The sequence below is a fragment of the Pistacia vera genome, unplaced genomic scaffold (genome assembly GCF_008641045.1).
Source record: "Pistacia vera cultivar Batoury unplaced genomic scaffold, PisVer_v2 Contig22, whole genome shotgun sequence".
NCBI classification, from domain to species: domain Eukaryota; kingdom Viridiplantae; phylum Streptophyta; class Magnoliopsida; order Sapindales; family Anacardiaceae; genus Pistacia; species Pistacia vera.
In genome coordinates this window covers 729,582-800,480 of record NW_022196024.1, presented here as the reverse complement: position 1 = coordinate 800,480, position 70,899 = coordinate 729,582, and the positions used below count along the sequence as shown (strand labels likewise).

General features: G+C 36.3%; 8 protein-coding genes and 1 pseudogene across 9 annotated transcripts; 5 read left to right on the top strand and 4 right to left on the bottom strand.

Annotated features, from left to right (window-relative positions):
• The first annotated feature begins 15,731 nt into the window (after positions 1 to 15,731).
• Positions 15,732 to 18,205, top strand: LOC116130387 (UPF0481 protein At3g47200-like). Of its 2 annotated transcripts, XM_031416135.1 has the most exons (3): positions 15,732 to 15,937; positions 16,837 to 17,375; positions 17,477 to 18,205. In XM_031416135.1, the coding sequence occupies exons 1-3, from the start codon at positions 15,840 to 15,842 to the stop codon at positions 17,485 to 17,487; spliced, it is 648 nt and encodes a 215-aa protein (XP_031271995.1). In that variant the 5' UTR covers positions 15,732 to 15,839; the 3' UTR covers positions 17,488 to 18,205. The 2 variants fall into 2 exon arrangements, with proteins under 2 accessions (XP_031271995.1, XP_031271993.1); XM_031416133.1 differs by having other exon boundaries at positions 16,837 to 18,205.
• Positions 18,206 to 21,714: 3,509 nt separating this feature from the next.
• Positions 21,715 to 25,758, bottom strand: LOC116130365 (serine--tRNA ligase-like). Its single transcript, XM_031416111.1, is given in 13 exon segments — positions 21,715 to 22,203; positions 22,521 to 22,700; positions 23,037 to 23,220; positions 23,308 to 23,411; positions 23,626 to 23,819; positions 24,313 to 24,418; positions 24,500 to 24,663; positions 24,939 to 25,030; positions 25,388 to 25,414; positions 25,416 to 25,455; positions 25,543 to 25,637; positions 25,639 to 25,687; positions 25,749 to 25,758. Coding segments are annotated over 13 exon segments (1,455 nt in total). The 3' UTR covers positions 21,715 to 21,993.
• Positions 25,759 to 27,122: 1,364 nt separating this feature from the next.
• LOC116130364 lies at positions 27,123 to 32,422 on the bottom strand. Its single transcript, XM_031416110.1, has 9 exons — positions 31,556 to 32,422; positions 31,016 to 31,246; positions 30,024 to 30,491; positions 29,080 to 29,601; positions 28,924 to 28,992; positions 28,363 to 28,524; positions 27,936 to 28,152; positions 27,500 to 27,844; positions 27,123 to 27,401 (listed from the first exon to the last, which is right to left on the bottom strand). Exons 1-9 carry the CDS (start codon positions 32,420 to 32,422, stop codon positions 27,289 to 27,291), a joined length of 2,994 nt encoding a protein of 997 aa, XP_031271970.1. The 3' UTR covers positions 27,123 to 27,288.
• Positions 32,423 to 33,258: 836 nt separating this feature from the next.
• On the bottom strand, positions 33,259 to 34,451 carry LOC116130424 (uncharacterized GPI-anchored protein At5g19250-like). Its single transcript, XM_031416178.1, has 2 exons — positions 34,300 to 34,451; positions 33,259 to 33,901 (listed from the first exon to the last, which is right to left on the bottom strand). Exons 1-2 carry the CDS (start codon positions 34,376 to 34,378, stop codon positions 33,387 to 33,389), a joined length of 594 nt encoding a protein of 197 aa, XP_031272038.1. The 5' UTR covers positions 34,379 to 34,451; the 3' UTR covers positions 33,259 to 33,386.
• Positions 34,452 to 34,776: 325 nt separating this feature from the next.
• Positions 34,777 to 36,344, bottom strand: LOC116130411 (uncharacterized GPI-anchored protein At5g19250-like). Its single transcript, XM_031416164.1, has 2 exons — positions 36,215 to 36,344; positions 34,777 to 35,350 (listed from the first exon to the last, which is right to left on the bottom strand). The coding sequence occupies exons 1-2, from the start codon at positions 36,300 to 36,302 to the stop codon at positions 34,851 to 34,853; spliced, it is 588 nt and encodes a 195-aa protein (XP_031272024.1). The 5' UTR covers positions 36,303 to 36,344; the 3' UTR covers positions 34,777 to 34,850.
• Positions 36,345 to 37,034: 690 nt separating this feature from the next.
• On the top strand, positions 37,035 to 38,443 carry LOC116130409 (NADPH-dependent aldehyde reductase 1, chloroplastic-like). Its single transcript, XM_031416162.1, has 5 exons — positions 37,035 to 37,116; positions 37,163 to 37,311; positions 37,387 to 37,763; positions 37,976 to 38,334; positions 38,421 to 38,443. The coding sequence occupies exons 1-5, from the start codon at positions 37,035 to 37,037 to the stop codon at positions 38,441 to 38,443; spliced, it is 990 nt and encodes a 329-aa protein (XP_031272022.1).
• A 1,763-nt stretch (positions 38,444 to 40,206) lies between these two features.
• On the top strand, positions 40,207 to 41,333 carry LOC116130410 (NADPH-dependent aldehyde reductase 1, chloroplastic-like). Its single transcript, XM_031416163.1, has 4 exons — positions 40,207 to 40,329; positions 40,407 to 40,783; positions 40,864 to 41,222; positions 41,311 to 41,333. The coding sequence occupies exons 1-4, from the start codon at positions 40,207 to 40,209 to the stop codon at positions 41,331 to 41,333; spliced, it is 882 nt and encodes a 293-aa protein (XP_031272023.1).
• Positions 41,334 to 61,196: 19,863 nt separating this feature from the next.
• LOC116130398 (upstream activation factor subunit UAF30-like) lies at positions 61,197 to 64,085 on the top strand. The gene is made up of 2 exons (XM_031416151.1): positions 61,197 to 61,584; positions 63,748 to 64,085. The coding sequence occupies exons 1-2, from the start codon at positions 61,294 to 61,296 to the stop codon at positions 63,862 to 63,864; spliced, it is 408 nt and encodes a 135-aa protein (XP_031272011.1). The 5' UTR covers positions 61,197 to 61,293; the 3' UTR covers positions 63,865 to 64,085.
• A 1,995-nt stretch (positions 64,086 to 66,080) lies between these two features.
• Positions 66,081 to 70,110, top strand: LOC116130363 (annotated as a pseudogene).
• Positions 70,111 to 70,899: the final 789 nt, after the last annotated feature.

The window sequence follows — 70,899 nt, the reverse complement described above, 5'->3', positions numbered from 1 at the left end:
AAAAAAACCTTACAGAGAAGAAAAAACCCAAAATGAGATAACTTCAGCTCTGTTTTCGTGAGGGAGAGATCCTTTTAATAAAGTTGGGCATGTGGCACTTTTAGAGCCCTTGGATCATTCTCTAATTAAAGGTCACTAAAGGTGCAAGCCAAAACGCAGCGTTTCTGACTTCACCTTTAACAGTAGCTGTGGCTTTCAGTGGGAAGAAATCAACTCAGGATGCTGCTATTAACTACCCGACCATGCGCTTAATTTTCATCTGCTTGTTTATCTTAATCAAATTCAAGATTAATGGGTTGCCAGATTCTGACACAGCGGAAAAAAAATTCTGGCGAGTGAATGACACCTCCAACACCAATGTGATCACTGTCTGGTGATCAATCTATTAGTGCTAGTGGTGTAGTCTAAATCATCACATCTGTAGTTGTTTTTACAAACCTGAAACTTCAAATATACATCTCGGCCTAATCAAACCTTCAATGACTATGAAACTTGGACAAATATGTTTATGTTTTGTCTTCAATGACTGAAGAGTAGCAAACTTTTGTAGTTCTATAATTTAATGACACATCCTGAAAACGTAATGTCTTTAAGAAATGGTTCACAAAAATAAGGCTAATCCTGCTTGGAAATTCAATACACAGCACTTTTTATGTCACTTCTCAATGTTTCCACTAAGAAAAATCAGATTTTGCAGATCGTAAACATCTCCGTCAATCTGCAGTTGTCTTCCAAAAATTTTATAAAAGAAGTGACTAATGAGAAGAAACTGAAAGAAATCGAAAAATGAAGAGAAAGGGAATTCAATATTATTGAATCTTTTGAAAAAGTGATGAGATTACAATGTTAGGGATTTATATATACAGAGCTTCGAAGGAGAGAAAGTAAAAGCCATAAAAGAGTAAAGTAGGGAGCTAATGAAATGAAGAAGACAACAGCTCTTAACCATTTCAAAACGACACCGTTGCTTGTTAGTGACATATGAGAAATTACAATCAGCTCCTCTAACTTTGATCATTTGCACTTTTCAGCCTTTCACCAACATTCCCCCTCAAACTTAACTACACTAGTTTGAACTCTGTGATCAATCACCAACATTCCCTGTAGCAACAATTCTCCTTAGGAAACTTTGCCTGAATTGATGCATCTCCCTATAAACTAAAACTATCCTCAGGTAATTTCAATTGAACTAAAAAAAAATTAAAACTGCACTCTGCAAAAATTGCACTCTGCATCTGACTAGTGCACTACACAACTCTTCACAAGGCTACTGCACTTTGCATCTGACTAGTGCACTGCACTACTCTTCACAAGGCTACTGCACTTTGCATCTGACTAGTGCACTACACTACTCTTCACAAGGCTACTGCACTTTGCATCTGACTAGTGCACTACACTACTCTTCACAAGGCTGCCTTGTAAATCACTGCTCAGAAACAATTCAGAGAACCCAAAAACTGCATCTGCCTTGTAAATCACTGCTCAGAAACAATTCAGAGAACCAAAAAAAAAACTGCATCTGCAGAACACTTCTTCAAAAACGTAAAGTTGCATAACACCATAACTCTTCACAAGGCTACATAATACCATAACTCTTCACAAGGCTGCATAACACCATAACTCTTCACAAGACTGCTTTCAAAAACGTAAAGTTGTATAACACCATAACTCTTCACAAGGCTGCATAACACCATAACTCTTCACAAGACTGCTTTCAAAAATGTAAAGTTGCATAACACCATAACTCTTCACAAGACTGCTTTCAAAAATGTAAAGTTGCATAACACCATAACTCTTCACAATCTCATCACTTTTTATCTCATCACTTTTTCAAAAGATTCAATAATATTGAATTCCCTTTCTCTTCATTTTTCGATTTCTTTCAGTTTCTTCTCATGGTATCAGAGCCAAAGACTAACGTCAATGGCAAAAATTTCTGGAAACAGTAGCTCTAACGAGAACTTTGTGAAGATGTTTGGCAGCTCAACTTCAGTTTTCTCGTCTAGTCTTCAAGTTGTCAGTCCGAAGCTAACAAGAGATAATTACAGAGATAATTATCGCTTCTGGAGATCGCAAATCCTATCAGCTGTCGGAGCTCATGATCTTGAAGAACACTTAACAGGTCAAGCTCAATGTCCTGAACCTCTTATTACTTTAGACAGTAGTCTTGAAAATTAGCTAGGTGAAGAAGGAATTAAGGAAATCCTAGGAAAAGAAAGAATTAATCCAGCTTATGTAGCCTGGAAGAAAACTGATAAGTTTCTTGTCACGTGGCTTCTTGCGTCAATTTCTGAGTGTATGTTCAGTATTGTGTCCAAATGTAGATTTGCTATTGATATCTGGTTTGCACTTGAGACTGAATTTTTAAGCGATTCTAAGGCTAGAGCCCTACATTTAAAAAATCTTTTACAAAATACTCAAAAAGGTAACATGAGTGTAAATGAGTATGTTAAAAAGATGAAGGTAATTGCTGAGAGTCTATCAGCAAGTGGTCAAATCATTTCAGATGAAGATTTGCTCCAATATGTGTTAGATGGACTGGGACCATAATTTGATGCAGTAGTTGTCAATCTAACTTCCAGAATTGAGTCAAAGTTTGATTCAATTTCATTACAAGAGGCACAATTTTTATTACAAAAATATGAACTGAGGCTTGAGAAGTTTAACTCCATTGATTTTCTTTATAGCTCAGTCAATGTTGCTGCTCTCAGTAATGTTAACAACAGGTCTGTGTTCCCAAATACTACGTTGCTGCCACCTAATCATACTAATTTTTCAAAAGAAGCTCCTGGACCTCTTAATCAGTTGACCTCTCTGCAATATTCGTTACCAGCATTACCACAGGTGTATCACTCATCAGCTTCTCAGAATGCTCAGCATTATTCTTCTGACTTTGGAAACCAAACTGGTGTCTTCAATGGTACATATACTCCTTATCGAACTGCTGGTTTTGTTGGATATGGCAGAGGTTGAGGTCAAGCTAATGGCAGAGGGAAGCCAATTTGTTAATTGTGCAGCAAGATTGGACACACCGCACCTCAATGTTACCATCGGTATAATGCCAACTATAACGGAGCACCACCTCAGTTTTTTGGACCTCAGTTTTCTGGAAACCAGTCTGCTGTTGGTACTGGTTCTAGCATGTTTCATTCTGGGAGCACATATTCTGGTGGACAGAACCCTTCCTTCTTGAATGTTGGTTCTCCAAATATTGGTACATCTAATTGGAGTCAGCAACAGATTTCTTCTTCTCCTCTCCAGTCTGGATCACATTCTCAACAAGAAGGGAATACTGGTATCCAGCAGTCAATTCCACAATCTCCTACTCAGCAACATCATTCCATTTTTCCCTCACAGCAGCAAGGCTTTCGAGTCCCTAGTCAGCAACAACTACCCAACCAAGTGTAATTTGCACTTTTCAGCCTTTCACCAACAACTAAGACTTGGATTTCTTCCCTTTAGCTTCAGCAACTGGTTTTGTTTTGAAAGGGAGGAAGGTCTTGCCACCCATGAACAGTTGTAAGACTTCTGGTACTTCAACACCATCTTCCTTACTGGTAGTTCTCAAGGATACTGCAAATGGTCCTTTCTATTGCCGTGAGTGTAGAGTTCAATAAGTGCACATATTGCTTCGTCTGTTCATTGCTCTGCAATATTTCAAAATTACAAAAGCAAAATTGTGAGTTTGGAAGAATTCTGGCCACAAAAATAATATTAAAAGATCAGTGAATGCTCTGATTAATTTCCATAACACCTAGAAAGTTCTACTGGTTAACAACAACATGATACCAACTGTCCACTTTAGAACCAGTACCTCAAGCAAAATGGATAACCACCAGAAGTTGCTAGCTTCTATATCAAAAAAGAGTTTGTTTATTTTGAAAATGAATAGGGGCATCACACTACTCATATCATATGGCTTAGTCCGCACAAAATAAGAACAAGTAAACTGAACATATCGTTTTCTGCCCATATCGAATCTCTTATCTTTTAGACTAATAATCTGTACAGTTTGAACATGACACCAACTCTCCATAGGTTTGCGATGCAAGAAACCATCCTTCTAAATCATACTTCTTCGCTGCCGCATCATTTAAAGCACCAAAGACAATGGCCACAGTTTGATAGGGGATGCCTAGCTAGCTGCATGTAAAATAATATTCAATTAGAGCCAAACCTTTCCTCATTAATTAGTTGATTATTGCTCACAACTTTGCTACTAAAAAGATCCATAAAAGAATCAGACTTAAGATAGCCGGTTTAAGGCTTATATTATTCAAGGCCATCTTCCTTAGGTAGTTCTCAAGGATACAGCAAATGGTCGTCTCTGTTATTGTGAGGCCAAGTTCTACAGGCAAGCAACACAGTACTAATTGTTCACTTTCTAATCAGTGCAGCAAACAAAATGGATGACAATCTGTGAATCACATCAGCCATAAGCTACCAACAATCAAACTAAACATGGCTGAGAACTTCCGCCCCTTATAAATATAGCTTTGCCAATCCAGTAAATAGGAACAAGCCCATGTTGACTCTCCTATCTTTTTTACCGATAATATGTACAGTTCAAACAGGACACCTATACTATCTATAGGTTTGTGATGTAGGAAACCACACGTCCAAATCACGTTATACTTCTTTGCAGCCGCATCATTTGAAGCACCAGAAACAATGCAATCAGGAAAGGAAGATGAATTGTGATCATATGCAAGGCTGCTGTAGAGTCACTCTGCAACTAAAGAAAATTCCAAACCTGCAGGGAACAAACTAAATATGTTTTATACTTCGAGTTTGCTATATGCTTTTCACTTTGACACGTTCAAATAATTTGCAATTTTTTTTTCTCATAAATTAAACCAGTACCATTGCTAAATCAATCACGTTCGGGGAAAACTATTCTCTGGATTACTAATTAAATTGAACAGCTGTCTGTTATGGATATTGCAACATTAATCTCATTGTCTGTAACAGTGCTAGAAAAATACAGAACAAAATTTATAAATTTGAAAGAATTTCAGCCATGACAATGAGAACAAAAGAAATAGGGTTCAATTGAATCAATTCCATGATCAAATCTAAACTAACTATTAAGTTTGCATATCTTTAAAATGTCAATAAATTGAACATATTTTGTACAGTAAATTGTTCCACTTTATCTTATTGTTCGTTGACAATAATTTTAGTTCAAACGGGAAAATTCCACAATAATAATCCAGTTGACTGAAGAGAAGCAAACTTTTGTAGTTCTATAATTTAATGAAAAATCCTGAAAACATAATGTATAAATTTTAAGACATGGGTCACAAAATAAGGCTATCCTGCTTGGCAATTCAATACACAACAGTTTTTATGTCAGTTTTCAATGTTTCCACTAAGAGAAATCAGATTTTGCAGATGTTTAACATCTCCTTCAATCTTCATTTGTCTTCCAAAATTTTTATAAAGGATGTGACTAAGCCTTGGATTTCTTCCTTTTAGTTTCAGCAACTGGTTTTGTTTTGAAAGGCAGGAAGATCTTGCCGCCCATGATTGGTTGTAAGACTTCTGCTACTTCAACACCATCTTCCTTCTGGTAGTTCTCAAGGATACAGCAAATGGTCCTTGCAGTAGGCGTCGCGACAGAATTAGTGCTCAGAAACATAACGGCTTCGGAGTGGTGCTACCAAATTAATATTCTGATTTATTAGAATTACTTTTGTTCTTCAACTATGATACAACTGTGAAGTAAATGTGCATTCAAGCAGAATTAAGCATGAGAAGCTAGAAACCAGCAGAGCTTAAAATTAAAAGAAAAATATATAATCTCTTGACTAATAGCTGGGTAATTGCTGCTAATTATTCAAAGCAGAGAGGTTTGATATAGTTTGACTAAATTACAGGGTATTTAACTAAAAATTTACCCACACTACACGATGTGAGATTCTTAGCATCGAATGAGGAAATTTTAGAAAGAAAGAAAGAAATTTAAAAAAAAAAAAAAACTTTCTAGAGAAATAAACAGAAAATTTAGAGAGAAAAAACTTTTAAGGAAGAGTAATGTTGTGTTTACTCACAATCTTACTAACCATCTTACAATCCTGGAAAATATAACGGCATAGTACGGGTACTATATGCATAGTACCCATACTATACCGTTATATTTTTCAGGATAGTAAGATGGTTAGTAAGATTGTGAATAAGTATAGTTTTATTGTTTAAGGTATAGTACCCGTACTATGCCGTTATATTTTCCAGGATTGTAAGATGGTTAGTAAGATTGTGAATAAGTATAGTTTTATTGTTTAAGGAATAGAGCTGGACCTGGACAGCTGGTCTTCGATTTCTTCAATATTGAGTTCATCAAACGCAGCGTTTCATCTGTTGACTTGTCCAAAGCGCAGCACTTCACTGACTAACAGATGTTGTTAACTTCCGTTATTCCGAACTTGTTGCACTAACGTTTCCTGTTAAACGAACATTACCAGACTTTAATAAACACTTCAAACTGCCTTTTTATAAAACACTTCTCAATAGCAGCTGCTGAATAAATCTTCTGAGCTCCTTTCCTCAACTGCATTTTCAACCTCACCTTTATTATTGTCTTCATTAACGCATGAATATACAAATGAGTATTATAATCCCAGGAAGCATATAACACAATCCAAAAGAAGAATAGCAAAAAAAAATTCATTGTTCTATTATTCAAAAACTAATCCTGAAACATCTAAATGTATAGTTTTCAGGGTGATTAATATGGTGTGCCTAAATAAGATACGGTGTCTGTTTCTTCAGTTCTTGTGATTAAAGATTCAAAAATAAGAGATAGATTATTCTATGAGCCAAATTTTATAAAATATTTTGGAATTAGAAAACAAATTTTACCTAAATATACTAATTGAAATATATATATATAAAATAAAGATTTCATACTGTGACATAACAATGGAATATTATTTGCTCACTCTTTTCATTCTATTTAACGTGCCTTTACTTTATTTATAATATTTTAAAAAATTAAATATGACTCCAGTGGCTGACTTTATCTCTCTTTTTTAACTATTGAATTGAAATATATTACGATCTAAGTTAAAATCATTATCCCACTATTATTCTCATTCATTTCTACAAATCAAATACTACCTAATATTTTCACTATTGAATTGAAAGAATTTTTATTTTAAAAAACTAGAAAAAAGAAATTAATGGTAAAAGTGGATGCAAATATCAGGAGTGCGTTCCATGATTGTAAACAATTTTATTATTATAAGAAAAATTTCTATTTACAAAGTTGAAATTCTAATTAATATGATTATTGACCGAAATTATCACATATATTATAAGCTAAAGTAATGAGTAATTTTTTGTTTTTACAATTAATTTGTTGTTAACACATCAATATTATATAAATTTTGGATTATAACTTTTTATAATTTTATTATTTAAAGTTTAACATTTATATAGTTGTTTTCTCTCACAAACATTCAAGCATTATCAGTAAAAAATGACTATCTAATTTAAGGTATCTCATACCAGACAACAACTCTCATCAATATGCATGGATTTTTCGGCATTATGGTTTGCTCTTCATTATTTGCTGCAGTGAACGTGAATCATGCATGACCTTAGACATATTTTGAGGGGCCCAAGGCCACCTTGAAAACTTTCTCTCAGCAGTTAATTACTGTGAATTCTATGAGGCATGACAAGCCAACCACTTCAATACTATCTATCGATTGACAATTACATAGCCGTCTCAAGAACATTTGTGATTTTAAACAAGAGTTATTTTAAGATCTTTTTAATAATATAAACATATATTAAAAAATTATTTCAAATTAAATTTTTTTGCCTTTTAAGATGCAAAATCACTAATTAAATTTTTATATTCAAGTTAGAAACCAAATGTTTTTCAATTAATAATATAACCAAATTACCTAATCTTTTTTGTGAGAGCGAGAGGTGAACGTTGACCGGCGGGCTACCAGGGTCAGGTAAGTGAGGGTTTGGAGAGGGGGCTGAGGGGACAAAGATAGTGGTGTCAGGGAAGGTCAACAATAGCGGATACGTTTTGGAAATGGTTGTTGCACGTGGTGAAGAATGAAGATAGGTTGCGAAAATCAGCAAAAATTGGCCAAATTGGGGGTTATCAAGGCTAGAAAACGTTTGGGAAATGATTAAGTGATGAATCTGGACGATTTTGGTGAGAAAATTGACTGGAATCATCACTTTAATTTCGACAGCAGCACTATGGCAGTGTAGAGGGGTGGAGATGCAACGTTTTCATTATTTTAGGGATTGAATGGGTGTTTTGAAATTTTAGACATTTAAATAACTATTTTGGTTAATTTAGGGATGTGAGTGGAAAATATGAAACATAGTTTTTTTGTAAATTTATGTAAAAAAAATTATAATTAATTTAGGCCTTTCGGCTTTTTTGGGGCCCTTTGAACCGGTTTGAATAAAAAATTATAAACTTTTTTAGACCCAATGGTATTTCTGTAAATCTATTTAAAAAAATCTTAAAATAATTTTGGGTCCCAAAAGGCAGATCCCTCACCTGCCTACCCCTTGGGTCGGCACTGCAATTACAGTTCATTGTTTAGCTCCTTCATTTAAGGCCTGCACACTGGTTAAAGGACTTTAGCCCAAGGGAAGTCTTCCTTGTTCATTCAATTTCTCTTTTTATTTTTTATTTTCTTTTTGTAGTTTTTATTATTATTATTTTTTTAAATGTGGTTACCTTCTTTTAATCCCTTTACCATTTTAAGTAGTTCTTTTCTGTTAATTATCTATTGGGTATGACCAGATATTCATTTACACGTGGCCATCAAAATTTTTGGGGTCATCAAAGGTGAAAATGCAAGGACTTGGTAAATAACATTGAACAAACTTAAGTGAAACAGATGTACATATTACATCCATATATATCACTTGTAGAAAAATGATAGACACATTTTGTTTTATTCTATTTTTCACCTATAGTTACAGTTATAAATGATTTTATAATGTCATAAATTTTAGTAAAAGGACACATTGACATATGTGGATCATCTCTTTTAAGAATTTATATAAGTTTTTATTTTCAAGGTCCTTTATGTATTAACGTACTTGAAAACAATTGTTGGCTATTTCATATCCTATTAATTATTCACTTGTTAGAAATATGTAAAATTCTTACTGCTTTGCCTGAAGGAGGATGTTGAGAAAGTCAAATTACAAGTTAGAAAATAAGAAGTGCTGGGTTACTTAAAATTTCCTAACTAAAATGAAGAAAACGAAGTTAGTGGTTGAAGAAAAGGAAATGTCTTGAAGATTTGATGAAACTTCAAAACCTGTTAAAGTCCCTTAGTTTTTAAATAAAAGTGACAATGTTTTAATGTGTTCTTGTTTATTAAAACATAATATTCTGTTCTTCCTTAAGCAGCAAAAAACACAGATCCTACATATTGCTTTTGTTATCTTGTGTTTGTTTGTAAATGATTAAAGAGTAATATTATATTTACAAAGATTTTATACAAAGTCTTCCATATAAAATGACATGACATTATTTATGCATTATCATGTAATTCACTATCATTAAATGTGTATTTATAAAATTGATTTTTTATATTAGTTTTTTCAATTCTAATCTAACACATCATTTTGTAGGAAAAATTTTGTATAAAGTATTTATAAATGTGTATTATTCATGATTGTATGGCTGAGATTTTCTTTTGTAATGAATCACTTGGATTGCCACATCAGATCAGTTTTTAACTATATGAGCATACTGTAAATACATTTGAGAAGTTCATTTCTCTATTTGAAATTACTGATTGTTTAGTCTTCACAATGCAGAAGACTTTGTCTTTCATTTTATATGCATTCATTTTTTTTTATTATTTGCTACAACGTGAATCATGCATGATATTAGACATATTTATAAGGGCTAACTGTATGATGCATGTAAGACAACTAACTGTATGATGCATTCAATTTATATTTATTGATTGACAAATACAGTTCATCTTTTAGCTCCTTCACTTAAGGCCTGGACACTGGACACTGGACACTGGGTAAAAGACTTAGCCCAAGTCTTCCTTGTTCATTCAATTTCCTTTTCTATTTTTTTTTTTTTTTTAAATTTTGAAAAATTTTGATTGCCTGTCTCTTACCCCTTTACCATTTTGATTATAACTCTCTACTGTTTATATCTATTGGGTATGACCAGCTACAGTTTAACATTTATAAATGGTAGGAAAATTATTAAAGCACTTAAGCTTGTGATGTTTGTGTGATTTCTTTTGCTCAATGATTGTACTTGGCTTCAGATTTCAGAAGTTGCTCAGACATCACATGGGTTTGCTTTTTTCTGTTTCTTAATCATCATCATCTGCAGAATCTGCAGATCACCCAATAATTCTGATAAAAACTCCTCTTCTATTTTTCTATAATAATTAATCTGATTTAATTTTACAATCTACCGTCTAAAATTAAAGTATGATAATTCTGATAAAAAAAACCTCCAAGTTTAACTATAAAAATATAAAATTAAAGCATGGAAAATCATATAAGAAAATGCTTTTACAAAGTATGAAACATGTTTTGGTCAATTATAAGAATATTTATTTGAAAACTTTATATGAAACGCGTTTAGTATACGGAAAATAAAGCTTATATAAGTTTTATATTTTCAATATTTGTTGTATTATTATTACAATTTCAAAAATTGAAGATTTATTCAAGATTCCTATTTCATCTAATTAATTCAATGATTATTCTCTTCTTCCCATTTTTGTAAATCTTGTCACTCCAGCTGGAGAGCAGTACTATGGTTTATAAATCAAACTGCAATTAATAATTTGATTGAGTCAAACGATTTTAATCCATTTAATACAAATTACTTCTATTGACTTTCACATGAGCCGTATCTACCACGCTTGTCCTGGGACTTTTATTGTTTTGTTCATGTTTTGGTTTCTTAAGTAATTGATTTTGTGAGATTTGGTCTAAGGAATTAAACACAAATTTATAAATAAAAAAAAGGTTTTGATTAGTGCTAAAAAAAATGTCCAAGAAACACGTTTTGGTCAATTAAAAGAATCTTTACTCGGAACTCAAACTATATAATAAACGTGTTTGGTTTATGGAAAATAAAGCTTATACATGTTGTATTACAATATCCTAGTATAAATCTCCATTTTGACTCTTTAATTACAGAGTTGTATTACAGTATCCATTTTGACCCTTTAATTACAGAGTTGTATTATAGTATCCAGTTCTAATCTAATTATAATGTGATTCAAACTGAGAATGCATTTTTCATTGCCAAATTGCCTTGAATGTTAAAATGTCGTTAATTAGAGACCTATTCTACAATCTATCATTATAAATATTTTTTTTTAATTTGGTCAAAAACCTTTCTGCATAAAAGATGTTTATATTTAAACTGACTCTCAGCTATAAAAGCACATGATCTTAAAATCACCTCAAATATTGATTTCTGCATAGTATTCACTAATTTATTATTGCAAAATGCAAATGATGCTGGTCAATCCTACCACCATTAGTCAGTACCTTCATAGCTTGGTTATTATACATCATATCATTGAGATTAAAGGAATTAAGCTATGAAGTATTAACCAAACCCAAGTTTACGTAATAGAATTTAGATAAACACAAAATACGCTCTAATTTTATAATCTGAATCCATAAATATTAAAACTCAAAAGAAAAAATGTCAAATCCACAATAAGAAAGAATAAAATTTTGGATTCAAATTAAGATTTTGTTCCTTGTATGTCTGAACTTGTTTAGAGAATGAGCAATGGAAGCTGATTTTATTACCTTTTTTTTTTTCTTTAGTTTAATTTAAAAAGAAAAGATTTCAAGGGAAATTTAATTTCTCTTTTAACTGATTTTATTTTCCTATGCAAATTTATAGGCAATATAGAGAATCTTTTTTTTTACTATTATGCTTGTGATATATGTGTGGCTTCTTTTGCAAGGCTTTTGCTTTTGCTTTCGCTTGCTTTTAATTATTGTACTTGGCTGTTTCAAAGTTTTTCACATGGGTTGCTTTTGAAGGAGTCGTCGGACCACTAATTCTCAGCTGAGATGGATTCCATTAATTCTCAGCTAAGAATTTTCTTTAATTTTGATCAAAGTTGCCAAAAAGAAAATTCTTAATACAATCGATGTATCTGTACCCCACGAATATGAAAGTTCGTGCATGTCATGCGCCATGAGGGACAATCCTCATTGATCAGATGGATATGCATGTATGATCAATATGCATGCATTTGATCCAATCGAGATTGATCTTTATTATTCGAAGTCAAATTTCTGATAATCCGATATTGAGAAAGATCCGGTGAGATTAATTGCCTGATGACTTTTTTTTTTTTTTTTTTGAACTAAAATTTTGGGAAACCAATGTCTTTATACCAAGAAAATATTAATTCAGGGAAGTAAAATTTCTAATAATCTGATATTTTCTCTTAAAACTGCTTATATTTTCTTGAGAAAGTTTAGAGGCTCTAAAGAGAATCTTTTTTTACTTTTAGGGGGCGTTTGGTTTAGGAAATGTTGGATTACTGGGAATATTGGATTACTGGTAAGTTAAATTACCTTGAAGATTACTAGGAATCTTTAGTAAAATGTGTTTGGTTAATTGGTGGATATATTATATTAATATGTTTGGTTGGGAGAAATAAATTAATGGGTATGTTATTTAAATTACTGAATTGTCTTCTAATTAAATATTATTATTAATGTGCATATTACGTACATTCCTATATTTCAGAAAAATGTTTAGATATATATTTTGTTTTACTATTTTTTTTCAAATAATTATAATTATAAATGATTTTTAATGTGACAAATTTTGGTAATTTTAAGACTTATCTAATTGCAAAGTTGATTGCAAAAATCGCACATACAAGTAATTCAATTATTAGATGAGATACTATAGTTAATGCATATAATATACATTCACCTCATTTTATTTAAACTTAATAGACATTCACCTCATTTTATTTAAACTTCGAAATTTGTATTATTAGATTGCCCACAAGTACTTTCTAATCAATGATTTTAATAAATGAAAATAAAAAACTTAATTTACATACCATAATTCTAATTTCCTTTACATCTTCTTTCACTAATTATATATGCACTATTAATTAAACATCAAACTCCTTCTCAAGATGCATGCTAAGGATATAAATTTGAAAATCAATAGTGAGACATAAGTTACCAATTGATAAATTCCAAGAGCTCTGGAACACAAGAATTCTTTTCATCATAACAAAACAGAACAAGTGTTATATTGAAGTATTATTTCAAATTTAAAGATAATTACAATCACAAGGATAATATATATATATTTTTTCTATAAATTATATGCAAGAATTTAACAATGTATATAATTTTTTTTTTTTTTTGTATATTAAAAGAATCTAAATAATAATATATGTGTATTGTATAAGTTTATTGTTGATACATTAAGAAGTATTAATTTAATAACTTAATATAAAAACTTGAATAATACAATTTAAATGTTGTATTAATGAATAATCTTAATAATAAATAAAATAAGTACTAAATAAAAATTAAAGACATTACAAATACATATTTTTCAAATACAATCATAAGTTAGAAATTATTATGATGCAATAGGTATGATGTAATATACTGTATAGCATCATTAATGTAGAAATTAAATATTCTCATTTGGTGAAAGAGATTAGGTTGACGGCTCGACTTATCCATAAAATAGGTTCATGTGATTCATGCTTAGAGCCCCACACCTCCACACCACAGTCCACACTTATCAATAGCTATTGACTACGACGTCTTTCTTTATAAATTTTCCTCTTTTGTTATTTGCTTTGTCTATATCTACAGCAATTAACCTCTTGTGATTTATTTCTATTTGGTCAACCAAATCATTGTAGTCTAGCATTATCACTTCAATATCTTTAAAGTTTCTTTTCTTAGTTACATTAGTGATAATTAAATAATAATTGTGTGTTATTTCTCATGTTCATTTCTTCGTATATATTAATTAATGATAATACCATTCATCACAAAAGTTATTTCAAAATTTTCTTGAGTCTCAAGTGGTGTATAATCTCATATGGTGTTGAGATTTAAAAGAAGTGGTAAATTGGTGATTGTCGTGACATGACATTGTCAAATAAAATGACATATAATTTGTAATTTTATTTTAAAAATTAATTAATTACTTCTTGAAATGCAGTTTCTTTTATCTTTTTTTCCAAACGGACCAAACCAACACTAAACGATGTTGCCATGTTGCGTAATATTCTAGATTGTGTTTTTGTGTTTTGATCAATGGCTCCACTTCTTGATTTGAGCAGGGGTACGTGTTTGGATTTTTCTTGCTAATTAGCCCCACTCTCACCAATATCAATATCGTCATCCAGCTGCTTCTATTTTAAAGACATATGTACTACAATGAATGGTTCTCGGTTTTTGAGGCCTCTCTTTAAGAGTATATTAAGTATCATATGACTTTTTTCTTGCTAATCAGCCCCACACTTGCAATATCATCTAATAAAATATATATTTTATTTTGAAAATGAAGAAAATTGAAGATGGAGTACCCATAATATAAATTGAACTTTTGCTAATCTTGTATATCTAGAGAAGAGGAACAATAATCACCAAATGTAGCAGAGAAGAGATTAAGAGAAGAGGAACAATAGTCACCAAATGTAGTCGGAAAATTTTCTTAATTGAGAGTAATTTTTTTTTTTTAAAAAAAAACTTTAACAAAAATTGTACATGCAATTATAAGATGAGATACAATATTGCATATAATATAATATTAATTTAATAATTTATATTACTGTTGGTTTAATTATTGCAAGACCTATATAGTCTTTCTAAATTGGCCCCACTTCTTTTTTATTGTAATAATAGTCTTTCTAAATATCACCTCTTTATGGGGAATCCCAAACCCCTGAGATATACCGTAACGAATTGAACCCCTGTTGTTTTTTAATATAACTGACAAGTGACAACACCCTATTATTAGTCAAATGTTCACACATTTCTGTTAAAATAAAAACATAGGGATAAAAGTTAACTTTATATGAATAGCAATTAAAAAAAAAAAAGAAAAAACCGAAGATTAAAACTAATTCCAATTTCAAAATCCTAACATATAAAAATAAAAAATAAAAAGCCTAAAAACATTACTCATCTTTTCCTCAAAAGTCGGCACCTTCTTTCATCTTTTCACTTCATGCTGCCACTCTCCTCTTTCTCCCTAGGCCGCCGCCACCACCTCCTCTACTCAAGTCGCCTCCTCCCATCTTCTCAAACTGCCCCTTCCCATCATCCTGTCAACCCACCATCTGTCGCGTTGCCCTCCTGAAGGCTACGGCTTCGTAGCCTTGTTGGGCAAAGCTACGGCCTCTTATTTTGGTTGTGGGTTAGGCCGCAAGCTAGGCCGCCACTGCTTGGAGTTTAGGGTTTGATTTTGTCATAACTGATTTTATTTAATTATTTATTATATAAACTTAAAATGGTTTATATTTATTAAATTTATTTTTATTTTATTTTATCCAAACCAGGGGTAAATATGAAATTTAAGTTGTGTAGGATGTCAGATGACAGATTTTAAGTAATTCTGATTAACGCCGGTAGGGGGTCGTGAGTCATATCTAAAACCAGAGGGGGTTATTAGTGAGTCTGGGGGTTTAGAGTAATTTTTCTTTTATTTAAATTAACCCACTTTATTTATGGTACAGTTATTTTTAACTGTACTAACTGTACCAGATTCTTTCAAATCAAACATGTGCGAAGTGTGCATATAAATTACGGCGAGGAAGCAGAAGAGAAAACATACTATGAAAGAGAGATCAGAGAGATACACACAATTACATAACACATCCCTGCCGTGCTGTGAGGTAGCTGTGACTTTCGAGAGGTGGAATCAACTGATCAGGTCAGGATACTATCATCTTCATGCTGCTCTTAACCTTTACTAAAACTAAACATGCATGCACTTAATTTTCATTTGCTTTTTTTTTTTTTTTTTTTCATTAATCAAATTCAAGATTAATGGGATTGCCGGATTCCGACACTAGAAAAAACTTCCGGTGAGTGAAACGATACCTCCAACACCAATCTGATCAAAGTTTTGCGATCAATCTATTGGTGCTGAGGCGTAGTCTAAATCATGGACACATATGTTTAGAATTGTTTTCTCTTTGGTTTGGTGTTAACAATGTTCTAAAATACTCATCGGAGGCAGACAGCTTTGGCAGCTGCCGACTACTTTTATTATTATTATTATTATAAATTGAAAAGAATCTAATTAAACTAAATGTTTAAAATAATAATTATTCAGATAATTAAAGTATATAAAATAGTATAATACTTTTTTAATCTACCTTTTTAGTTTATTATGTATATATATATATATATATATATACACAATGGATATGCGGTAGCTAATTGTACCTTGTGTTAATTAAATGCATAGTATTACTTTGGATTATAACATGCAATTTGTTCCTTTTTCAAGCGTTTGGTATGACAGCTATTCTATATTACCGTTACAAATATAATAGTCAATTCTTCCCAATTCCAACATTCTATTAAGGGGATTCGTTTCAGGAATCTCTACCTACATATTTTTAATTTAAATCTTTGCAAATGATATTAATATAAAATATTTATTTTTGATTTATGACAGATTGCATATTATTCTTAAAAGCTATTTATGGAAATAATTACCTCATGATAGCAACATGATTTTCTTCTGAGGGTTGATTATTTTGAGTGATGCATTTATCTGTTTATTGTTATTAATTGACTATTGTCAGTACGGTTTGTCAATAGGGCAAAGAAGTTGGAGATGAGTGATTTTCTTAAACTTGAGGATTTGGTCAAAGAGTTGCGCATTGACATTGACAAAACCTTGGAGCCTGAGCTTGATGCTCGTCAGTGTTGTATTTATAGGGTTCCTAAAGATCTTCGTAGCTTAAATGAAGAAGCCTACACTCCTCAATTAGTTTCAATAGGTCCTCTTCACCATGTAAAAGAAAAATTAGCTAACATGGAAAAGACAGAAAGAAAATATATGAAAAGTTTTCTTGAACGAATAACAACAAAAAATCGAGATAATGTTTTAAACTTCATCAAGGATAACGAGAAAAGTGTCCGTAATTGTTATGCAGTGACGTCTAAACTTGGGAGCATTGAGTATGTAATGATGATGTTATATGATGCTATCTTTATCATAGAGTTATTTTTAAGGTATCAATCCAATTTTGGTGGAAGTGATTTATTACTACAAGTAAGAAGAGTAAGATCATCTTTACGTAATGACTTTCAATTGCTCGAAAATCAACTTCCATACTTCATCCTCGAGGAAATATGTGAGTTAGCTCTCGCAGGCCTTAGCATGCCTACCTTCATGGTGCTTTCACATCGTTTTTTTAATACTTCTAATTCGAAATTGAGTATGTTAACCCCCCAGGTTGCAGTTAAACATTTAACCGATTGGAGAAGAACTACTATACTGGAACACTACCAAAAGTCTGAGCAAATCGACAGACAGGGTTATTATCTACCTTCTGCAATGAAATTGCATGAGTCAGGAGTGAAGTTTAAGTGTTTTGAAGGAGAAAATAGCTTAATTGACATAAGATTTGAAAAACGAAAGCAACGTGTCCCATGTTTTGAAGAACATGAGTTGCAAATACCACATTTAAAATTATCAGATGACATTGAATATCTACTTAGAAACGTTATGGCTTTTGAACAGTGTCATTATCCATATGATACTCAAGTTTGCAATTACGTTAGTCTAATAGATGGTCTTATTGATAATGAAAAAGATGTAGAATTGCTTGTTGAAAATGGAATTATTTCCAATGGATTGGGCAACAATGCTTCGGTAGCAAATATGTTTAACAAACTTTGCCTATTTGTCAATTTAGGTGAATCCTCTTACTGTGACTTTTGTGAGGAACGCAAGAGACGTTGTAACAATCCATGGATTATAACAAAAGCAACTTTGAAAAGAGTGTATTTCAACAATCTTTGGTGAGGCACAGCAACTGTTGCAGCGGTTATACTCCTATTGCTCACTATCATACAAACCATATGTTCTATCTTGCAAGTTGTGTTTATGTAATTTATATTTGCAAGTTGTGTGATTGTAATGTAATTTTGTATTGAAGCTTGTTGTCTTAATAATGTAAAATGCTTGCTATGTATTTCATTATTTCTTATTGACACACTACAGCATGATTCAATTATATCTAGTAATTTTTCTTCTCAAACAGCGGTTGTCTTTCTGGGGGACCAAAATGTTAACTTCAATGAACAACGGGGGCAGAATATAATGAGAAAGTTACATTTTTTTGGAGCTAATGTGTTACCTTCAAAAATTAGGGGTGTCTAGATGAGAATAACTACATTTATAGGGGCTAAATTTGTTTTTCTAGATAAATTTTAAAGATTTTTGTGAGACCCGGTGTGCCCAAGGTCACCCAAGCCTAAGGTTGCCTTTGTCATAACTGTTGCTATTAAATCAACCATCCTATGAGAAAACTGTAGTGTTTGGTGACTTATTACAGTGTTTGATAGATTTGAACAATGGGTTCAAAAACCAATCAGGGACAGAGCCACTAATGTATGAGGGGAGGCTTGAGTCCCCGCTGAACTTGGAATAACTAATTATTTATGCCCTTGTACTCTATGTTTTAACATTAACACCCATTTATTTTATTTAATCAAAATAGCTTAAATCCAAGCATTATCACTTTTATTTTATTTTGTTCATCTGATATATCAAATATATTTATTTTGTTTCTTTTGTTACCAATCAAATACATAAAATAAATACAAAATTATTTTGTATATGAAGATTTATTAACAAAACTTAATAAATTAAAAAGTTAATTTATCATGGATTATAATATTTAAAATGTTTTTGCTTGCCCTCTTGGAGACAAATCTTTGCTTCGTCGTTGAACCCAATCCACAACCAAATATATGAGTCTCAAGAATTTTTTGGAAGTTGTGGCTCATTATTATTTTAACCTCCCACACCAATTACTTGTAACTCCCCATCAATTATTTCGTGGTAATCGCCATTTATATAAACTCTTCTTCCATAAAAACATTACGTAAAACCAAAAATATCATAGAGGGAAACATGGTCACTGGTTTACATGAAAGTTTGCGATTCTCCATCGATATATGGACTAAGGTCTTGAATAGACTAGAACCCATCCCAACTTACAAGCGTCTTGGAATTTGATTACTAGGATTAGAGGTATGTTCTTAGGCTTCCGTCTTGGAGTTTGATTGAAATTGGGATGAATTCTATTTTGAACTCGTTACACGGTTACGTATATTAATTTGGGTTCCGATTTAGCAATTTTTTCATTATTTCTCATTCACACACTATAGCATATTTCTATTATATCTAGTAATTTTTATTCTCAAACAAGGGCAAAGCCAGAAAATATTTTCTTGGGGGACCAAAATGTTATCTCCAATGAATAACAGGCCAGTAAGAAATCAGAAAGTTACATTTACCCAAATTCATTGCAAAATTTTTTCAAATCTCTCAAACACATCATTCTCATTCAATATTTTAACACATAACAAAACCTAATCATTCACATCAAATACAAAAATTTAGATGTTTGCTTTGGAGCACTGTCATTATCCACGGGATACTGATGGTAGGGCGTCATGAGCTATATCTAAAACTAGCGGGTGTTTAATGTAATTTTTCTTTTATTTAAATTAACCCATTTTATTGTACGGTTGGTTTTTAACCGTACTAGATTCCTTCCAATTAAACATTAAGGCGAGAGGGTATAAGAGAGAACTATGGATGGCAAAAATGGTGGATTGGATAGGATCCAATTTATATGAATTTCTATCTAGTGTAATCCAGTCCAAGATTAAAATCTAAGGATGAACTGGATTCAATTTTTATGGATAATGGATTGGATTATGGAGTATTGAATCCATAAATTTTAATATGTATGTTTAATTTAGTTTTTGTATTTTAATCAAGTTTTTATATTTTCATATTAACTGTTTTGTATTTTAAGCCTAAGCAATTAGTCAAAATACAAATTTTCCTTCATACTAATTTGTATTTTACGTAATAAGTAGTTAATAAATATTATAAAATATATTATAACAACAATAGCTCTACCGATGACCGATAATGGATTGGATTTCGATGCTTATTTTGGCATTAGAAGACAATGGTGAATATTTTACGACCTTTTGCAGCAAAAATTAGGGGTGGGTGTTTGCCCTATATTTCCAAGAACCCTTCTTCTCTTTTTCTATGACTATTGTGAGAATTTTTGCAATTTTTGCGACGAATCTCTCTTCACACATTTCGACTTCAGCGAATCTCCGATTATACACAACTCCGAAGCCAACCGTTATCGATTTCATTCGTCGTCTCTTCCTTTAGACAAATCTGTGAGTGCTTTGGTGAGTGTTTCCATTATATATGAACCATCGTTCCTCTTCATAGAAATGGTCGTTCCTCCTCTTCTTTTGTTGCACTCTGCTCAACAGGGTAGGGAATGAGATAAAGAAAATTCCCCATGGGGGCAAGGATTGAGGCAAGGGCAGAATGAGGTGAGAACGGGGATTTCCCGTCATCCCGTAGCAAGGATGAGGCAGGGATAGGGAATGGGATCCTTGGCCCAGCCCCACCCGACACCCACCCCTAGCCAAAATCTGGTGATTCAATCGAATTCCTATAGATCGGCCTATTCCAGTTTTAACGAGACTAGATTTGATGTTAACAGGCCACCTTTGATCGATGTTGATCATCGAAAGTGGTGCCCAACAATCAATGCTATTTAATCAATGTGATCAATGTCTGGTGATCAATCTATTAGTGCTATAGTGTAATCTAAATTAGTGTTTTAAAACCCAGTCCAGCCGGTTGAACTGGTTCAATCGAGAGAGTTAACAATTTTCTTGTTCACTCAAAACCCTAGAATCGACGAACAATTGAAGGCCAAGATATTGGGGTTTTTGAAGAGAAAGTGCTAGTGAGTACAATTGTGGCGATGAAAGCGATTTCCAGCGAGTTAATCAACCGATAATCGAAAAAAATGACAGTGGCAACAGCCGACTTTTGTAGCCGATTGGCGAGGTGAACATGGGTGGGTTAAGATGGGTTTTGGTCAGGAGGCTGAGGAAAGTATGTTTGTGGTGATAGGGAGGGCTGTCGACACCAACGATGGTGAGATCTGACCTAGGTTGTCAACACCGACGGTGGTGAGATCTGTCCTAGGTTGTTGATGCCAACAGTGATGAGATCTGGCCTGGGTTGTCGACACCAGTAGTGGTGAGACCTGGCCAAAATCGAATTGATCTTGGATAAATTTTCTAAGGAATTGGCTAAAGGGATGATTTAGATTGCATTTGGTGTATTGCCATCGCTAACCAATCTACCGTCGATTTGAACTTAGAGTGTATTTACTAAATTTCAAACTTGCGAAAACTTAACTGTAATTTTCATTTTTCAAGGGTGTATTTACTGAATTTTAAACTTTTGACACCTAGTTTGACCACCCAGTCAAACCAGTTAAATCAGCCAACCTGAGACCCGACAGCTTTGCCTGGTTTAACCCTAAGTTGGTTATTAAAACATTAGTCTAAATCATCACATTCGTAGTTGTTTTTAAAAAAAATAAAATAAAACTGAAACTTTAAATATAGATCTCGGCCAAATCAAACCTTCAATGACTATGATACTTGGACAAATATTTTTATATCTTCAATGACTGAAGAGTAGCAAACTTTTGTAGTTCTATAATTTAATGACAAATCCTGTAAACATAATGTATAAACTTTAAGACATGGTTCACAAAAACAAGGCTAATCCTGCTTGGCAATTCAATACACAACAATCTTTTATGTCACTTCTCAATGTTTCCACCAAGAAAAAACAGATTTTGCAGATCGTTAACATCTCCGTCAATCTGCACTCGGTGGCTAAGCCTTGGATTTCTTCCCTTTAGCTTCAGCAACTGGTTTTATTTTGAAAGGCAGGAAAGTCTTGCCACCCATGAACGGTTGTAAGACTTCTGGTACTTCAACACCATCTTCCTTCTGGTAGTTCTCAAGGATACTGCAAATGGTTCTTTCAGTTGCTGTGAGTGTAGAGTTCAACAAGTGCACATATTGCTTCGTCTGTTCATTGCTCTGCAATGTTTCAAAATTACAAAAGCAAAATTGTGAGTTTGGAAGAATTCTGGCCACAAAAACAATAAGTGCTTGCTCTGATTAATTTCCATAACAACTACAGAGTTCTAATGGTAAACAATACAACATGATACCAACTGTCCACTTTAGAACCAGTACCTCAAACAAAATGGATAACAATCTGCATAATACCAGCAGAAGTTGCTAGCTTCTATATCATAAAAGAGTTTGTTTATTTTGAAAATGAATAGGGGCATCACACTCTCATATCATATGGCTTTGTCCGCCCTAAATAGGGAGAAGTAAACAGAACATACCTTTTTCTGTCCATATCGAATCTCCAATCTTCTTGACTGATAATCTGTACAGTTTGAACATGACACCAACTCTCTATAGGTTTGCGATGCAGGAAACCATGCTTCTAAATCGTACTTCTTTGCAGCTGCATCATTCAAAGCACCAGAGACAATGGACACAATTTGATAGGGGATGCTTAGCTGCATGTAAAATAAAATTCAATTAGAGCCAAACCTTTCCTCATTAATTAGTTGATTATTGCTCACAACTTTGCTACTAAAAAGATCCATATAAGAATCAGACTTATGATTTTCTCCTTGACAGAAACGCACGCAAATCTGAAATTTGAATTTTGTTTCTCAAGGGTTAAAAATAAAGTCAGAATCCCAAAAATTGACATGTTCCCTAAAGACTTTCTGGACAGAGATATAACAAAGATAACAAAGCATTTAACCAAAAGTAAAGGGATGAATACTAGAGAGAAATATGTGCCATTGCATATCATGCAGATTAAAAAAGAAAGAAAACCATTATACCATCTTGTAAAAATCTTCCGAGTTTTTAATCATTTCCTCGTGCATTTCCCATGAGTCATTGCCATTTGGACTGGTGATGCAGAATTGCTCCACTTTCTCAAACTGATGAACTCGGAAAATTCCAAGAGTATCTCGTCCGTGTGAACCAGCTTCTTTACGGAAGCATGATGAGTATCCAGCATATCTGGTTAAGAAATTGTAATGTCCGTAAGCAAAAACCCACAAGAACTCTTTTGTAGCCATAGGGACAAGGGTTTGAAAAGATGATTACCTTATCGGTAGCTCAGAAGGATGGATCCAATCATCTATATGATAAGCACAAAGTGGCTGTTCAGCTGTCGCAATAAGGTACTTATCATCTCCCTCACCAGTCACCTATCAACACCAACTAATAAGTCATGCTCAAATTTTAGTCAAGAAATTCCAAAGGAGAAGCAATTCTAGTTAAGCATTCACATTTATCTGATTGAAAGAAACATTACTGTCTATGAAAGGAAACCACCTTTATAACAACGACTAGCTCTTTTGACCACATAGTAGAAAAATTAAGAGAAGGTAATATGTATTAATACAAGTTTACGAATGTAACCTTGTAAAGCTCTTCATCAAACTGTGCTAACTGAGCACACTTGGCCATAATGTCTTTTCTCATGAAGAATGGAGTTTGTAATGATGTATATCCTCTTTTCTCCAAGAAATCAAGACCAAAATTTATCAAAGCTAGATTAAGCCGTACACCATCTCCTTTCAAGTAAAAACCTCTACCCCCAGCGACATCAGCACCTAATATAAGGCATAAGCTCAGTTCACGATGTACTATAATAGATGGAAGTAGAAACAAGAATGATGAGAAGTGAATAGAATTGCTTTAAACATGGGAAACAAACCAATAAATCTGCTACTAAGTATTGATGATATGAGATTGATATACACTACAAAAATGACAAAAAAACCATTGGTCAAGTTCAAGTAACAAAAGTGGACGACTTATCATGGCTCTGGATGGAGGATTATGGCTCATACAAACTCAAATTGAACCACATAATGCATATGCTTGAGCTAAATCAGGGAAAAAAAAAAAAAACGTATTTTGAACATTATCAAAACATATTAGAACCAGAAAAGACAGTGAAATGGAGATTATCAAACCATCCAATCATATATCTATTGATCATCCAAGGACAACCTATCTTAAAAAACTAAAAGTTATACATCTCATCTCCAAAAAGGGAAACAAATTAATAATAATGCCTGAATATAAGTGAACTTTTAATACCTTTCTTCAAATCTGCGATTCCAAGAAGCTCAACAAGCTCAACGTGATTCTTCAGTTTTGGCTCCAATCTTTTCTCTCCCCATGTTCTAATCACAGCATTATTCGCCTACACAAATCATTCCCACTTCATAATTCACCTACAGCATCAGGCAAAATGGAAGTACACTAACTCAGCCAAGTCACATACCTCATCATTACTGACTGGTACTGAATCATGCACAAGGTTTCCAACTATTTCCAACTTTGATTTCAATACAGTCCATGCCTCACGAACTTCAACTTCTTTGTCAGTTGTTGCTTGCTTGACCACCTCTGACTTTGCGATCATCTCAGTTGCATCATCTTTCGGAACTATCCAAACCAATACAGAATTCAGTTTTATAAACAAACACCAAGAAAAAAAAAAAAAAAAAAGAGGAGAGAAAAGGAATGTCCAAAATATAAGTAAACAATTTACACAACATTAGGTGCTCTCTACAGATAAGATATTCAAATAAGAAATCCATACACATCTCAGGTTGATCTACTTTATAAAAATAAATTTTAAACATGCATTAACGATGCAAAAATAGTTAACTAACACTCGAGGATATACTTATGTTGACTATATTAGCATCAGCAAGCACATAGTCGGCATTCTGCTTCTGCATCCAAATACCATTTAAGCGTTCCAAGAATTTCAGTTAGGGCTGTGTTTGGTGGCACAAATTTCAGCAATCTAATGTAGTTAGATGGATCGAAGGTTATACATTACATAATCAACAAACTTAACTTCAGTTCAAAAACTCTTGATCCAACACCATGTCATGGCACGGAATAAGTAAGTAAAAACATTAACAATGCCCAAGCCTCAAAAATATGGACCACTCAGCAATACCGAAAATTCCACTCTTCAATTAGAAAAAGATTTAAAAAAAAAAAAATCTATTTCGTTTTATTCTTCTGCCAAAAGTTTTTTAGTCAATGTTCAACTTCCATTTCTAGCTACTTAGCTCTTAGATTATCAGCAACCAAACAGAACATAAAAAAAAAACTGCATCACAAACAAAACTAAAACATAAAAATAAACACTCACAATTTGAGCTTAGCTATTTCCTTATTGTCTGTTGATCTCTTTCCGGATATTCTCTAAATCAAATTGACCTACATAAAACAAATAAATAAAATAAACGAACGAACGACGAAACATAGAAAGTGAAAAGCCAAACAAAGTAAAGAATAAAAATTTACGCTGGCGCCATTCTTTGTCAAGTCTGATGATCTCGTCGACGAGATCGACACTGGCGAAGCGACGCCGTTGCGACTCGCGTATAATCTCAGGGTTGGCCTTTCTCTTCTCTGAACAAATTGATGGCAACATTTTTCCACTGTCTTACTAGAAACGAGCGAAGAAGAAGAAGAAGATTAGTGAATTATAAGTCTCCAAAAAACCCTACCTTTCTCCATAGCTTCGAGAAATGCCTTCTTCTCATATCCGGGTCCTTTCCGGTTCGGCGAAGGGTTAAAATTCGCCAAGCTTCACTGGCCTTTAGTAAAGTTCACACCTTGTGGTTGGAAACTATCACTAACTTAACCTTCCTTTTATAAATATAGGGGGATGGAGATGATTCTCAAACTATAAGGGTTACAAAAACAAAAAAAACATCGTATTTATGTAGTAAAAGTAAGCTTGTTTTTAACTTTTCTTTTCATTACTCACAATTGGTAAAAATATTTTATATTTCAATAAAAAATAAAATGTTTAACATAATTCATGGTTATGTTACTCCGATATCACGACATGTAGGTTATAGTACGACTTAGTGGATAACACATATAATCATCCTTTGAAGTCAACATACTGAAAAGAGCATTTTTGGTGACTTCGGTGATCAAGTGGTTCGATAGGGCTTTTGTGTATTATTAAAAAATCTTAGTTTGAGTCATTTTCAGTTGCAAGTGATACTAAACTCTCTATTCGGTATGTATATAGGTCTCAAGATTAGTTAGATTATATACTAGCAGTAACTCAATACAACTTCGTTATAAGAATTTAGAGAACCAATAACGAGTGTAAATGGCCACGTTTCATGATGATGCCCTATGAAACATTTCTTCCATGTACATTAGAAAGAATATCAATTTTAAATTCTTGGAGAGTAAGCAATTTCCTTGGAGAGGAAGAAAAGGCCATTTGACTCGATTTTTACAATGATAAAGCCAAGAATTGGAGACAAATCAAATTCTATCAAAGAGAAGACTTATTCATGGAACATTTCTTCCATTTACACTTAGAAAGAATATCAATTTTAAATTCTTGGAGAGGAAGTAATTTCCTTGGAGAGGAAGAAAAGGCCAATTGACTTGATTTTACAATTAGATAAAGCCAAGGAATTGGAGACAAATCAAAATTCGATACAAGAGAAGACTTAAATTGGAATACAGAATAAAATAATGACAAATCTCTATATTGCACAATGAATATTTTGACGACCAAAAATCAACCAACTTATTATTATTATCCTTCTTTTGAGATATGACCATTAAACTCACCAGTACCATTATAAAGAAGTAAAAATGATATTCTCATCTGTTTTTACACAAAATTCTATTTTTTTTCCTATATAGGGGTGTTTGTTTTCTTGATCCACCCAATCACAAATAAATAACAAAGTAATACAACTTTTTTTCTACACTCAATTGCTATGCTACAGCTTCCACTAAAAGAATGGCAATCAATTTACGTAAGAATATTGAATTTGAAAATTTGTGATCAAACCAGGCAACGGTTGACGCCAGGTTCCCAGAAACTTGAACTATGGTTTTTTTTTTTTTTTTTTTTTTTTTTTTTTTTTTTTTTTTCTACCCGAGCACGGTCCTTTGAGTAAAGCGTCTGTGATCAATACACCAGAAGCTTTATTATCCAACCAGGATTCGATTGCAAACTTGGCTGCGGAGTTTCTCAATAAAAAATTTCAACCTCCACTGGTATGCTTATTAGCCGACATGCAAGCGTGGCACATTTGGAGGATCAGTCGTTACTAGATTTGCCCACAAGTTTGCAAGAGGTAGAAAATAGTGCTTGCCGTTCCAAACCACCATTTTCATATCTGGTACATGCAATCAAATGGAAACTAAGAAGATGAGACACAGAATTCAACAAAGATTGTTCGGATCCTAATCAAGATGCAACATTATGATTTGTTACCTGGCATTGTTCCTGCAGCTAGGAGTGAAAGCCGACAAGTAGGTTCTTGTCCAGAGAAAACATGGTTATGAAGTGCATGCACATCAAGATCATGAATATACTTGATGGATTCTAGTAATTCCGTGGGAGTTACATTACACTCAAAACCTGTTAGATCAGAAATACTTCCGATAGCCTCGTCAAGTCCAGAACTTGACCACAAGGTAAAACACTCGCTTAGAAGAGTGAACTTCCCAGTGGGATCAGCAGAACTCAATAGCATCAACGGCTTGTAAAGTTTGGCTGAGGATCCAAGAACTTCAACAACTCTGTAAATTTCTCCAAGTGTGAGTATATACTGCTTGCCTGTACTTACCCATAATATCACATTAACCACACAACCATAAAAAAGTTATATATTCAAGCAACAACTACCAATGTTGAAATAAATCAGTACCTCGAGGGTAAGATAATAATTGACTGGAGACATTCTTTTCTAATGACTGCTTCCAAATCAAGGCACCATGTCTCAGCTCTTGAGCACAAACAGACACCATTTTGAACCAAGTGGAAACATAAGAAGACTGCTCCTCCCTTGATCCCAACTTTAGAATCTTTGATGTTGATGCCGCATGTTTTAGGAGTTCAATTGCTGACCTCCAATCTTTCTCAGCCTATTTAACCAAACTAAATAATTCAATTGGCATGAAAACAAACCCCGCAGTTTGCAATATAATTTATACAATCAATTCAAAAATAAAAAAAATAGAAGTGTATTTTATCATACTTAGTTTTTTATTCTTCAAAAGGTAGAAGCATGTAATCCTATTAAAAAAAAAAAATATATGGTTCTTCATCAAAAAAATAAAGAAAAAGACACTTACTAATGACAATCTCATTGATAAATGATATTCTGACTCAAGAACATGGAACGTTGGTTCCTGGAGAACTTCAATGAATTCATTAAGGTGAATATTGCTCAGTGGCCGATTCTCTGGGTGAACTTTCGAAATAATACAGTCTTGGTGCAATTCATTATACAGATCCTGCAACAGCAGAGAAAAGAAAATATTACTAAGTGTACTATGTAAAGTTTCCTACAAGTTAGAAAACAGTGATCTCTTTCTACAGAATCATCATGAAGGGAGGAAGCTCAATGCACCATGAATTTTTTTCAATTTTTTAGTAATGTCAATATCATTACTTTACTACCATTCTTTTGACTATGCAAGAAAAAAAATTATTGCATAAGAATTCCATCCTGATTTTCTCAAAAGACTCCCAAAAGAACGGGAGAGCAAAACAAAAAGGAATAAATTCCATATTTTCTTTAAAGGATATTGATAATATTTGGCCGCATTATCAATAGCTGTCATAACAAGAAGTTCATGACCGATAAAAAGAAAGCCAATGAACATACTCATCAACAAGATACAGTAACCAACCTGAATTTCCTTGTCAATAGCTTCTAGCTTACCATCTTCACCACAAAGAGCAGCAGTACTTCGTTCTTTCTAACAAAAAGCGAATTTAAAAAGTTTAAAAGATTTAACAACATTGACATTTGAAGGGAAAAAATATATCTTAACAAATCTTCCAACCTTTAGATTGTCAAGATGGTACTGTGCAACAAACAATAATTCATCCTCTAGTTCGGAATAAAAATCTGCATAATCTTTCTGCTCAATCAATTTTTTTGGCTCCACCTTGGTAGAGTGCCTCACATGTGAATCTCCAAGACCAGGAACTGAGATCTGATCATCTACTGTTCTGGAAACAGCACCTTTAAATTCCCAAGAATCATCATCAAAATCACCATCACCATCACCATCTGCTAAATTAGAATCCACAACTTTCTGCACAGAATTAAAACCTTTTTCACTTGGATTTTGTGTATGGTTGACAGGAGTATTCTGCTCAGCTTGACTGTATAAACTTGTTATGAGATCACTGATAGATACACTCGATCCCTGACTCTTCTTAATGTCGTCTGTTGTAGAGGAAGCAAGATTGTAATTAGGAACATCTTGATGAATTGAGGAGTCATTAGTTTCTATGTCACCATCCCCAAAAAGGGACAAAGGTAAGGCTCCCCTGTGGCTCTCCAACTTAGTGTCTTTTCCCTGAGTAAGTAAAAATCAAATTAGAACATGAAAATGTTCTTATAAAGCATGTACAAACAAACTTTTAATTTATCCATGATACTCAAAACTTGACAAAAGATATAGGTTGACCAATTTATAAGTAACATGAAACTGAGATAGCATACAAATTTCAATTAATGTAAATTTCCTCTAGGTCCTAAGTATAAACATTTGAATTGCAAAAGATAAAGTCACAGAGTTTTACGAAACATACAGAGCCAATCAAATGAGCCACACTTGAATATCAATGTGAAAAGTAAATGCTGTCCCTAAAGCAGGACAAATTGGAGCTAACATGGACTCATTTTACAAATATGAGGAAGCTTTCATTATGTACGTTGTCCTCAAAATCTAGATCATAGTTAATTACATTTAAATGGAAGTTTAAGTTAAATCATTACCCTATCCTTCGATCCAGTTTCTGAAAATGCATCCTTGAATTCCCATAAATTTTCTCCATTCTCAACATTGCCAATAACAGAAGCAGAATTCAGTCCATTTTCATTATCATTCTTCTGCTCGCTGTTTGACAATGAACTGTAAATACCATCTGGTGCCACAGAACTTTTGCTGAGATCAAAACCAAAGTCCAATTGACCAGATTTTTGATAGATCCCATTTGATGAAGCAAACAAATCGGTAGGAACCTGTGCCCCATTATCATTCTTCTGCTCACTGTTTGAGAATGAACTGTAAATACCATCTGGTGAAACAGAACTTTTGCTGAAATCTAAACCAAAGTCCAATTGACCAGGTTTTTGAGAGATCCCATTTGATACAGTAAACAAATCGGTAGGAACCTGTGCCCCATTGTCAAAGACAAATGTGTGTTTAACTCCCTCAGAATTCCCAGGCCCTTTGTTGTTGACCTTCAAATGAAAGGATGTCAGTCTCTTATAAACCAAATGGAAATAAAATCCAAAGTCATATATATATTTAATGGTGCTAAAAAAACAAATAACATAAAATCAATGGAATATAACACAAATATTAATTATTCCTGAACTTCAATGTAAAATCAAGTATTTAAAACCAAGTACTAGGCAGCACCGATAGTAGATAAAACAATTAATTATTGCTAAACTTCCAAATAAAGATTCTTTCAATTGTGATTATTCAGCAATCTCTTAAACAATTGCACTATTACAATCAGTAAAAGACAAATAACTACAATATAACATTCATTATCTATTTTCGATGGCTGAGCAGATGTTGGGAGAAATATATATATTTCTATTTCACAGTTCATGACTTGCACAAGAAAAATCCTCATGTTGGACCTTAAGCAAAAAATTTAACTACGAAACCCCAACAAAACAAAAATGAAAATTCCAAACTCAGACACAAGCAATTAGGAAAAAAAAAAAATTCAAATAAAGAGAAATAGATGAACCTTATTGTTGCTATCGGCAGACCATGGTTCTGTTTCTGCATCTTTGAACTCCCACTCATCATCATCCCCAAAATCCTCACTTTTGTCAACTAAACTTGAACTAAACCCATTTGCATCCTTATTCACTCCATTGACGCTTGAACTCAACCCATTTAAGTGTGCATTCCAACTTGACTTAAGTCCATCAACCTTTGGCATTAGTACATTTTCAGCTTTCACCTCGTGTTGACTCTGGTTCAAAAAGTTCGCAATAGAGCAACAAGTTAATTAGCTCAAACAACAAAAACTCATGATCTTCAAAAGTTTATTCTTTATGAGCTAAAAAGAACACCACTTTGTCACATTACAAAATTTTAAGTTCATTATGAGTTTTATGTTTAACTTTCAGAGCAAATTTTACATACTCTGTTACATGTTCTACAAGTCTTACGCTTAACATGGCAAGTTCATCTTTTTTGCAAAATTAACAACCCTCTTAAAGTATCAAAATTTTGAATTTTCTTTCCATTTCCTAAATTATTTCAACAATTAAACAATTACCTTAAAATTAAAATCTCCGTTTGGTAATTTAGTCTCTGCAGCCTTGAATTCCCACCCATCATCGTCATCCTCGTCTAAACCCGAATTCAACCCATTTGAATCCAAATTAATCTTCGAATCCAATCCATTCAAACCCAAAGTCGATACACTTCTCATCAAATCCAACCCTTTTGAATCCAAATTCAACCCATAAGAACCCCAATTCTCCAATTTTAAACCGGACCCGTTTATTTCCAAATTTGACACACTTCTCTTCAAATCCAATCCTTTTGAATCTGAATTCAGCCCATACGAACCCCAGTTCTCCAATTTTAAAGCCGAACCGTTTGAATCCAAATTCGCTGCACTTCTCTTCAAATCCAGTCCATTTGAATCCAAATTCAAACCCGACCGATTTCCCACCTTGCTCTGCTCGCTCCCTAAGTATAAATTCGAAATCAAATAACTCGCATTCAACTCCGATCCCATCTTTTTCTCAGTTTTCTTCAACTCGGTTGCACCATTAAACAATAAACCCGGCGCACCTGAGTCATCCTCCTTCTCTTCCTCCCCAAACAACGATAACGGCAACGCGCCCTTCGGTTTCTCCCACTGAGCCCGAATCCGACTAGGGGCCGAGTCAGGCAGCGCCGCATCATTTTTCAAGCTATCGGTTCGGCAATTTGAGGACAAATTAATCGGATCCAGTAATTTTACAGGCAGCGTCTCGCAGCGGGAGAGCGAAGCGGGAGTTACGAAATCGCCCCAATCGTCATCAACTTTACCGTGATGACCAGAGCCGTTGATTTTGGGCTTTGAATGGACGGTGATCGGCGCAAAGGTGAATTCCCCGAAACCCTCGTCGTCATCGTCTTCTGTCGTTGTCATACCTTGGCTCAGGTCTCTCGAGCTTGCGAGCTCGTAGAATCTGAATCTCTGTTTTTGTTATGGAGATTGATCATGCGTAGATTCAATTATGCATACTTCGCGTATTTTAGCTGGTGGCACTCTGTTGGGTGGGGAACTTTTTAGTTTCAGTTAAATAATTAAAAAAAAAAAAAAAATTAATATTATTTTGCAAGTGCAAGATGACGGGGTGTTAGGTGGCAGCCATTATGCTTCCACGTCAGCACAAAATTCTCCTATTTATAACCACATATATTTTAAATAAATATTTTATAAACACTTTTGCTCGATCGAAAGCACTTCTTTGGATTTTGGATTTATTTTATTTAACATTTCATCCTTAGATTTGGATTTACAATTTATTTTATTTATTTGTTGTTTGAATTTTAGACTTGGATGGAGTTATTTTAAAAATTTATTAGAATTTTAAATTTTTATTATGTCATATTGATGTTATCAATCCGATTCTCTAACCTTATTATTCGACATTGTTCTATTGATTCAATTCCAGGTCAATCCTGTTCAACTGTTATAATCGAGTTTCGGATGTACTCGGATTGAATAAATATTTGCTTCCTTGTCAAATCAATCGAATCAATCAATTTGGTCTGGGTTTTACAACAATACATAATTCTATTAAAAATATATATAATTATTGAAAATTCCCTATTCTCTGATTCAATATAGCATCCATACATTATAAATAAATAATACGAGACCTCTAATATTTATTATAAAAAATTTATTTGTAGGAGCATTGCCATAATCTTATTACAAAGTGAATGAACCTTTGATGAGGTTAATTTATGATTTACACAAACAAATTACAATCCTTCTTCAACACAATAAAACAAAACCCAGAACAATTAATATTCACACACCCAAGCCCAAAACAAACCAACGAATTAATACAACAAACAAAAACCATATAAATATTAATCACTCATCAAAACACCAAACAAACAAGCAATGCCACCACCAACCCCACCACATTATAACTCAAACCATTGATCTTCCTCAACCCGAAAGAAATAGCCCCGCTGGTCGTGAAGTTCCCTCCGACGGTGTTCGTCGTTAGCACGAGCACCATCCAGTCGTCAGAGCAGCCGAGCCCGGCTCCCGTGTAATTGGAACTCTTCAAAAACTTGGTATACTTATAAGTGTATGTGAAGTTTGTGAACACAAGAGATGGCACCAATTTGTGCACACAAACTGATAGTATAACTCCTTCTTTGGTGGATTCCGGGAGGATTTTGCACTTTTTTATAATTTTCTCGGTGGCAAACTGCTGCTGAGTGGATACTGGTGTGTTTACACCGTTGGTTGAGTTGCATTTATAGTCCTCTAAATCTTCTGCAATTTTTTCAGCCACACACTTTGCATTTTTGTTCTCTGTGAGGTGTGGTTCACGTATTAATGTCCTGTAACTGTTGAGTCCTTGGAGGATATCCTCCTCATCACCTGCAGGATTGAGTATAGAGTTTTATAATTCAGTATGCATCGAGAATTTTCGTGCATTGAATGTTCTTGAATGCAACGAGTTTGATTATTTTCACAAACCCTTTTCTAAGCAGAAATTGTAAAAAACAATGGAAATGGGACACAACCAGAATGTTACGTCAATGATAAAAATAAGCCAGTTACAGCAACAAGTAATGATCTATATATAAGAATAGAAGTATGCGGCGGAAACTGCCGATTTAGAGGGTGGCATTGGTGGTAATGTCACCGGAAAATGTTAATTTTCCACTGGTGTTGCCACTGAATAATGTGATGACTCATATATAAGAATCCCAAACCATATGTGTGCATGAAAGTGAGAGAGAGAGAGAGACAGAGAGAGAAAAGGAGAATTGTACCGCAGTGAACCCGATGAGGAAGAAAGCAAATTGCTTGAAGGAGAACGAGGAAGAAGAGGCTAAGTTTCAGAGCTGCCATATTTTACTTATTAACCAAAGGGTGGCTTCTGTGTGCTAAAGATTAAGAATGCACAAAACAAGACTACAGAACATTGAGGTACATATTGTGTTCTTAAAGGTGTGATTTTCAAGCCAAATTAAAGTGAAAGCTCCCTGGAATCAAATTCTTAAGCATTGCTTATGGTTATCTCCATGAATCTTTCTTTATCGATGCTGGCTTCTATCTGAAGCTGCTTGCAGGACCCGCTTTGAATAATCCCACTTCTCTTTAAATCAAATATCCAATTAAACTAATCAACTTTACTTCAAGTCAGGTAAATATCATATATCCGAATATTGCTGCAATTAAGATCAACAATTGAGACTCCTAGAGCAACAAAATATGTTTCATATGCAAATATTGAAGAGTCACTGAGAATTAAACGAAGTATACAAAATTACAGACTGAGAATTACGAAATCTACAAGTCATTCAAAAGGGAAAAAGCACTTTTAGTAATACACCAAATAAAGAAGCAATCCCAAAAGCAAAGCCATCCAGCTGTGATGTCCCAAACCCATCTTTGAAACCAAAGAAGTTGCTTCGCTGGCAAAGCTTCCTGCAACAGTGTTGCCAGACAATACCATAACCATCCAATCATCTCCCGAGCCGACGCCAACGCCGGTATACTTCGAGTTGTTTAGATACCTTGCATGCGGAGTGTGTGTATAGTTTGTGAGCACAAGGGTTGGCACCAATTTGGGTACACAAACCGGTAGTACGACGCCATCGGTTGCGGTGTTGGGATCAATTTTACACTTCCTTATGTTGTTGTTGTAATTCGCTGATTGAGGCGTGCTGGCGGTGGTGTTGCTGCTGCAAGGCTGATCCTCTAGGTCATTTGCAATTTCGTCAGCAAGACATCCTGCTTTGTCATTCTTTGTGAGAGCTGGAAGGTTTAGTGATGTCCTGTAACTGTTAATTCCTTGAAGAAGATTGTCCTCATCTTCGTCTGCAAGCGGGGAAATAACAATGAAGAGTATAATAAGTTTCAAATTGTATGCGAAATGCAGACAATCTTGATCTACTTAATTGAACAACATGATTAGTCCCTGATTTGTGAAACGATTGAAATTTAAATGGGAAATCATTAATTAGATTAATCATATACAATTTCATTACCGAGATTCATTCTTCAACAATGTCATTAAAGAACACAAACTGAACTATTGCTTAAAGATATTGAATTACTACTTAGTTAAGCTCTGTATTAAATGACTCCTATATTGTGCTATTGATGCTTACATGGTATAATTTTAACTAACAGAATAAATCAAAATCTCCAGAATTTTATGAAATGGGGCTTGGAATAATACACCGAAATATGTATTGATTCTTTGATAGCTAGACTTGACTAATTGATTTTACTTTTTATGGGATCAGCATAACTTGTTGGATGGGGTTTCTTCTTCACTTTTTGCTTTTTTCTTGTCTAATTCTCTCAACAAATTAAAGGGGCTGCACCGACAATATCCCCTTTAATTAAGGATTTTCTTGTTCTTCCGCGTGGAGAAGCATGTAGAAAGAACGTTAACGAGCTTAAAGGAGGCATTTGCTAGATTTTGAAAGCCTTGGACAAAGTTGACAGAGGGCACAAGGGGGTCAATGTATGTTCCAGAGAGTTGGATTTTTATGCATTTTTTTATAATAAAAAATACAAGTGCAAGAACAAATTAAGAAACATAAATATGCCACTCAAATCTCATACTAGATGGCTAGATATATATTAACTCTCATGCAGCCAAACAACATTATTAAAAACCCCATTAATAACAAGAGAGAGAGAGAGAGAGAGAGAGAGAGAGAGCGAATAAACCTTTAGAGTGCACCATATGAGGAAGCAAGAGAGCTGCATGAAGGAGAACCGAGAGAATGAAGAAGAAGGTAAGTTTGAAACGGGCCATAATTGTTAAATAACCAACTGCAAGGAGCTGAGACAGATAACTATGAAGAATGCACCAGAAGAAATAAAGCAAATGGAATTTTTAGAGTTTTATTTGCTGTGCTTCTTACTCTATATATGCTCTCAAATTTTTCCCCTTTGGATTTGGCTTGAATGCAAGTAAGTACTGAAGAGTCTTTACAGGTGCCGGTTTGTGAGCTTTCTAATACCAGAAAAGTTGGTTTCCAAATGACAAAGTATAAGTCGATAACTCCAGCACGTGGCCACCATGCAAAGCATCGATTACGCCGTTCTAATCTCTGTATTTCCATTGATTCAAATGTTCATATATCATTAAGCTGATTAATTAATCTGCTTCTAAAATCTAAATTAATTGACTAGTTATATTAACAAATACTGTATGTATTTAGAACAGTAATCCACTTTTTCCAAATACTAATTAAACCTCTTTGGTTACAAATTACAGATGATACATGATCTTTCAATGGTTCAATTAATTCATACAATAGTTATCAGGATTTACTCCAAATCAACAAATTCACATGGTCCCTATCTCATCAAAAACGTCCATTTTCACAGGCATCTTTGCTGCATGCGACTGGCACGACACATCGACCTCCATTCTTCTTCAATTCCGCCACGTATTCTTACGTGTCCCTACAAAATGCACAAAGTTTGGTGCCAACTTTCCATTTATACACACATCAAAATCCTAAATTATGCATATAAATACATGATTCCTCGCTTATTCTCTTCCTCAAGAGTGTTAGCAACAAGAATATTTTCTTTTTCCCTGAACGAAACCCGCCTGAAAAGTACCCGGACTAATCGTTTTCCGCCAACATTCCGTGGAAGTCAGAGACCCTTTAAGAGTGTTTCAGAGAAAAATGTCTTCTAATGAGCAACAGTTTCCTCCTCATAGGCAGGAGAGGCAGCCTGGAAAAGAGCACGTCATGGACCCCAGTCCTCAGTTTACCAGCGATGACTACACCCCATCAAACAAACTTCGCGTATGGCTTTCAGAAATTGGAGAATATGCATAATGTACTAGTGTTAGTTGGTAAATAACATTAAATTATTGTCAGGGGAAGGTGGCGTTGGTGACTGGAGGCGACTCTGGGATCGGGCGAGCCGTGTGCCACTGCTTTGCTATGGAGGGTGCGACCGTGGCCTTCACGTATGTGAAGTCTCAAGAGGACAAAGATGCACAGGACACTCTTGAGATTACAAGGAAGTCTAAGAGCCGGAACGCGAAGGATCCCATGGCAACACCGGCAGATTTGGGATATGATGAAAACTGCAAAAGGGTTGTTGACGAAGTGGTGAACGCTTATGGCAAGATCGACATTCTCGTTAACAATGCCGCTGAGCAGTACAAATCAAGCTCCATTGAGGAGATTGATGAGCAAAGGCTCGAGAGGGTCTTTAGGACTAATATTTTCTCCCACTTCTTCATGACTAGGTAACAATTAATGAATCAAAATCTTTTAACCAGAGTAATCCATTGTTTAGATACCGCGGATTTATCTCTTTTCCACGTCAAATAGTAACAAATCCGAACCCCACCATGAAAGTGAGGAAGATAAAATTTTGACAATAGACCGGGTGTTACACAAAATTATTGATAATTGAAAATCTTTAATCATGTTTAATTGTGTTGTGGATGATATATAGGCACGCTTTGAAGCATATTAAGGAAGGAAGCGCCATAATCAACACCACATCGGTGGTTTCATACAAGGGAAATCCCCAGCTGCTGGACTACACAGCAACAAAGGGAGCGATCACGGCATTCACAAGAGGGCTTGCTCTGCAACTTGTCAACAGAGGAATACGTGTGAATGGTGTGGCGCCTGGACCCATCTGGACTCCATTAATTCCTGCATCATTCAGCGAAGATGAGAGTGCAAAGTTCGGATCCGAAGTACCGATAAAGAGAGCTGGTCAGCCTGTTGAAGTTGCGCCTTTCTATGTGTTTCTCGCTTGTAGCCATTGGTCCTCTTATATAACTGGCCAGGTCCTCCACCCTAATGGTAAGTGTATTCAACAATAATTAATTATATATCATCTACATTACGAAAATTTGATATTTTTATAATCTTTAATTTTGATTTTGCAGGTGGGGTGATTGTGAATTCTTGAAGAGCCAGCTTGTTTGTCAAATCTCTGTATCTTTCTGTTGTATGGTGTGTACAAGGGTTTGTGTTTGTAAATGTAATGTAAATAAACAAGCTATAGGCTTGGTGTTATGAAAGTTTATGGTTCGAAACTTGGAAAATCATATAAAAGAACTTATACGCTGGGCATATTTATAATGTTATCATATCATTTCCATTCACGGTCTAGAAATTTATTATTGAGTTTATTATGGTGCCTAAAATGGCATCCCAGTTTTGTCAACCAATTTAGAAGTTTTATGTAACAGACGGCAGAAAATATGAACATTTGAATCCCAAATGTGAACTATGTGAGACGATTGACTATGAAATAATCGAAAATATTTGTGATAAAACATCAATGAAATAAAAAAGGCTAAGCTTACTGGGATGTTTTCAATTAATCACAGGAAATTAAAAACAGATCATTTTCAGCCATTTAACATATGTATCAACAACTTGGTTGACTGTACTAAGATAAATAATGCCGGCTTAACCCACCATGGTGGTAGTTTAGCGGTAAGGGCGAATCAAGGAGGTTGCAAATTGTATAATCCACAGTTCTAGGTTTGAGTTCCACATTGAATACAAAGGTGGCACTTTCGCCCATATTTTGTCTAAGGGGTCAAGGCTAGGATGTGGAGGTGCACATAAACTAACCTAACTTGGGGTGTAGATGAGTCGAGTCGAGTTTTGGGTTAATCGAGTTTGGCTCACTTGCTACAGTGTCAAACTTGAGCTTGAGCTCAAGCTTGGTGAGCTTGAAAATTCGAATTCGAGCTTGAGCTCGAGACTGAAAATTCGAGTTCGAGATCACCAAAAAAAAACTTTCTAATTATTATTTTTTTCGCTTTTTCAATCGAGCTTTTCAAGCTCGAGTTGAGCCGAAATCTGGCTGGCTCAAACTCGGCTCCACACTGAAACCGAGTCGAGCCGCTTGCGAGCGACTCAGCTCAACTGACCCCTAGACCGGACAGCTCAGTTATAAAAAAATAGTATCGGCTTAATGAGTAAAATGTGTTTAAAAAGTTGACGTTCAACTCATGCGAAAACAGACATAAGGCCGAGAGCTCCTTCTAATCTGATTAATCAGGCATTTGTACTTACTCGATGCCTAACTTATACTATCAGATCCTAATAAACCCCCAAGATTTCAGGGACTCAAATTGGAAATCAGGGACCACTCAAAAGACCAATATATGATCTGACATTAATTATACGAACAGTCAAATCAAATCATCCACCAATCTTATCATTAGTTTATTTGTTATTGTAAATTTAGAAATCCCAGTATGAAGAGCTTCATGTTTTGGTTAGAATTTCCGAAAATCCTGAGGGGAGTCTTGTCGTCTGGTCAGAAATAGAAGAATTCGGAAGATCGAATTTGCTAGAACTCCCCCTCTTTACGAGCGTTTCCACAGACGTGTCCGCCTCTTCCCGTCCACGATGACACCTGGACTCCTCCTTCCGCCACGTAGTCCTACGTGTCCTCCTGCAAACTCTCTGTAAAATTATCACCAATTTTGATTCATCTTTCAATATAAATATAATTTAACTCATCATAATCCTCCAGCTTTAGCCACTCTATATATGTTCACACTTCGGCTACTTTCTCCATCAAGACTGTCATCAACTATAACTTCTTTGCCTATAAACCAAACCCGTCTAACAAGTCACCGGAAAAGTTCTGTTCCGGCAATATTTAGCCTGGAGAATCAGAGACTCATCAGTAGAGTGAGAGTGAGAACAATGGCTTCTGGTAATCAGCAATTTCCTCCTCAAAAGCAGAAAACACAGCCCGGAAAAGAGCACGTCATGGACCCAATTCCTCAGTTTGTTAGCAATGACTACACGCCATCAAATAAGCTGAAAGTATGGCTCGTAATTAAGGTAAGAAATTGTGGATTATTTTATTCAGTTAGCTAACGTGATTGGGAAAAATTTTGCAGGGAAAGGTGGCGCTGGTGACCGGAGGCGACTCCGGGATCGGACGAGCTGTGTGTCACTGCTTTGCGCAGGAGGGTGCAACTGTGGCTTTCACGTATTTAAAGGCTCAAGAGGACAAAGATGCACAGGATACTCTTGAGATGCTGAGAAAGGCCAAGACCTCGGACGCCAAGGACCCAATGGCAGTGTCCGCGGATTTAGGATTCGATGAGAATTGCAAAAGGGTTGTTGATGAAGTGGTGAACGCCTATGGAAAGATAGACATTCTCGTCAACAATGCGGCTGAGCAGTACAAAGCAAGCTCGGTTGAAGAGATCGACGAAGAAAGGCTCGAGAGGGTATTTAGGACTAACATTTTCTCCTACTTCTTCGTGACTAGGTAATCAAAACTCTGTTAGAAATTTTTCACTTCTAATTTTGGTAACTCTTGAAGATGATGGCTGTAATGTTTTTTGGTAGGCATGTTTTGAAGCATATGAAGGAGGGAAGCTCGATAATCAACACAACATCAGTGAATGCATACAAAGGAAACGCCAAGCTGCTTGACTACACATCTACCAAAGGAGCAATTGTCGCATTCACCAGAGGACTTGCTCTCCAAATTGTCGAAAGAGGAATACGTGTGAACGGAGTGGCGCCAGGACCGATCTGGACTCCCTTAATTCCTGCATCTTTCGACGAAGAGGAGACCGCGAATTTCGGATCCCAAGTGCCGATGAAGAGAGCTGGTCAGCCCATCGAAGTTGCACCCTGCTTTGTGTTCCTTGCTTGTAACCATTGCTCATCTTATATAACTGGCCAGGTCCTCCACCCCAATGGTAAGTTCTTTTTCATGTTATATATCATATGTGTATTTATTAGAGATTGATATTGATGTTTTCTATTTGTAATTTTGTGACTTTGCAGGTGGCACTATAGTGAATGGCTAATGGTGTTCTCATCAAGCTTCGACAGTGTTTTTTTGTGGGCTTCTGGGTTTTGTGGCACTAGTTTTTTTTTGCACATGTTCACTGTGCTTGTGTTATATATAATATATGGAATGGCCCTGTATATGGCAACCTTCTGTTGAACGTTTTAAACAGTTTTTGTTAACGTGCAAAGCTAGCCTAACTTGGAAGAATAATATGGCAAATCTTTCATGTAGTTTTGTAACTTTCACTTGTTGCTTATCTGAAAATATGCAGATGCAATTACATTTATGTTTTGTTCATGGAAACTGCCAACATTACCGGCTGTAAAATTAACAGTGGAGCAGTGATGGCGTTTGGTTAAGAGCCATCCTTTTTACATCCGGAAATGAGTTTGAATGTGTTTACTGTATGCTTACCCTGAAATTGAACATTCATTACAGTATTGCATAACATTTCAAAAACCTGAAGAAAAATTCATTAAACTAGACTATCAGGATTTGGATTCCAGGAAGTGTGCTGTGGTTTTAATAGGAATAAATATTGAATGTCTGATATTCTTACCTGATGGAGCCGAAATTCTGTAGTTGATGGATTAGAGAGAGATTAAATTCAATAGTTGTTGTGTGTGATTTTTCCTTCAAGCTCAGAGAATTGTGAGGTTATAGCTCGACCCAGAACCAATCCGATTCTACCGATTGTCTAATCCAGCATAAACTCGTCGAGTCATAGCTCGACCTAGCACAAGCTAGTCGCCACCAATCTTTACAGTTGTTCAACCAATTCACAAATAACATTAGATCTTGGATATCTCGGGAAGGATCAGATCGATAACAATCTTTGCGTAATCACAGTGTCCAATCACAAGAATATCGAAGTTGCGTTTCAAACTTAAATTGTAATCTCTTTATTTTTGCTCTTTCCTTTACACACAATTTGTATACAAACCCCCTCCAATGATGAGAAAGAGGTTAACAAATTATTTTAGGACTATCATTGTAAACTCTCATAGCAAATACAAAAACAGTGGACGTAGACTCAAGAGTTCAACTCTCTGAACCACTTAAAAAACCTCTTTATCATGTACTTTACTGCATTTATTATTTATTCATTGTTGGTTACCCATAATCACGCACACATCAGTTCTAGTCCCGATAAGGTCGATCAGATCACTCTAATTGGTGTATTTTTGTATCAACATTTTGGCGCTAGAAGGAGGGTCTCCACCAAAATCTCAGAAATTCTGGCAAACAACCACAATGATCTAATCAATCAAGGCCCAAAATGGTACGTACAAAATCAAAAACTACCATCAGAAACCACAACAACCTGGAGACCACCCACCAGGAGATGCAACAACACGCCGCTGGGCGTCAACCACTAGTGCCGCCAACTCAATAGGCTGCAAATTACCAAAGAGCAGGGACGTCAAACCTCGAGAATGGCCAATTGGTAAAAATGATCAGGACAATGGTTGCACAAGTGGTGCAACAGAACGTGGTTGAGTTGAGAAATCGGGAACCAACTACACAGAACCTTGACCAGCCACACTTCACCGATATCACCCTAATAAGTCAGAATTCAGTCAACAACCAGTCTGGTTCATCGGCACCAAGGGGCGATTGGCACCCCTGACATCACAAAGTACACTCCACTCACGAGTGTGAGTCTCGCAAGCAAACTAACCCTGGGAGACGACCAGGGAAACAACCAATGGGGGAAAGCGAAGGTAATGGTCACCCACGAGACGCTTGACCTGCCCGACAATATCCCCAACGTTAGCGTGCAGGTTTTAACCCACGCCCAAGACAAGTTCGGTCCTCGCAAGCTCGCAAGATGAGTCATGTGTGCCAATCTGGCAATGACCAACATTCCGATTATAACCAACGTCGCGAGCAACGCATTAACGAGCATGATAACACTTACCAGCCTAGCCATCATGACTCAACCTCGCGCATGAATACGCATAATAAAGAGGGTTCACAAGCAACATACTTGCAAACTCACCTGCTCGAGGTAAGGCTGAACGAAGCCAACTAGGACAATCACAACGAAGACTTGGATCAAGTGTAGAAAACGTTCGACGATCTAAGAGCCCGCCAAAACAATACGGCAGAAGAAATAGTGAGCTCTCCCTTTAGAGAGGAAGTTCGCCAGGCCCCGCTATTCCCCAAGGATTCAAGGCACCCAAAAGTAAGTTTGATAGGAAATGAGATCCCAAAGACCACCTCGACACTTTCAATGACCTGATTGAGCTACACTAGGTATGTGAATTAGCAAACTGCTACTGCTTCAGGGTCACATTGGTAGGGGATGCCAAGAGATGATACAAGAGGCCCAAGGTGAACTCCATCAGTTCTTGGCATCAATTCTTCTCGCTGTACTTGCAGCAATTTTAAGTGAGGAGACAATTAGCAATGTCGCTCAGCTACTTGAGCAACATTCGTCAAGAGAGAGATGAAACACTAACCTCATATTTAAAAAGGTTCCAGAACGAGCAAGCAAAGGTTGCGGATGCACCTGAAGAGTTAATCTGGACTTTACTAATTACAAGCATCAAGCCACAAAAGGAGCTGTAGAAAGAGCTTTAAAGTGAAGATCGTGTGAGCTTGGCAAAGTGTTACCAGATGGCTGCAAAGCACCAACGAGTAGAAAGCTCACCGCGAAGAGCCTTGGACAGGTGACAAGATCGCCCATCAAATAAGCGGAGGGGCCAAGACCATACTAACAAGGACTGAAACAGGTCCCAAAAGAGATAGAGAACATATTACTATGTGGACAAGCAGCCCTTCCCACAATATGTAGATAACACCCCACTCACACAAGATATAGCTCATATATATGAAGTCTCCTATAAGGCTAAGAGACTGCCCGCTCCAAAAAAAATAAGGGAGGCCTTCAGGCAGAAGAGACGACAAAAATATTATTGATACCACCAAAACATTAGGCACAATACCAACGAGTGTCGGGCTTTAAAGGACGTCATCAAAGACCTGATACGAAGGAGCCACTTAAGGGAATTGGTTAAAGAGGCACTAGCTCCCGAAAAAACTGGCGAGCAAAATAACCAAGTCCAGCAAACCCCGACCAATGCCAATAATAAGGTCCTAGTAGGCATGATTTACGGGAGACCCGACATTGCAAGGAGCTTAAGGCACTCCCATGAACAATATGCTCGAGAGGCCAGAATAGACTCAGTCTCCCGAGTAATGAGCTACGAACAAAAGTAGCCGAAGTAGCCCAGGTAAGAGAGCGAGGTGGTAGGATTCATAGTAGAAGAATGTGAAGAAACTCCTCGCCATAATCATGATGTGATTGTAATCACAACCAGGATCGACAACGCTAGAATACTAAAGGTGATGGTCGATAATGGAAGTGTAGCGAACATCATTTTCTTGGGAGCTTTCCGAGAGATGAGGTTCACAAAAAAATACTTGAGGGTGTACCCATCGCCGCTCTATGGATTTACCAAGGACAGAATGGTCCCTAAAGGAACGATCGACCTAGCCGTAACTCTGGGGGCAAAACCCAAAATCAGGATGGTGATGGCAGAATTCTTAGTGGTGGACTACCTAACCACATACATTGTCATCCTCGGAAGGTCGATTTTGGATGATCTAAGTGCAGTCACTTTGGTGCGTTGCTAAACAATGAGGTTCTTAACTCTATATGGGGTCGTAACGATCAAAAGCTGCAGAAAGAAATCTCGGGAATGTTACAATCGGGCCATCAATGCTGCACTAAAATGGCCTCTCCTGAGAACCATGCTCATTGCAAAGTCAGAGCAGCACTCCAAACCTCTCGAGGATACAATGGATCCTCATGTCCATAAGGAAGAGCCTACAACACAACCAACAGAAGAGCTATGAGAAATACTTGTCAGCGAGGAAGATCCAACTCGTATATTAAAGGTCGGTAGCAGTCTGAGTAAAGAAATGGCCGATAGTCCGGTGGGGTTTCTAAAGAAAAACCTCAACATCTTCGCATGGGTGCATGCTGATATGGTGGGAATCAGCCCCAAGGTAATGTGTCACAAGCTGAACATCGATCCAATAGCTCGATCAATCAAACAGAAGAGAAGATCTATGGATGCAAAGCGTTCTAAAGCACTCAAAGATAAAGTTGACAAACTCTTGAACACTAACTTTATCAGGGAAGTGAAATACCCAGACTACATCGCCAACCCAGTCTTAGTAAAAAAGTCAAATGGCAAGTGACAGACTTGCGTCAACTTCACAAACTTGAATAAAGCCTGTCCAAAAGATAACTTTCTGCTACCTTGAATCGACCAATTAGTAGATGCGACAGATGGGAACACACTACTCAACTTCATGGATGCATACTCGGGATATAATCAAATCCTGATGTATCAGCCTAATGAAAAACACGCATCCTTTATTACTGACTGAAATATTTACTGTTATAGGGTTATGCCGTTTGGCTTGAAGAATGTTGGAGCGACCTACTAGCGTTTGGTGAATAAAATGTTCGCTGAACAAATCGACAAAACAATGGAGGTATACATCGACAACATGCTCGTCAAATCAAGGTCACCGAAAGCCACATTGAGCATTTGGGGGAAATGTTTGACATCCTTAGAAAGTATAGAATGAACTCAATCCTTTGAAGTGTGTTTTCAAAGTAAGCTTGGGAAAATTTTTGTTGTTCCTAGTCAATCAACGAGGTGTCGAAGCTAACCCAGAGAAGATCCAAGCTCTCCAAGACATGAGAAGCCCGACCAGCATAAGGGAGGTACAGAGCTTGACAAGGCGTGTGGCTGCACTTAGTAGGTTTGTTTCCTAAGCCACGGACAAGTGCTTACCATTCTTTGAGACCCTGAATGGGAAGAAAGGTTTCAAGTGGACAAAGGAGTGTGAGAAAACCTTCCAAGAATTAAAGAAACATTTGGGATAGTCTCCTTTATTATCAAAACCCGTCCAGGGTGAGCCACTGCTATTATATTTATTGATATCTAAGTTCGCGATCAATGCGACTTTGGTATGCAAAGAAGGGGTGGTGCAATAGCCGATATATTATGTAAGCAAGAGATTGCTTGATGCAGAGACAAGATACCCTGAGATAGAGAAGCTCACCTATCCACTGGTCATTGCCACTCGGAAACTGCAACCTTATTTCCAAACACACTCCATACATGTGTTGACAAACAATCCATTGAGGAATATAATGCAGAAGCTCGAGATATCGGGCAAATTGATCCAGTGGACAATGAAAATAAGCCAACACGATATTAAGTACATCCCGAGAATGACAATCAAAGGTCAAGCTTTAGTAAACTTTATTTCAAAATTCTACTATCAGCTAAAAAAAGAAGTAAGCCCGCCAGGGGCAAACACCTCAAAGAAGAGCGAGCAGTAGAAGCCAGAGTGTGACGATCTATGGAAGTGGACTTTGTATGTAAACGGATCCTCAAATGAGAAGGGGGCAAAAGTTGAGCTCTTGCTCGAAAGTCCAAAAGGGAACCCGATCAGGGCCGCAGTCAGATTCGGGTTTGTCGCCTCTAACAACGAGGCTGAGTGCGAGGTATTGCTCGTAGGGATTCGTCTCGCCAAGGAAATGGAGGCAAAGGAAGGGAGAAGAATTCAGGCAAAGGAAGATAGAATGACATCCTATCTTTGACAAGTGAAATTCGAGGTTGAGTATTTCAAATCCTTCATCGTTCTTCATATCCCAAGGGAGAAGAATTTAGTAGCCTACGCTCTAGCTCACCTAGCCTCTGTAATGAGCCAAGAGAGAAGACTGATTCAATACCTGTTAAGTTCCTCCCAAGTCCAAGCATTTCCATTCCACAGAAACCAGTCTTAGTGACAAGTTAGAGATACAACTAGATGGATGCAATAATTGCCTACCTAAGAGATGGAATATTACCTGAAAAGAGAAATGAAGCCAGAACACTCTGCGCAAAATCAGCTTGATACACACTCATTAATGATAAATTGTATAAGCGTGGGTTCAATTTACCATTATTGCGGTGTGTTGACCATGAAGATGTGAACAATGTTCTGAGAGAGATCCATGAAGACATCTGTGGGAACCATACAGGGGGTAGATCTCTAGTATACAAAGTGCTTTGTCAGAGCTATTATTGCCCAACAATCTTTGATGATGCAGCAAACTATGTGTACAGATGCGACAAATGTTAGAGGTTCGCAGATGTTCCACGAGCTCCACCCCAAGAGTTAACTACTTTGACAAGCCTCTAGCCGTTTGCAATTTGGGGCATCAACATGATAGGCTCTTTACCTCAAGGAAAAGGGGGCGTTACGTTCGCAATAGTCGTTGTGGACTATTTCACTAAGTGGGCAGAAGCCGAGCCTCTAGCTACCATCACGTCAAACAAGTAGAAAGACTTCGTCTACAAAAACATCCTTTGTAGATTCAGAATCTCCCACACTATAATAACCAATAATGGAAAATAGTCCAACAGTAAAGACTTCAGATCTTTCTGTGAACGACTTGGTATTAAGAAGAGTTTTACTGCTGTTTATCGACCTTAAGCCAACAGTCAAGTAGAGACTATAAACAAAGTTATCAAGCACACTATTAAGAAGAAGATTGACGCCCTAAAGGGAGGATGGGCTAAAGAATTGCCTAAGACCTTATGGTCTTACAGAACGACAGCCAAAAGCTCCCCCTTTCTCTTTATCATACGGGTGTGAAGCGATGGCCCCAGTTGAAGCAAAGATTAGTTCGTTCCAAGGGAAGTTTTCAACGAAGAAACAAACAAAGATCTTCTCCGCTTGAGGCTAGACCTAATCGAAGAACATTGGGCCAAGTCTCAATTAAGGCTCGCCTCGTACTAGCAGCGAGCCAAACGATACTTTAACACCAAAGTCAAGAATAAAGACTTTGAAATGGGCAACCTAGTCCTAAAAAAGGTTGTCTATGGTACACAAAACCCAAACTTGGGGGCATTTGGGCCCAAATGGGAATGTCTATTCAGGATCTACGAACAGCTCGTACTAGGAACCTTCCACCTGGAACGCGTTAATGGCGTAGCCATACTACGAGCTTGGAATGCCAAGTATCTACGGAGGTATTACCAATGAGCAGCTCGGGTTCCACTCATGTTTTATTTTCTTTCAAACATGTATTGTAAAGTCATTTATAGCCAAAAGATTCTATCAATAAAAAGAGATATTACTCATAAACTTTTCTTTGTTCGCCATTTTTTATTTACTTATTGTTAATCATTTATTGCTTCAAAAATCGTGACCTACACGATCGCATCCAAAAAACTCAGAGTCATAACTTCAGAAAAAGTAGCTTAGTTTGATAAGCCACGCCAAAATCTAACTCATTAAGGGTGAAATTCTCAAGATTGACGAAGTTACACTTGGAAAAATCCAAGTAAAACACATGGAAGGAAATCGGTCATAAGCTGACAACCAAAGCTTGAGATGGACAATAAGTCCGAAGTCAGAGTTGTCACATAAGATTTCCTCGCGTTATTCGAAAATTTCCTCAAGAAGCGAGCTACACATAACTTGGAATAAATTCGAATTTTTTATGACAAGTCTAATTAGGACGACCGTAACAACTCTGTAGAAATAAAAAATTGCTCAACAGATATATGCAAAAAATCTTTTTCATTGATCAAAAGAAAAAGAAAATTCTTCTAAGCAGTTGAAAGATCATGAATCTCATCACCAATCTAAGCAAAAGTTTCCTCGACAGTAGGAGTCGGGGCAGCCTCTTCGAGGGTAGGAGTTGGGACATCTTGCGGAGGCTCGACCGAGGGAAGGTCAACAACTATAGGAGGAGCATAGCTAGGGGAGCCAGATCCTCGACCTCCTACTTAAGACCAGTTTCCTCCTCGCATTCCTTGACTTCCTCATAGCCCTCACTATCAAGTTCGGAATCATCAAAGTAAACATAGGCCATCCCTTGAGCCTCAGTCCTCATTTTGTCGACCTCCTTTTGATAGGACCGCGTCAGAAAGGAAAAGTCAATTAAGGAATGAGCTTCCCACAACTTTTGCACAAGACCGATGTCTCCCAAGCTTGGTTCCTGACAACCTCGTTCAGCTCCCCAATTTCAAGCCTAAACTGCTCGGTTTCAGCCTCGACATTTTGTCGACCTTCCGTTTCTTGAACAAGGTCAAACGAGATTTGTTTGAACTTTGCCTCCCAATCTAAGGCCGTTTTTCAAGTCGAGTAGAGCTCGGAGTTCAACTTATTATTTGCATCTCGTTGTTGTGTCAAACTCTTCTCAACCTTGACTACCTTAGCTTTAGCCTTGGCCTGGGCAATCTCACTTGCCTTAATTTTGTCAAGAAACTCCTTTTCCTTGACCCCAAATGTCACCATTTTCTCCTTAAACCGCTCGAGCTCGGCCTGCTTCACCTCCTTCTCCTTTTCTGCTACCTTGGCCCTAGCTAAGGCATCCTCCTTAAGTGTTTTTGCTCCTACCATCCTTGATGAGTGCCCTCCAATATAGGGTAACACTTATCATAGAAGAGTCTGCTCGCCATGCAAGCCTAAAAAAAGAAAAAGTGAAAGTCAATGAGTAATAAAAAGAATATATATATAAAAAAAAAAGGAGAAGGGGGCGAACTATTGGTACCTTCGCCGTATAGCTACACACCCAAGCCAGTAGTTGTGGGGGAGACGAATCTCTAACACCCGTGAAAGTTCGTGGGGTGACGGCATCTCTGGCCGTCGTGGCCCCAATACTGATGTACTTTGGAAGTTGGTCGATTAATGCATTGATCGTAGCTCGAGCTGCCTCGTCCATCTTTGTACCTCCCTATTGAGGCGAGCTTGGTTTACTACCCACTTTGCCCGTAGGAATGGATTTTTTATTGTCCAAGTCCTTGACTACAGATTTCTTTGGGCCACTTGCTTGCCCTGCGACCTTCTTGCCTGAGCCACTATGCTGCTCGGCCACCTTCTGTTTCTCCGAGCCCCCTTGCGACTTAGTCATTTTCTTTTTGCTAAAGCCCTCATTGTAAAACCCCATTCCTGATTTTAGTTAGGTCATGAATTGTATTTAAGTTAATTAATTCTTTTTTTTTTAATTAATTTGATTTTTTGGTATTGTGGTAAGATAGGGGTATTTCTGTCAGTTTTTAAAGCTGTGTTAAGGGGGTGAAATCGAAGAAATAAATCCTGATGGGTTTGCATGTATCAAGAGGGAAAAATTTGGACATTTTTGCTAGGGAAAGCTTATGTGGCTGGGTTAAACTGGAAATTAGAGAAAAATGGGGGGCAGAAATAAATTTAGAAAAGCTGTTTTTATTTAAAGGAAAGAACTGGGCAGTTCGCCCAAAGGAAGAAGAAGAAAACGAGAGGAGAAGAAAGAAAGAAGAGAGGAGAGAAAGGAGAAAGAAAAGAAAAAAAAAAAAAAAAAAAGGGAGAGAAGAGAAGAAAGAGTGGTTTGGCCGAGAGATAGAGTGAGAGAAGGAGAGAAGAACAAAGAGAAAGGGAGAGTTTATTAGTTTTAAGTCTGTGAACAGTGGATCATCAAATCGTGATCTGGAGCTCATTCGCCGTCCGATCGTGCTGATTTTCGGATATGTTGTTCATGAAACACAGCTCTACATTCTGAACGGTGGAGATCGAAATCTAAGCACTGTAACAGGCAGCCAATTATAGGATAGAAGTGTGAGTGGAAAAAAAAAAAATCAAACCCTTTTCTCCATATTTCAAGCGTGCATGTGTGATTTGTTGAGTTTTGTTTCTAAGATATGAAAGATTTTACATGCATGGAGATACATTGCATCCAAATGCTTGAATTCATGTCTGCATGTGTAAGTTGTGTTTTCCATATTAATGTTTTGATGATGTTTGAGCTAAATGTGAAGACTGCTTAAATTGTTTTCTTTTACATGTTTTTGGACGAATTTTTGAAGTGCCTGATTGAGTTTTTAAGTGGGATGCATTTGCTTGTTAATTGTAACCACGTGCACTCGGCTGGATACATATTAGGATGATGGTTGACTTGTGTTTTTGATGAAATTATTGCTGGGTATTAAACTGCATACTTGACTGGACAGCATGTTAAAGAAAAGACTGAGATTGGTGATGTTGGTAAATAATTTTCTCGGTAAAAAGGGCAAATGGGGTGCTTTTCGTCAGTTTTGAAAGTATGTTTTAAAAACCTGCATTTTACCCCCCTATTTTCCATGAAATCTCACATGTTGGCATGTCTTATCCTTATAGGAAATATTCATATATTATTATTATTATTTTGCTTTTGGGTTTAATTATAATTATAATGTGTTATATGAGTTTGGACTTTTAAAAGTGATATTTGTTTATGATTTATAAGCACATACGTAATATACTCTTGACTTACATGTTACTTGAGATTATGCATGAGATTGTTGTGGTGCTAAAACCACCCTACGAAGTACCCATCCCCCAGAGATACAGATTTTTGGCTCTGCCCGAGCGATGCAGGATTCCGCTGGGTATGACAGTTTCAGATTTTGGCTCTGCGCATGCGTATGACAGATTTTATTGGCTCTGCCTGGGCGTTGAGTGGTCCGCCAGGTATGACAGTTTTTGAGGCTCTGCCCGCGCGATGATAGACCTTGCCGGGTATGACAGGTACGTCCCTCGCTCTGCCTGCGTGTGGGACGCCCACCAGGTATGACAGATTTCCCCCAGGGTACTAGTTGTGGTGAGAGTTTTAATAATAAATGTTGAGGTTTTATACAGAATCCGATACAGTTAAAGGAAGTAAGTCAGAGTACAGTTTACTGAGTGCAGGATGATTAGAAATAAATTGTATATTGTATGCGAGAACGGGGTGGTTGTTCTATTGCATATTCATAAAGTTACATTGTTGCCATGATTTGCTTGAAAATTGTTGTATGTTAGCATTATTCTTTTTTTAAGAACTTTTATAAACCTCCCCCTTTTTCCCCACTCACTGAGTATTTTTAGCTCACCCCTTTTTAAATGTTTTTCCCCCCACCAGGACCTTCCGGAGATCGTGCCGAGCAGTGAGCCTCCGCTCAGGGTTGTGCCACGCGTTGACATCTTTTATGTGGGTCTTATATTTATGTCGCATTGTAAATCTGGACTTTCGTTTCAAGAACTCATGTTTTCCATGATGTATTTCCTTTTGTTTCATATTTTGGAATGTGTAGTATAAGTGGAAAACCTGATACCAAAAGTTTCCCTAACTATTTTCTTTTGTAAAACGAAAGATGATGTATGTCTTTAAACAGGTTTCGCAGTTTTCCTACATGGCACGTCTCGGGTATCCGAGTCTTGTGGGAGCGCCCGGATCCTACGGGACGAGGAAATTCGGGACGGGTTGTGTCACTCATACTACTCCGACATCCTTTTATTACATGAGCCATCATGTTGCTCAAGCGTTTTCTGTTTTCCCGAGCCTCTAGTTGGCTCGGATGCTTTCTTCACCAACCCCTTTTGGGACATAGTGGCAGTTTTCCTGCTGACTGCCTTAGACGTAGTCGTAGGCTTCTTCGCAGTTGGGCCTTCCCCAAGCTCACCCCCACTTTGCTCCATGCTAGCAACATCAATAGGCTACTTCTTCACCGAAGCAATTGGCGACTTCTTGGCAGCCTCAGAAGCCTTTTTCTTTAGGCCTTTCAATTTCTCAGCCCACATTTCTGCGAAAGAAGCAAACAATCAGTGACCTACCTACACAAAAAAAAAGTGCAAGCAAGTGAACACTTTACCTTTCTTAAGGATGGTAATAAAATTGGCATTATCCTCGCAAAAGCTGTATGCCCTCAAACAAGGAAGCGAGATAATCTCGTTGATGTTGTGCTCCCTATTGGAAAGGTCGCTGAAGCGTTGAAGCCTTTATATGCTTGTAACGGGGAGAAAATTATGCTCAACATTAATTGCAAAGCAAAGAAGTTTGGTTAGTTTGACCATCGAGCCTGAAAACACTCTTCGCACATATTGGGGATCGAAATCTTACTAACTTCCGAAGCAAAAATGTTGGCCTCCCCAACCTCATAAAAGAAAAACTGAGAGTCCTAGTGCGAGACCTTCTTTAGAACATCGACTAGCCCGTTGAAACGTACCTTACTCGCTTTAAAGAGATAGTGCGTCTGGTCTTGACCCTTCTTTAATCTATACAAATGGACGAGCTCCTCAACAGATGGCTCACCCAACTCGGCTATTTGGTATGCCATGTATAGACCTATGATTATGACGTATGAGTTTGTGGACAGTTGGAAAGGGACGATGTCAAACCGTTCAAAACGTTGTCGATGAATTGGTAAGGGAGAATAGGCATCCTACACCTTAGAAAGGTCTTAGAGATCGCCACCCACTTGTTAGGGAATTCTCCTCTTGGAACCCTTAAGTTGAGTTAAGGCGCATAAGTCTTGTTTATGCGCCTAAGATCCTCGACATCAATCGAGGATTTCGATTCCTTTCTTGGTCTATGAACTAGAGATCTCCTTGACTAAGCGACCTCCACAGAAGCATGATCGAACGACTTCGTCGCGTCAGGGTTCGAGCTTTGTGTGATGACCTCCTCGAAAACCTCGCGGATGTGCCCCCAAGGATTGTCAAGCCCGTATGGGAATAGAACATATGATCAATTATGTGGCTGTTTGACGAAGACATGACTATAGCTCGCTCTTAGGTACCTGAAACAGAAGTGAACATGTGTCAAAGCTCGAAAAACTCGACGACCTATCCACAATTTGCTTTTAGTTCAAGCACTCGAGATAGCTCACGTTGGACAACAGACACATGCGACCTATCAGGGATTTCGGAGGCTACCATGATAAACTCTCCTTAAACCTAAGACCGTTGGAGACACACTTAAAAACTCTAAAAGACTCAATGTGGCCATGATAATGGCCACCCATAATCGCGAAAATCAAGAAAAACAACTAAAAGAAGGAAAAAGAAACCTTACTGAAATAAGAGAATAGGAAAAGCTCACCGGAAACGCATCGTGAAGATAAAGAAGCAGTGATGGAATGAGCAAGAACGTTTGAAAATTTTTGCAAGGTATGTAAGCTTTATGACAAGTTTGCCCACTTTTATAATGGTTTGCATGGAAGACCAAAGGGTGGGGTTCGATCGTAGCCATCAATCTATAGTGAATCTCGGCCTTCTATTCGTTGAACAATCTCAACCCTTGGACATGGCCACACGCCAAGCATCCACGAGGGGCGATCAACCATCAGACTGTCACAATCATAACCGTTGTCGCACGTTGCCTCAACTTCTCATGTGGATAACTACAGTCACCCATGTGCGACGAAAAGCAACTGCCAAAGGCTACCGCATTTAATGCGACATGACTACGTGGAATTTACATGAATACCCTTTTTTTCTTCAAATTTTGAGTTTGTCAAGAATGTCACAAAAGAGAAAAGATCAAGTGTTGAGCACGTCGATTGGGGATGAGTCTGACTCGTAAAACTCAACTGAATCTACATTCAGTGCCCTACCAATGAATATCGAGCTTGACATCAAATCGAGCAACAGTTTTTGAAGCTTGAATGAGCACCGAACACTAGGGGTAGATGTTATGTGTGATTTTTCCTTCAAGCTTGGAGAATTGCAAGGCTGTAGCTTGACCCAGAACCAGCCCGACTCTATCGATTGTCTAACCTAACATAAGCTTGTTGAGTCATAGCTCGACCTAGCATATGCTAGTCACAACCAATCCTTACAATTGTTCAACCAATTCACATATAACTTTAGATCTCGGTTATCTCGGGAAGGATTAGATCGACAACAATCTTTGCGCAATCATAGAGGCCAATCTCAAGAATATCGAAGTTGCATTTCAAACTTAATTATAATTTCTTTATTTTCGCTCTTTCCTTTGTACACAATCGATATATAAACCCCCTCCAACAATGAGAAAGATGTTAGCAAATTATTCTAAGATTATCATTGTAAGCTCTCACAGCAAATACAAAAACAGTGGACGTAAGCTCAAGAGTTCAACTCGCCAAACCACTTTAAAAACCTCTTTGTCATTTACTTTACTGCATTTATTATTTATTCACTGCTGGTTACCCATAATCGCGCACACATCAGTTCTGGTCCCAACAACGTCGATCAGATCAGTCTAATTAGTGTATTTTTGCATCAACAATAGTAAGTGAATTGTGTAAGTCAAAACAAACTGATACATGGTCAATTAGCCATGTCAAGAAGAATGTGAAGCAAAAGGTTTCCTACATTCTGGCCTTTTTTTTTTTTTTTTTTTTAACCGAGGTGTTAGGGCAAACTCCCAGACTAGATTGCGTACATCTCAACTTATCTTTCGGAGCCTTGAAGTGAACGGCCAAGTAAATCCCCTTAGGGGTGACCACTGAGGAAATTCACCCTACTGTTCACTTCAAGGTCTTGAGAGATTAGTTGAGATGTGCATAAGCTAACTTAGACACTAAAAAAAAAAAAAAAAAAAAAAAGGCTAGAATGTAGGAAAATGATATCTAGATTTATCAAGAGAACATTTATTAGTAAATTAATATGAAATGCATCAAAGAATCTATCAAGTCAATTCCCATGTACCCAAATAATATCTCTCAAGTCTCAACTATCAACCTGGTGCAAAATGTAAGAGCTATCAACAATACTACTATATTCTCTCTGGATTTTTATATGTAAGAGCTATCAATAGTACTACTATATTCTCTCTAGATTTTTATCAGGAAACAATGTCCGTAAAGCATGCACCAATCTAAATATTGATAGTTGAAACAACGGTGTTTGTGAAATATGTTGCTTGATTATTTCCCAAGCAAGACGGGAATTTATACAATGTACAAGTTACATGAATTAGGAAAGAATTGATCCTAAATAATCAAGGATATACACACAATATTAGTTTACCATATTTACACAAATTAATCTAGGAAATACTATCTCTCTTTTCCTAATATATCTTAACAGTCAATCTAGGAAATAATATCTCTATTTTCCTAATATATCTTAACACTCCCCCTCAAGCTGGAGCATATATGTCATATGTTCCAAGCTTGTTACAAATGTATACGATTTGAGAACCTTTGAGAGACTTAGTAAGAACATTTGCTAGCTGGTCATTTGAGTTGACAAAACTGGTGACAATGCATCCGGATTCAATCTTTTGTCGGATAAAATGACAATAAACCTCTATATGCTTTGTTCTTTCGTGAAAGACTGGATTTGAGGCAATATGCAGAGCAGCTTGATTGTTGCATATTAGTTTCATCTGCTTCACTTCACTACACCCTAATTCTTGAAGAAGTTGTTTCAACCAAATGAGCTCACAAGTTGCGAGAGTCGTAGCCCGATATTCTGCCTTTGCACTTGATCTAGCTACTACATCTTGCTTCTTACTCTTCCAAGATATTAGATTACCTCCAATCATGATACAGTATCTAGAAGTAGATCGTCTATCTGATGGAGACCCTGCCCAATCAGCATCAGAATACCAAACAATTTGAGAATTACCCCTATTTTCATATAGCAAGTCTTGTCCTGGAGCACTTTTAATATACTTGAGAATGTGAACTGCTACGTCCCAATGACCACTACATGGGGCCTGGAGAAATTGGCTATCCATACTAACTGCAAATGAGATATCTGGTCTGGTGATCGTGAGATAATTCAGCTTACCAACCAATCTTCGATACCTTCCAGGGTCTTCTAATGGCTCCCCCTGTCCAGGAACAAGTTTGACATTGGGATCCATAGGAGAATCTACAGGCTTACAGTCTAACATACCTGTCTCCTTAAGAATGTCCAAGGCATACTTCTTTTGTGATATAGCAATACCAACCTTAGACTGTGCTATCTTAATCCCCAAAAAATACTTTAGCTTCCCCAAGTCCTTGGTTTGAAAATGGCTAAACAGATGCTGCTTCAGTTGAGAAATCCCATCTTGGTCATTACCTGTTACGACAATGTCATCAACATAGACAACCAAGTATATAAATTTACCATAATCATTATGGCGGAAAAATACTGAATATCAACTGTACTTCGCGACATCCCAAACTGTTGAATCGCAGAACTGAACCGTCCAAACCATGCTCTGGGTGACTGTTTGACAGCATATAAAGACCGACGTAGACGACACACCAATCCTGACTCCCCCTGAGCGACAAACCCTGGCGGTTGCTCTATATACACTTCCTCGGCAAGTTTATCATGCAAGAAGACATTTTTAATAACCAACTGATGAAGGGGCCATTGATACATGGCCACTAAAGAAATAAGGAGGCATACCGAAGTAAATCTTAGCAACATGAGAGAAGGTATCACTGTAGTCGAGCCCATAGATCTGAGTGTTACCCTTTGCAACAAGGCGAGCCTTCAGCCGATCAACTTTGCCATCAGGACCAATCTTAACAATGTAAACCCAACAACACCCAACAACAGTCTTGCCTGGCGGTAAGGAAACCAACTCCCAAGTACCATTATGATTGAGTGCAGTCATCTCCTTAATCATGGCAGGTCTCCACCTTGGATATGTTATTGCCTCGCTAACAGTGTTAGGTATAGGGATAGAAGATAGGTTTGAAATAAAGGCAGAATAAAATGGAGATAAACGATCATAACTAAGAAAATTATAAATAGGATGTGGATTTCGAGAAGATCGAATACCTTTGCGAAGGGCAAGTGGAGGAGTTGCCTCGTCTACAGGAGACATGACTGGAGCAGGTAACGGAGGAACAGGAGATGGGTCATCAGGATTGACCGAGGTACCTATATCAAGAAGGGAAGTACCATTGAAATTAGTAAGAGGACGAGGATAACAAGAATAAACTTGGAGATGAGGATGATCCCTCAACGAGAAAGGAGGGATGGGGATAGGTAAGGTGGCAGGGATAAGATTGCTATTGACGGTGTTTTCAGAAAAGTATATAGATGTCTCAAAGAAAGTTACATCTGTAAAAACAAAATATTTGTTGGTGGTTGGGTCATAGCAACGGTAACCTTTCTGGAGACGAGAATATCCTAAAAAGATACACTTAACAGATTTAGGCTGTAATTTGTCTTTGCTTGGAGTGTGATCATGAACAAAGCAAATGCAACCAAACACTCGTAAATGTATTGGGTATGGGTCTTTACCAGGAAACAGAATGGAGTGAGGACTCTTATGTTGCAAGACAGAAGAAGGCATACAGTTAATCAAGTAACAGGCAGTGAGAATTGCATCCCCCCAAAATCGAAGAGGAACATGATGATGTATAAGTAAGGTACGGACAGTTTCAATAAGATGATGATTTTTGTGTTCGGCGGCCTCATTCTGCTGAGGAGCATAGGCACATGAGGTTTGGTGAATAATACCCTGAGAAGACATATACTTAGTAAAGGCAGAAGATAGATATTCCCTAGCATTATCACTACGCAAAATCTTAATAGAAACATCAAATTGATTACGAATCTCAGCACAAAAATTCTGAAAGATAGAAAATAACTCAGAACGAGTTTTCATTAAAAATACCCAAGTATTACGAGAATAGTCATCTATAAAAATAACAAAATAATAGAAACTCAAAGTTGAACTGACACGACTAGGACCCTATATGTTTGTGTGAACAATATCAAACATTGAGATGGCCCTATTATTGGCTCGCTTGGAAAAGGAAGCTCTAGTTTGTTTTCCAAGTTGACATGACTCACAATTAAAATAAGATAATGTAGACATACTAGGCACTAATTTCTGAAATTTGGCAAGACTTGGATGACCAAGGCGGCTATGAAGAATGTCAGTAGATGCAGCGAAGGTGAAGGCAACTGGCGGATTTGGTTCGGAGAGGTGGTACAGTCCATGTGATTCATGTCCTGTTCCAATCGTCTGACCTGTGTTTCAATCCTACACCACAATAGAGTCAACGAAAAAGGTGATAGAACAGTTAAGATATTTGGTTAACTTACTAATAGAAATCAAATTATATGGACACTCAGGGGCGAATAAGATTGAGTTTAAAGAAATGGAAGGGAGTGGTCGAGCTTCTCCTATCCCTTTGACCATAGTCTGCGAACCATTAGCAAGAGTAATTTTTGATAAAGTGGGAGAAGAGGTCATTTGAGATAAAAGATTTTTATTACCATAAATGTGGTCAGATGCTCCGGAATCCAAAATCCATGGGCCAATGGAGGAGGTCCTACTCAGATAAGCAAAGGAATTACCTGTTTGGGAGGCGCCAGATGAGGATGACTGCTGCTTGACAGCTTGATATTGAAGATACTCATTGTAATCAGCCCCAGACAACGTAATGGAGTTGGGTTGTTGGTCTTTAGCATCGGGTAAAGGAAGGAGTCCATCTCTAGTTGCTTGAGCCATATGAGCGGTGGATCGATTAGAAGATTGACATGGTGGCCTCCCATGCAAAGCCCAACAAGTGTCTCAGTTGTGGCCATTCTTGTCACAATAGGTGCAATGTGGTCTAGATCCCTTTCCTTTTCCCTTTCGAGAACCTCTCTTTCCTTGTTGATTTCTTGCCTGAACAGTTGATTTTGATGCTTCTGCCATTGTAATCAAGAGAAGTGAGAGATAAATCCAAAACGGTAGAAACACCCTCTGTCAGAGTTGAATCACCAACAAGAAGGAAGAACTGGAGGAAACCGATCACATGAGAAGNCCGATAACTTAACAGATCCCCTCTTAAATTATCATATTGGTAACACACCAATTCGTCTATTTAGATCACCTGGGAGCAGGAACCAATTGACCTATTGAGACCTCATAAGGAACGGTGGAAAGAAATGCAATACAATTAGAAGCCATTCAATGACATAAAGATGGGATATCTGGTGGAGTGGGCAATTCCGATAGTGATATGCTTCACCGAATTGGTGAAGGAATGGGTTTTCCTCTTCATTGATTTGGCAAGGAAAGGAATGCCAATGCCCTTAAAATAGGGAACTTGCTGCACTCTTTAGTTTCTTTTCTTGCTCTCTTTTTTATTTTGTGTCTTCTTTTGACATGTAAGCAAAAGTTATAAACCAAAAACTCATTTATTCTAATATAAACTCGAGCCAAGCCGAGCTCTTTTTTTTTTTTTTTTTCCTTTTCTTGGATGGATGGTTGGGATTCACAGTGTTTGATAGTTTGTAAGTTGGGAGTTTTTTGTGGTTTCTTCTATATTTGATGAATTTTGTTTACAATGACAAGAACATAACTCTTGGTTTTACAAAACACGAATCAATAATTTTGGGTACCGAATGTTTTTTCAAGTGGATGAAAAATAAGTGAACGAGGGAAAAGAGAAGATTAATCATTTGAAAGTCCCACTAATTGAGCATCAACTGAGCTTGAGCTAGCTCAAGTTTGAGTACCCCTTTTTATACTCGAGCTTGAGCTCGAATTCAGAATGTTAGGCTTGACCAAGTTTGGGCTTGGCTTGAGTTCGGCACTGTAGCTTTCGAGTCAAGCTCAAGTAGCTAAATACTCGACTAGGCTTGATTTGAATCTAGCCTTAAGATAGATAATAAAGTTGTGTTTTGAAACTTTTTAGATAGGAAAGTGTCATTAGACCATTATTTGGGTGGGAAAAAGTTGTTTACTCAAAAAAAATAAAATGGATGTTCTTGTATGCCATTATGCACAATGACTTGTATCATTGACAATATTAAAACTAAGAACATGAAATTTGCCAAACTAAAATATGTTATGCTCCAACTTTACGGGGGTTGATACTTATAAAAAATCATGAATTTATATGAGTTTTATCCTACATTTAATCAATTAATTATTCTAGTGCATTACAAATTTTTATATGCAGTTACTATTAAACTTTTATTGACCTAATGTTTTAACACAAATTTCAAATATGTGTGGTGGTATTGTCATAGTCCGAGTCCACCAAGAGGGTGTTTCCAGCAATTTCATCACGAACCAAACCGCACCGTTTCGATATCCGTAGAAGAAGAATTAAGGCGGGCTAGATTCCCCCTCACACCCCCACACCGTCACACGATATCTCTTCTCCTACACGAACTGAACAAAACAAAACAAAGGGGATAACAAAAAACCCTCCACTTCCCAAAACCATTACCCAGAAATGGCAATCTCTTCCGGCGTTTTCTCCACCGCTTTTCTCTCCCCCGAAACGGCGTCGTTCCTTATACCCTCCATCCGGCCCAGCCTCATTGCTTCCGGTAATCTCCGCATGGTTCGTACTGTGACCTTAGCCACTGCCTCCAAGCCCGCTACAGGAAAGCGTGAGCCACGTGGCATTAGGAAGCCTCGCCCCGTGTCTCCTGAAATGCAAGCACTTGTCGGTGTCCCTGAAATCCCTCGCACTCAGGCTCTCAAACAGATTTGGGCTTATATCAAAGAACACAATCTTCAGGTTTTATTTTTCTTTTCTCTGCTATTATTAATGTTACTAGTAATAGTACTACTTTGTATTATTGTTTGACGAAGCTTAGTCGTCCTTTTGTGCTTTATTCAGGGGTTTGTGTTTGGATAAGGTTGTGTTTGTTTAGAAATGATGTTAGGTTATTTTATTGTGTTAGTGGAAATGGGTTTGGCTCATTTGGATCGCGTGTTTCTTAGAAAACTAGAATGATGCGGCTTTGTTTTTGTGTTTAGAAATGAGTTTTACTTGTGCTTTAGGTTAATGGAGTTTTTGGGTTTGGATAAGACGGTATTGGTTTGGCATACATGTGAGTTTTTATATTAAGAGTAATACTACACTTACAAAGATTTTCATACAAAGCGATGTGGCAAAAAATGAATAGAAGAGTGAATATAATGAGTTTGACTTTTTATTTTACTCTTTCATTCATTATTTGCCATCTCACTTTGTATGAAAATGTTTGTAAGTATTGTATTATTGTTATATTAATAGAAATAGGTTTCGTTCCTTTGGGGTTTTGGGTGGGATCTTGGTGGTATTTTTTTTGTTTTTTCTTTTTGTGCTTGGGTTAATTCCATATTGATGAACGAGAAAAGTTTGTTTGCTAAAATGAGTTTTGTTTTGAAGTTGGAATTGAAAGGAAATGGGGATGTTTGCCTCTAATTTTCTAAAGAATATAACCTCCTATTACATCCAGTTGCATCACAATATCCATTTCATTTCACAAATTTGTTGTAAATGAAATTTCGAAGTGTTGCAGTATATATTTATGAAATGCAGGTGATTTTTGACAGAGCTTTAGCTTTCTTGGGGTAAAAACTTGGAATAGTAGTTTGTTTTTAGTGCCATAATTTTCTTTTAAAACTGGCTAATTTACTTTTCACATGGTCATAAGCTGATATGTATTGACAGAAGTGCTTGGCCTTGTATGCTGAAGGATTGAGGTAATATTAAAATAAGTTGAGTATTCTGAAGGAATACGTTTTATGAGGGTTTTTTTTACTACTATGCTAATGTGCTAAAAGGCGGTGCGTCGTAGAGATGACTTAGTGTAGGTGAAGGCCCATGGCTGATAAAATGAATTTTAAAATCTGTGCAGCATTCTTTTATTGTTTGAATATAAATAAGTTGGACTTTCATAATACACATGAATCATCGTCATTATGATAACTCCGATAATAAAATTATATTTTCTGGAATAATAAAGGTTTTGGTCTGACAAATTCTTCAAAAATGTTCTATAAAAGCATAAAGACTCTATTTTGTCCGCTGATATATTCAGATTTAGATTCAAATGCTTTCACCTTATAGTGTCATACTTGTTGCATTTTTCCCTTGTAGATTTAAATTGGCAAAGAAACTACTTAAAAAAATTTGCCTTCCACATTATTCCTGCACGGTATGTAGTTATACAACAGCATTTTATTTAAAAATGCAGAAACAAGGACTGAAGTTGATTAATTTGTGAGAACCCTCATGGAGGTCCTTGGTTCTGGTATTCCAGGTTGTTGTCCTTGGGTTCTGAGGTTAACCCTGGTAGAGTTATTTGCTTGGTTCACGAGAATGAGAGGGGTTTTACTTTTGTAATTACTTATAAGCCATTAGTTAGGTCTAGATTCTTAGATGGGTAACAGGTTTTCTCCTCTGATCCTCATGTGGACAGCTAGTTCACTTACATGTGTATGAGCTCTTGGTAAATAGTATTCATTGTCCTCTCAAGATAAGTACAAAAGGGATTTGATGAGAGAAATAACATTTTTAGTGATTCACATGGAGACACTACAGAGCTTCTTTGTGCTCTAATGTTAAACTATTGTTATTGGTTACAAAACTAAAATGTTTGTGCATTTGCCAATTCCCCTACCTGTTAGATTGTAACGTTGCAATAGGTGGTAAGGCATGTATTCTTTGTGGATGAAGTTGTCCTATTAATCAGTTCTGTTATTGGTGATTATTCTGTGTTTTTTCTTTTTTGAAGTTATCATTTCTTAGTAAGTGAGATGTATCATATGTTTGAGTTCCTAAAAAACTTGCAACCATTAACTTCCCATTTCTATTCCTTTCTTATGCTGTTGTTATTTATAACAAGTGTTAATATCAGTTATACTTTCTTATATCACGAATCTTGAACTTATTTGAATTGCCATTTTTTAGGATCCTGAAAACAAGAAGGTCATAGTTTGTGACGAGAAGCTGAAGAAGATATTTGGAGGAAAGGATCGAGTTGGCTTCCTTGAGATTGCAGGGTTGATTAGTCCTCATTTTCTGTAATGAAATCCAAGAGAACGGATCGAAAAGCTGGGAACCATAATTTGTTTGAGGAGGTTGTATTTTGGTGGATCATACTAGTGAAGGTGGATGTTGCTTTCTTCAATTAGTAGTATTTTTAGTCTTGGTAGTATTGGCGTACAGAAGTACAACTGTTTAATTGAGTTTTTGGCTTCTGGTTCCTTAAGATGTAGGTTCTTTAATGCAATATTACTACTTGTTGCGGGGGTTTATGCATCTTAAATTTGGTGGAATTTATATGCATAATTTCTACTTTTATTTTAGAACTTCTTTATTTGGCTAAGTTACTATGTGCAAGCAGCTTTCAAACCCTGCTCATTATTCTCATGGTGACCCAGCATGATGCCCATCTCAATGATCATAACAGGCTACAGCTGGACACCTTCAACGCTCCAGCCAACTTTAATACAAGTTAACTTTTAAGAAATCGTTATACGGTTAATTCTATTGATTTTGAATTGTGAGAATTATTTTATGGTTTTGTTGATGAAAATATCAAAGTAATCATTGATTTATGATAAAACAATCGTTATGAGTTGATTTGTGAGAAATGTGAATCATTGTTTTAAACCTGACCCTTTAAGGGACCCAGTAAGGCCATCTGGGTCTTGGGTTGATCGGTTCCACCGGTAAAATCGGTGGTTTCCGGTGATCCAAAAAGTTTAAAATCTTACAAACACACCCTTAAAAAATCAATCAGTCCTCACAAGTTTAAAATTTAGCAAATAAACCCCTGTGATTTGTTTGGATTTTGACCTTTTTGGCCAAATTTTGGCTGATTCTGGTGGCCAAAATTCAATCCAACACCACCACCTGAACCATCGTCCTCCACTCTACAAAACCCATCTAATCCAAGAACTTGGTAACCCTCTAGTCATTAGCCGTGACAAGTATATACCGTTGTGATTGGGTTGATTTTTCTAGTCAAATTCCGGCTGATTTCGACGTCCAAAATTCAATCAAACGCCACCACCTAAACCATCAGCATCCACTCAACAAAAAATCCTCTAATCACGGCACTTGGTAGCCCCCCATTTGCCGACTGTGACTCACATATTGGGTTGAATTTTTTGGCTAAATTTCAACGTCCAAAACTCAATCCGACACCACCCCTTGAACCAACGGCTTCCACTCTACAAAAGTCTTCTAACCCTGACACTTGGTAGCCTCTCATTCGCCAATGATCAAATTAGGGATCTTGTGAATAGTGAAAAATGGTATCCCAAATTGGAGAGGTTGTCGAGTCTCGGTTGGATCAGTCCGGGTTTTAAAACGGTGATGTGAATATGAAATTTGTGGTAAAAGATAAGACACTGACACAAAAATGATAAAAGGAATGAAATTCCAATTAAACAAGAACACTAAAATTTGGTGATTAACATGAATCCTTTTAATAAATTTTCATAATTTTTGTGATTAATATTTAATTATTGTTGGAAAATCATATTTAACGTATGTATAATATCATGTATTTATTAAAATATTTTTTTTTGATAAAAAACTTAAGTAATTAACTAATTATTACCAAATAAGTGTAAAAATCTTAAACAAGATTAAAAAGAATACTACTTGTTATATTTACTATTGTAAAAAGATTAAAATATGAACACGTCCACTTCGTTCAGAATATATATTGAATACTAATACATGATATTTATAGAGATTTTTAATACTTTATAATAAAACGGTTAAATTTAATACNAATCTTACTTTTATCCTTGCTCTTAGATTTACCTCGCGACTTTCCCCTATTGCCAGGCTTATTAGAATTCCTATCAAGATTTCGTCCCCTAGCAGTTAAAGCATCCCTAGACGAAACCTCTGAACCTCTTCGTCGCATATCCTCTGCCAATAATGTAGAACATACAGATTCCCACGACATCTGTGTCAATCCTCCACCACTAATCGCAACAATCAGGTTGTCCCATGTATCAGGCAGCGAGCATAACAATGTTACCACTTTCTCATATTCGGTGAGTTGTACATCCACAGCCAGCAGTTGATTCACCAGAGTATTAAACTCATCCAAATGTGCAGCAAGAGAATCCCCATCATGCATACAGAGATTGTAGAGTTTCTTGCGACAAAACATCAAGTTCACCAAAGACTTACTCAGATACATATTTTCCAGCTTTTGTCAAAAACCCTTAGCCATATCCTGATCCATCACATTCGTTAGAATAGAGTCCTCAAGACAGATGCGAATCAAACCTCTGGTGTTCCGATCCATCTTGTCCAATTCAGCAAATGCGGTACGATCAGTCACTGATAATTCTCCTTCAACAGGTTTAGACCCAAGCATACTTGACAATGCAGTTCTAGACATTTCACTCGTTGTAACAACGGCAGTCTCGACTGTTGGCCTATCATTCACAATTGCACCCCACAGGTCCCTATTAACGAGTAGATCCTCCATCCACAGTTTCCAAAGCTCGAAGCGTTTGCCTTCGAACTTCTCAATCTCAACCTTTGATCCCGCCATCTCTAAATCACAGTTTAACAAAACCTAGCTCTGATACCAATTGAACGAAATAGAGACAACAACAGGAACAAAATATAATAGTAAAACAAATCAAACCGTAAACAAAGAAAATAACATGCACCATTTACCCTGGTTCACCCAATGTGGGCTACGTCCAGCTGAGTCAATATTATTACAATATGCCTCACCTCTCTCGTTTACAATGAATGAATTGCTCTCACACACATAAGAAGAGAAAAGTATGTTTATATACTAGGTTTAAGAGACTAAACCTAGTTTTACAAGGATTCCTATTCCTAAGCCCAACCCAAAAAGGAATTAGTAACTTAAAAGAAATCCTCAGCGGGACCCCCGAGTGTGTCTCCGTTACCCATTAATGCTGAAGTAGTCGACAAATCCAACAATCAGGACATGCAATTGTAAGCCAGACATTGTTACTTGGAACACACTTTTGGCAATATTTGGGCAGAATAGGATGGACTTGGAAGTGTAAGGTGTGTTCAAGGAGATGAAGAGGGCAGGGTTCATTACTGAGAGGGACACTTTCAACACCCTAATTAGTGCATTTAGTCGTCGTGGTTCTTTTGACCAAGCCATGTCTGTTTATAAGAGAATGCTGGAAGCTGAGGTTACACCCGATCTTTGCACCTACAATACTGTTTTGGCAGCATTGGCTCGGGGAGGGATGTGGGAACAGTCTGAGAAAATACTTGCTGAAATGAAGGATGTTGATGAGGGAACATACTGTTCTTTACTTCATGCTTATGCCAATGGCAAGGAGATTGAGCGGATGCTTACTCTTGCAGAAGATATATTCTCTGGTCTGATTGAACCTCATGTTGTGCTCTTGAAGACCCTTGTTTTGGTTAATACTAAAAGTGACCTTCTTATAGAAACAGAGCATGCCTTCTTAGAGTTGAAGAAAAAAGGATTTTCCCCTGACAAATCCACTCTAAATGCCATGATTTCGATTTATGGCAGGAGGCAGATGAGTACCAAGACAAATGAGATCTTGAACTTCATGAATGAAAGTGGGTTAACTCCTAGCTTGACAACCTACAATAGGTTGATGTATATGTATAGACGTTCTGAAAATTTTGAGAAGTCCCAAGAGATTTTAAAGGAAACTTTCAACAAAGGATTGAAACCTGATATAATATCATATAATACTGTCATTTATGCCTATTGTAGAAATGGTTGGATGAAAGAGGCTTTGTGGATATTTTCGAAAATAAGAGATTCTGGCCTTGTTCTAGATGTAATCACCTACAATACCTTTGTTTCAAGTTATGCAGCCGATTCATTGTTTGTGGAGGCTATTGATGTGCTTGGATACATGATCAAGCAAGGATGTAAACCAAACCAGATCACATACAACTCCATTGTAGATGGTTATTGTAAACTCAATCGTTGAGATGAAGCAATCACGTTTGTTAATAATCTTTCCAAGCTTGATCCACACACGTCTAAGAGGGAAAAATGCAGGTTATCAGACCGCATAGCAAAGAAATGGTCATATCATAGACATTCCTCTTCTCCAAAGGGATAGCAGTTCAGTTTGTGTGCTTTTCAAGCGTCAGGCACTTGTCCATCCAGTACAATCAACCTATGTACCAGTGAAATATGAATTGATACCTACTATTGGCCTTTGTTTCTATGCAAATTTTGTGATAAAATAATATTTTTGATAGGTTTTACATGTGCTGTAACATGGCATGACTATTATCAAATTTTATGTTAAGTTCTTCATAATACTTTTGAAGGTAAAAAGGAAAATTCATTTATTTGCTAGATGAGCCGGAGATTTGTGTGAGGGCACTCTCATTTTAGAACACCTTTTTTTTTTTTTCTTCTTCTTCTTCTTCTTCTTTTCAGAAGTAATCCATAAATTTTGATACACATATAATAGCATTCAGAGATATATATATAGAGATATATATATACAGTAACATTCAAAACATTATACAATTCAATAAATGATATATACATGTCTTTGAACAAATAAGTAAGTTACAATCGCAAAATAGAACTAAACGTTCTAGAAATATGTTGGACGGTGTAGTGTTTAATTTTTCACCATAAATATAAACAAACGTCTCTAAATAATATTTCTATTTTATATAATTTTAAACTAAAAAAGATTGTCTTTGGTTGGGATCTGATTGAGAAAGTGTTTCCACTTGAACTTTCTCAGTTATGTCTTGGCCAAATGTTATACATATTGCTAAAAGAAATTGTAGAGATAGATGAGCATTAAGAGTGGATCATTTTGATACCAATATTATTACCTAAAATTTTCCAACAATTGGAATCTAATAGCTAACACTGGATTCTAGCAATTGGAAACTTAATTAATTAATTAAAAAGTGTTATACATAAAATAAATTATAGGACACTTTTTAACATTTTTATTTAAGTTTTAATTTTATTATGATTAAAGGTATTTTAGGTAATTAAGTTCATGTGTTTATAAAAAGTTTTCAGATTTTAGATTCAAGTCAAGAAATCTTTTTTCTAGAATTAATTGACAATTTGAAAAAGAAAAATGAACAATCAAAACTCTAAATTTAATTAGATTTGACTTATAAATGGTAAAATCATGCAAACTCTTAGTAATTAGCCTAGTTAGTAAATACGCGTTTCATATGCGAATTGTACGGCCAGCCATATAATCCGTGTATAAAATGCGTTTTGACGTATGTTATAAAAACTACCGAATTATACGTGTATAATATGAATACCCGAATAATTCGTGTATTATTGTTTAAAAAAAAAAAAAAACCACTGCTCACCCCAAAACGACGTCGTTTTAGTGGGGTTTAATTCAAAATTAAACAAAATCTCTTCTCTTCTTCGGTTCTTCTTCTTCCTCAGCTCTTCGACGGATGACATTTTCAGCTTTTCTTCCTTAGTTCTTTGACGTTTTCAACTTTTCTTCATCTCTTAGGTCTTTATCTCAGGAACTAGCAGAGTCATCAGAGGAAGCTCGGATGGCGAACTGGTTGAGATTTTTAACGGGTTTGTGTTTGTGTTTGGGGGAGAAGAATAAGTTTGAGGAAGGGAAAGTATTGGTAGAAAGAATTGCCTATAAAGCAGATGTCATTGTTGGAGCTCTGAAAGAAGCAGTTGGCCTTGTGGGTGAGACACGGAGAGATGATTTGATTGAAGAAGAGAGAGGGAGGGGGGTTTTTAAGATGGGTCATGGGTGTCAGGGTGTTTTGTGTTTGTGGTGGATTTCACTGTACGTGTCAATCTCAACACTCAACACTGCAGATTGCTTTCTATTGCACAAACCAAAAAATAAATAAATATCCTTTCCACTGGCGGGTTAGAACTTAGACCAAGACGTGGGCCTAGGAATTTGTTAAGGCAAAGAAAAGATTAATGTTAGTTAATTGAATATTTCCCATTTGAAATGTTATATTGATTTTAATTACGTGGTCCATAAAAGTGTTTAAACTAAGATTGATATTGCCGTATTTTTCAAAATGTATTATTGATAATATACCGTATTAAACCCATATATACCCGTACCATATTTTTCCCGTATCTGAATTTTATGGTCAAATTTTTATAAACGTAGTTTTCACCGTTTGCCGTATTATACCCGTAAAATTCCCGTACCCTTTTTTTGTCGTACCCGTATTTACTAACCAGAGTAATTAGTATAACTTCATTGGATGAATATATAAATGGTATAATATTTGATACTGCTCTGTTTAATGATTATATAGAAACGTAATTGAGATAATGTTATTAAAATAGTTCTCACAAGACTTTTTAAAAGAGATTTATTGAATATAATTTTTATTTAAAAAAAAAAAAGACAATCACTAAAGCAATAGATTTAATTATGTCATAAATTTAATTTTTAATTATGTCACAAAACAATTATACAATAGAAAAAATTCAATTATTTATAATAATATTAATGATAATTATATGCAGAAATAATTATTTAAAAAATATATTATGTATGGTGATAATATTAAACATGATAATAGTAATACAATGAATTCATTTAAAGCGGATCGGAGTGGATAAACCCACAAGCCAGATATAACTTAGCCAACCCAGCCCAATATTAGACACAAGAAATGGAGTAGGTTGGGTTGTCCCATAACCCATAATTTGCCATCCCTACATAGGAACATTCTCACAAGCAAACTCAACCTCTAAGACAATCAATTCTAAAGAAACTATTCTAATATAAGAGCATGAATATATATATGTTTCTCTATACACAATCTCTCTTTCTAGCTCCCCACTTGTTATAAAAGGAAATTCCCAAAAGGCGCTTTTTTTTTTTTTTTTTCATATCACAAAACACCAAAGCATTTGACAAATTAAATATCTTATCCTTGTAACATGTGATTGTGATATTTGCAACCTCAACCAAAAACGCTTGGGTTAATTTTCGTCCTTAAGGTTTGAAGTATATTGAACTTACCTCCAAAACCATAGTAACAAACATTTTAGTCTAGTCAAGTGAAAATTTTCAACAAAATTTCTTTAATTCCCCCATTGTCTTATTT

Coding starts and splice junctions, on each gene's coding strand:
- LOC116130410 (XM_031416163.1), top strand. CDS start 40,207: ATGGCTTCTGGTAATCAGCAATTTCCTCCTCAAAAGCAGAAAACACAG. Junction 40,784..40,863: donor TCCTACTTCTTCGTGACTAG/GTAATCAAAACT, acceptor GTTTTTTGGTAG/GCATGTTTTGAAGCATATGA. Junction 41,223..41,310: donor CCAGGTCCTCCACCCCAATG/GTAAGTTCTTTT, acceptor GTGACTTTGCAG/GTGGCACTATAGTGAATGGC.
- LOC116130424 (XM_031416178.1), bottom strand. CDS start 34,378: ATGGCAGCTCTGAAACTTAGCCTCTTCTTCCTCGTTCTCCTTCAAGCA. Junction 33,902..34,299: donor TCCTCATCGGGTTCACTGCG/GTACAATTCTCC, acceptor TCAATCCTGCAG/GTGATGAGGAGGATATCCTC.
- LOC116130364 (XM_031416110.1), bottom strand. CDS start 32,422: ATGACAACGACAGAAGACGATGACGACGAGGGTTTCGGGGAATTCACC. Junction 28,153..28,362: donor TATCAATGAGATTGTCATTA/GTAAGTGTCTTT, acceptor TTGGTTAAATAG/GCTGAGAAAGATTGGAGGTC. Junction 27,402..27,499: donor AGCTGCAGGAACAATGCCAG/GTAACAAATCAT, acceptor TGCATGTACCAG/ATATGAAAATGGTGGTTTGG.
- LOC116130411 (XM_031416164.1), bottom strand. CDS start 36,302: ATGGCCCGTTTCAAACTTACCTTCTTCTTCATTCTCTCGGTTCTCCTT. Junction 35,351..36,214: donor TCATATGGTGCACTCTAAAG/GTTTATTCGCTC, acceptor CCCCGCTTGCAG/ACGAAGATGAGGACAATCTT.
- LOC116130409 (XM_031416162.1), top strand. CDS start 37,035: ATGATTCCTCGCTTATTCTCTTCCTCAAGAGTGTTAGCAACAAGAATA. Junction 37,117..37,162: donor GAACGAAACCCGCCTGAAAA/GTACCCGGACTA, acceptor TGGAAGTCAGAG/ACCCTTTAAGAGTGTTTCAG. Junction 37,764..37,975: donor TCCCACTTCTTCATGACTAG/GTAACAATTAAT, acceptor GATGATATATAG/GCACGCTTTGAAGCATATTA.
- LOC116130398 (XM_031416151.1), top strand. CDS start 61,294: ATGGCAATCTCTTCCGGCGTTTTCTCCACCGCTTTTCTCTCCCCCGAA. Junction 61,585..63,747: donor TCAAAGAACACAATCTTCAG/GTTTTATTTTTC, acceptor GCCATTTTTTAG/GATCCTGAAAACAAGAAGGT.
- LOC116130387 (XM_031416133.1), top strand. CDS start 15,840: ATGAAAGAGAGATCAGAGAGATACACACAATTACATAACACATCCCTG. Junction 15,938..16,836: donor AGGTGGAATCAACTGATCAG/GTCAGGATACTA, acceptor GTTTGTCAATAG/GGCAAAGAAGTTGGAGATGA.